The sequence below is a fragment of the Gallinula chloropus genome, assembly GCF_964237585.1.
Source record: "Gallinula chloropus genome assembly, chromosome: 1".
Lineage (NCBI taxonomy): Eukaryota > Metazoa > Chordata > Aves > Gruiformes > Rallidae > Gallinula > Gallinula chloropus.
Window position 1 is genome coordinate 84,613,730 of NC_140085.1, and position 65,065 is coordinate 84,678,794.

At 42.9% G+C, this 65,065-nt stretch overlaps 2 protein-coding genes across 2 annotated transcripts; both read left to right on the forward strand.

Moving 5' to 3' along the window:
• Positions 1-11,528: 11,528 nt before the first annotated feature.
• Positions 11,529-13,596, forward strand: TMEM139 (transmembrane protein 139; the record flags this gene model as incomplete). The annotated part of the gene is made up of 2 exons (XM_084274343.1): positions 11,529-11,776; positions 13,133-13,596. The coding sequence occupies 2 exons, from the start codon at positions 11,529-11,531 to the stop codon at positions 13,524-13,526; spliced, it is 642 nt and encodes a 213-aa protein (XP_084130469.1). The 3' UTR covers positions 13,527-13,596.
• Positions 13,597-16,088: 2,492 nt separating this feature from the next.
• Positions 16,089-39,653, forward strand: CASP2 (caspase 2). Its single transcript, XM_084277307.1, has 10 exons — positions 16,089-16,451; positions 20,892-21,059; positions 23,347-23,422; positions 24,791-24,885; positions 26,362-26,538; positions 31,737-31,865; positions 32,214-32,304; positions 38,074-38,223; positions 38,310-38,419; positions 39,059-39,653. The coding sequence occupies exons 1-10, from the start codon at positions 16,302-16,304 to the stop codon at positions 39,191-39,193; spliced, it is 1,281 nt and encodes a 426-aa protein (XP_084133433.1). The 5' UTR covers positions 16,089-16,301; the 3' UTR covers positions 39,194-39,653.
• Positions 39,654-65,065: the final 25,412 nt, after the last annotated feature.

Consider the following 65,065-nt stretch of genomic DNA (forward strand, 5'->3'; position numbering starts at 1 on the left):
CTGCCACACAAGGACACTTCAGGGCAAGGCAGCAAAGGGAAAGCAGCAAGCAGGAGCTGCAGAAAGGTGTAGTATTCAATGTAAGAAAACACTTTGCATAAAGATCAGTTTGTCATTTGGCCTTTATGATGCTCATATAAAACTGAACAAATCATGTAAAGGCTATAATTCTCCTCCACCTCCATGCATTCCTCATTCTGCCTTATCCCCTACTTTGAAAAATGCCATTTCAAGAAGATCAGGTAAACATGGTATCACCGAGGAAGCAGAGTCATCAGCTCTCATTGTGAAGATCCTTTTATCTTCCCTTCAGATGGCCCCATAGCAGTGGCTGAAGTAGAAATTTAGGACATCTTGATGATGGAGAATCAAGGTTAAAGCAGCACCACCATGTATCAAAAACTTGGAAACTTCATCAATATCAATGGCAACTTGAAGACTGTATTAATATCAATCTATCTACATCCAGATGTAGACTGGAAACTTGTAAGAAATATGGGTGTCACACACTGACACACTTTCAAGTGTGAGAAGTATAGGGTCATATGACAGTTAACACTGAGAAAAAAAATATTATCCCATTAATGTAATCAAGCACAGCAAAATTAGAAGGCAGCAAGGAGGAAAGGAACAGAAGAGGCAGTGCACAAGAATAGTATTTCTCTAGTAGTAGAAACTACTCATCAGTAGTTAAATATACTCAAAGACTTCAGCCAAAACTATGATCCCCCATGCACCAAGTGTCAATGACAGCTTTTGATACAGCTAACACATTCTCCTGAATCACTCTGACATCTTTCACCTCAAAGGGATTTCACAGAACTCTTACGAATCAGGATGCCAGTAGCCAGTAGATTTGACTCTTCTGAAGGAACAGCGGCACCATCACACGGATCGTCTTTGGCATCAAGTATGACTTCATGCAACACAGATGGCCATGAAATATAGACTCTGCTATCCTGAAATTCTCCCTTCACGGGCAATCTTTTCACATCGTCCTGGTTCTGGCCAGGACACAGTTAACTGCCAAGCAGCCAGCACAGTTGAGCCGGGCTGTGTGACTCACGTCCCCCCTAAAAGGGGCGGGGCGGAGAGGGGAGGGGCAGGTCCGAGTGCAGTTGGGCGTCGGGTCGGTCTCCTTGGTGTGGTGGAGCATGTTACTACCGCGTGTGCTCGGTAAAGTGCTTAGAGTTGTTACCGGGTGTGTGTATTCTGCCACGGGCTCTGTTGTTGTTTCCCTTCTTCGGTGCTGTGTCAGTAACCTGTCCTCAACCCAACCCGCAGGGCTTTGTCTGTTTCTTTTCCTGGGGAGGGGTGAGCAAAGCCTGGGGCTGAACCACATAACTCGTTCGCAGGCCCTTGACAGTGCTCCTCATGAGTGCAGACGTGCTGTGGAACGAGAAGACTCGCAGTTACCACCCTTAATAAATTTTGTCAGGACAGTTAGTTCAACGTTTAGTTTCACACATTGCATGTCCTGGGTGGGGTTTTTTTTGTCACTGTGTATAAGAAAAGTTACCTGTCAGTAACAAGCCTTGATAACAGAGTTATCAAGAGCAGAAGTGGTGTATTCCTTTCACAACAAACTGCAGCCTGCTCTGGTGGCGATGTGGCATGGTGCTCTTTATGAGACTGTTCTTGCAGCTGATGGCTGGCCTCAGAAACAGTATTTCACCCCAAGGGAAAAGAAAAAACATCCAACACCATCTTCACAGTGCCATGCTAGAATGTGCCAGGATAATAATTCAGATGCCATACAAACTGCATTATTACATGGCATGATCATGACACATACCAGAAATTCATTATGATGTGGTCTTGCTAATTTGTCAGCTTCTATGAGAAACGTAAATCCACAACAGGACTGGATAAAACCAGAGTGTATCACTAAATAAAGTGATATCTTGCACATTGAAGAATGACATCAAGATAAAAGCAACATTCTTTTCAGCTCATGTGTGTATTTGTTTTCATACAGAAACAAAGAAAATGTTCCTTCACTGACCCCTGTGAATGCCTATTTACAGAGATGTAACCAAAATTTGACAGCCATTTTTCTTAGGCAGATAAAGGAAACACATAGAGCTTCCTCTTTCTGAGATGCGCTGCCTTTATGGCACATGGCTGCAGAAAAACGTAGTGAAAACTAGTGCTAAAACTAGTACTGAAACATGTTGTCTTTGAATTGAGAATATCTAATGAAGTGAAAAAAGGATCACTGTTACACATATAGTTTTCAAGCAAAAACTGACTTTATTAAAGTGGATTTTACTATTTTTTATTTTTTATTTCCTTTCTTACCAAGTTACCCATCTCTGGCCTCTCATACTTGAATTGTTGTTCTGTTGCTGTACCACATAGAAATAGGCCAGGAATTCCTTTCTCCTCTGTTGTGGCCATACTGTCGTTTCCTGCATGTTTTTGTGACTGTTTACTAATCCAAGAAAAAAATAGCTCCTTTTTTCCTTTTTACTTGGTTAGTTTTATGCCTTGTCAGCAGTTCAGAACATGACAGGTGGGATCATGTCAGGCTCCATGATAACAGGTTTGGCAGAAAGAATACGTGGCTAGGAACAGGGAGGAAGATAGGGAACAGAAACTCTGAGGCAATTATATGATAGCTTTTCTCACTGCATCTGTTATCCTTTGGCTGAAAATTTTCCCATTTTGGAATGGTGAAATTACACCTAGAGTAAAAGGAATGCAAATACTGTTCTACAGTAAAGCAGTTCAGCTTTACTAAGTATACAGGTCTTATTTTCTCTTATTTTCAGAGACACCTACAATAACAGCAAATGATCTTTCTCTGGTCTTTCAACTATTCTCAACTGATTCCTTAATTTCATCTTGAAACTTTTTTTATCACTTGTTCTTTCCACACTAAGTATTCTACTTGATTTCTTTCACCATATTGTAACAGTAGGATCTTAACTGCTTTCCTTCTTCATCTTTATACACTGTCAAGTTCTCTCCTCCTTTTCCTGATCCACAATAGGAGCTCTAAATTAGCACAAAAGAAGTTCAATTTAGCAGCATTACAGTCACCAGGGTAAAGTCAAAAGACTGTGTACTGCCAATTTACATCCTGTATACAGCAAGGTGAGATTTTTTCCCAAGTAGAAGTACTGCAATGTGCAGAGATTCTACACAAGTATAGACAGTCCTCCAACAAAAAGTAAATTATACAGACCACATGGGGCTCCATTATAAAACTAATTCATCTGCAGAATGTTCTGCCAATGCTAAAGAACCTCAGAGTTTTAAGGCTATTGCCCTAAGAAGAATTCAGAATAAAAAAGATAAAGAGTTTTCTAGCCTCTGCTTTCTTTGTTGCAGGAAAAAAATACAAGTGACATAAGTGAATTTGAAAGGCTGTAAAAGGAGACAACAACCCTTCATATATCAGTCTTCATAACTGCTTATTGCTTTTCTATCACTCTCATGGCAGAAAAGGCAGTGCTATTTTGTTAATTTTGAGTACAAACTTTAGGGGTGCAGAAAGACTTTTCACCTTAAATCAACCCCACTGTCAGAAAATAGAAACCTACTAGTTCTGAACAACATAACAAGTGTCTCTGATGTAGTATCTGTAGATTTATGCTTTTCTTTTCAGCTATCTCTCAGACAAGAGAGGAACTAGGTAGCAGCAGAAGCTCTTCTTGCAGTATCAGTTCTTTGGTGACCACATCTCAACCTTTATCTACAGAAAAAAGCCACATCCATGCCAACCCTCCCACCCCCCCAAAATGATAACTTTCAACAACTGTCCTGTAAGAACTGGAATAAACTGGAAGACAAAGAGATTGCCAGATCCCAAGAAATATATGAATATGGCAGGCTGTGGTGGTTTAGTCCTGGCTGGAGGCCAGATGCCCACGGTCTATCACCCCCTTTTTCAGTTGCACGGGGGAGAAAATACATATTGAGAGGCTCAGGAGCCTAGATAAGGACAGGGGGAGATCATTCTGTAATCAGCATCATGAGCAAAACAGACTCAACACAGAACAAAGGAAAGAAAACTAATATATTACACTGCAGTACACACACAGTGACACCAGAGTCAGGTAATGAGAAGTATGATCAGGTCTTAAAGCAACTCTACCTCTACCCCACCCTTCTTTGCAGACTGCACTTTACTCATGATTTTTCTCCCTTCTTTCCCCACATTGTGAAACAGGGAGGGGCAGGGACTGGGTAAATGGGGGTTTCAGTCAGTTCCTCATGAGTTGGTTTCCTTTTAGCGGGGGGAGGGAGGGGGTGTTCCTCACACTCTTCCCCTGTTCCAGTGTGGGGTCCTACCCACAGGAGACAGTCCTCCACGAACTTCTCCAACATGAGTCCTTTCCCACAGGGCTTCAGCTCTTCACCAGCTGCCCCGGTGTGGGTCACTGCTGTGGGGTGCAGTCATAAATCACAGAATGTCTCTCAGTCTCTCAGTCCCAGTCCTCTACGGAGTCACAAGCTCTACCCCCAGCAAACCTGCTCCAGCGCAAATCTCTCCCTCGCTCATCTCTGTGTCTCTGTCTCTCTCCATGAGCCGCAAGCGCTGGCAGAGGCTTGCTCTAATGCAGGTCTAATCTCCTATATGTCTCCACCTGCTCCAGCATGGGGCCTCTCCACAGGCTGCAGGTGGGGTCTTGGCCTTTTCCATGGGCTGCAGGGGCATCTTTCTCTCTGGTTCCTGAGGTGCCTCCTCCCCTCCTTCACCGGACTTGGTGTCTGCACAGATTCTTACATCTTCTCACTCCCTTCTCTGGTGTCAAAAAGCATCTGCTTGCATTTTTTTTCTCCTAAATGTTATTCCCAGAGGTGCTATGACCATCACTGATGGGCTCGGCCTTGGTCAGCAATGACTCCATCCTTTAATTGGCTGATGTTTACTCTATTGGGCTTGCAGAGAGCTTCTAGCTGCTTTTTGCAGCAGCCATCTCTGCAGCCCCCCCCTTTTCCACCAGAACCCAGCCAAGCAAAACTGCTACACAGGTCAAGCACAACTGGTTTTCTCAGTTACACATAGTTTTTGAACAACCAAACACAGGCATAACTTCCTCAGGGTTTTGCTTTCTTCTGCTCAGGACATTATACTGACCAGAAACATATCAAACATAGGCCATGATATGGGGCTTTCTAACAAATTGCTTGCAAAGGGTTAAAGGGGGCTTGCTAACAAATATGCTTGTTAAGGGGGGGCTTGCTAACAGGATGGTTTGTGTCAGAAATGACCTTGCATAAACAATGGCTACTATGTGCTCTGTGAAAATAAAATGATTTCTTTGAGGAGTTGCAGTTCCCTATCGGTCTAACGAACTCCTTATCTGTTCATGAATTCTTTACTTGTCTTGTAATTGGTCATAAATTCAGGCAAAGCATTTCATTGTAGCTAGGTCGAGCTCTCCCTTGTCCTTGAAGGTATACAAAACCTGCTGAAACCAAACTTGTAGTTTGGATCAGAGTCAAGGGGTAACTGAGTCTGCGCAAAACAGAAGGTTACTTGCGGTGATGAAGAGGAGCCATCCGACTTCATCCCCACGACCCCCGATGACCACCACCAAACAGCAGTGCGCAGGCGCAGTAGGGAGGAGTTTATGGAAATCACTTCTTGGAACTCAGTTTAATCTGAAGTGGGACAGGTTATGCATATGCATATGTACATGACAAAATGCCATTAATATGCCACATTCTATTGTATATAGTTAAGGTGAATTGCCTTGTTTGGTGTGCACGTCTGTGGTGGAACGATCCCCTGTGCACCCAGCACTGAATAAGCATAACTTCTTTATAATTCTTTGTGAGCTGTGAAGTCAGCCTCCGCACATCAGCCATGGCTGTCCCATGAGCTTTGCAGGTACAGTGTAATCATGCTCCTGAACAGACAAATCAAAAGTCATATTTCACAAAGGTGACTAAGCAGAATCTGGGAGACAAAAGGAGAGGTAAAAGGAAAAGGTGGTTCATTAGCACTTTGTCCCTAGCACTTGCTCAGGAACTCAGAAACTGCTTCGGGACAAGGTTATAAGGAAGAATAGACTTGGTGATTACAGAGAGATTAAGCATGTAGTGGTATGTACGTCACGAGCCCTTGGGAATAAAGCAAGTTTCTCTGCATACTGAGCTGATAAGTGAGCTTACTGTAGGTACTAAGTTAATTAGTAGCCGTCTGGGCTGGAGGCAGAGTAGATAGTGAGATGAAACAGGGGAAAGGTAAAACACTTTCCAGAGACCGAATGAAGAAGGACGATCAACAATGAGATAGTGGAAAGAAAGAATGAAAAGGGAAAATCTGCTGTTATTTGAAGTAAGATCCCCGCTGAACAACAGAGAAACAGAAAGTTTTCTCTAAAAATCATCTCATCTGCTCATGAAATTGAGATAGTGGAATAGAGCGTGGCTGGGGACCTGTGACTAGCGGTGTTCCCCAGGGATCAGTGTTGGGTCCAGTCTTATTTAATATCTTCATCGACAACCTTGATAAGGGAATAGTGTCCACCCTCAGCAGGTACGCAGATAATACAGAGCTGGGAGGAGTGGCTGACACACAGGAACACTGCGCTGTCATCCAGCGAGACGTGGACAGGCTGGAGAGCTGGACAGGGAGGAACCAAATGAGGTTCAACAAAAGCAAGTGTAGAGTCTTCCACCAGGGAAGGAATAACTGCTTGTATCAGTACAGGCTGGGGGATGACCTGTTGGAGAGGAGCTCTGTGGAGAAGAACCTGGGGGTCCTGGGCTTGACAAGTTGGCCATGAGCCAGCAGTGTGCCCTGGTGGCTGAGAGGGCCAGTGGGATCCTGGGGTGCATCAAAAGGAGTGTGGCCAGCAGGTTGAAGGAGGTGATCCTCCCCTTCTACTCTGCCTTGGTCAGGCTCCACCTGGAGTATTGTATCCAGTTCTGGGCTCCCTGGTATACAGGGATCTCCTGGAGAGAGTCCAGCAAAGGGCTAGGAAGATAATGACTGGAGCATCTCCCGTATGGGGATAGGCTGAAAGAACTGGGGCTGTTCAGCCTTGAGAAAAGAAGGCTAAGAGGGGATCTTATTAATGTTTATAAATATCTCAAGTGTGGGACACATGGGGAAATGACCAGCCTCTTTTCAGTGGGTCTGTGGAGACAGGACAAGGGGCAATGGCCTCAAGCTGGAGCATAGGAAGTTCCTCACCAATATGCGGAAGAACTTTTTCCCAGTGAGGGTGACAGAGCCCTGGGACAGGCTGCCCAGGGGGGTTGTGGAGTCTCCTTCTCTGGAGATATTCAAGACCTGTCTGGACGCCTACCTGTGCGACCTGTCCTAGGGACCCTGCTTTGGCAGGGTGGTTGGACCTGATGATCTCTTGAGATCCCTTCCAACCCCTACGATTCTGTGATTCTGTGATAGTTTAGGACTGAAGTATAAATGTCCTTGTTCACTCTCTCTGACTTCTATCACCTATTTCACAAACACTGCATAGACCTTTCCCAAGCCCCTCTTTATTTTCTGAATCTTGTCATCACCAAAAACTTTTTTTTTCAGCTACGTGATCAAGTTTTGTTTTTATATGTATCCACAAGCACCAGTCTGAACCAGACTATGGAGAGAATCAAAATGGCAGACAAATAAAAATTTCAGAAATCCTCCAGGAATGCCAGAAGACCTATTTTAGAAGCACTGTGTTGCTAGAAATCACATTGCAAATGTTAGTTCATGAAAGTTCATCCTGCTTCGTATCTCTAGATCACAATTAGTAGCACATTCATAAACATTCAACTAAGGTGTTCACAGCTGCATTGCAAAGTATCATTCTTGTAAATGCATCTATAAACATTTTTTAAAATGGTTGACCAATCAAAACTATACAAATTTTCAGCAAAATCTGTATGTTCCTATTTATCCATAAAGCAAATCACAGAGGTAGTTTTCCATCAAGTAATAAAGAAATTTTCATCTTTTTGACTTTCTCCTTAGTGATAAGGCCTAGCCCCAAAGCAATTTTTACATGCCCAATTTCCCAAACTGAATATAATTAATAAATATTTAGCAGTAGACCTTTTTCTTTTACAGATGAACATGAGCTTCAGCCTGGTCCTGGACTTAATTCACACTGTAGTGTCTGAGAACTTTCAGTGCTGTAAGTACTGATTCTATGGGCAATTAAGAGAAATTTCAGGATCATTAGCTGTTGTCCCTATGGAAGATTTCAACTTCCCAGACATCAGCTGAGAATATTATACTGCTGATAAAAGCAAGTCTTGGAAACTCTTGACATTTGTAGGAGATAACTTCTTGTCACAAGTACTCAGTGAGCCAACTACGAATAATGCTCTCCTAGACTTGCTATTTGTGAACAGAGAGGGACTTGTGGGAGATATGATCATAGGTGGTTGTCTAGGCCACAGTGATCATGAAATAGTTGAGATTAAAATTTTTTGTGTAATAAGAATGAAGGATAGCAATGTTGCTACCCTGGACTTCAGGAGAGCAAGTTCTGAGCTTTTCAGAAACCCAATTAGCAGTGTCCCCTGGGAATCTGATTTTGGGGGTGTAGGAGTCCACGAGTGCTGGTCAGGCAATCCCTCTGTGTTGCAGATCAAGCAAGCAGGGCAGAAGACCAGCTTGACTAAACATGGAACTCTTCAACTAAAGCTCAACTGAAAAAAGAAATTGTGTAATATCTGGAAGTGAGGTCAGACTTTGCAAGACAGATTACAGAGCCATGGTTTGTATATGAAAGGAAAAGACATGAAAGTACCTGAAGGGAGCATACAAACAGGAGGGTAATCAACTTTTTAAAAGGGTAGACAATGGCAGGACAATGGGGAATGGATTAAAGCTAAAGGAAGGAAGGTTTAGATTAGATATTAGGGGGAAGTTTTTTACATAGAGAGTGGTGAGGTGCTGGAACAGGCTGCCCAGAGAGGTGGTGGATGCCCTGACCCTGGAGGTATTCAAGGCCAGGTTGTATGGGGCCCTGGGCAACCTTATATAGATCCAGGCCTGTAGGTTGGTGCCCCTGCCTATGGCAGGGGGAGTGGAACTCTGTTGATCCTTGGGGTCCCTTCCAACCCATGCCATTCTATGATTCTAAGATCCTTAAATGGATCCAGAGAAGGACAGCAAAGCTGGTGAAAGGGCTGGAAGACATGTCCTGTGAGAAGCAGCCAAGGACATTGGGTTTGACTAATTTGGAGAAAAGGAGGCTGAGGGGTGACCTCACTGCTCTCTACAGCTTCATGAAGAGCGGGCATGGAGAGAGAGGTTCTGGTCTCTTCTCCCTGTGATCCAGTGATAGAACATGTGGAAGTGATTCAGAGCTGCACCTAGGGGAGATCTGGACTGGATATGAGGAAGCATTTCTTTACTGAGAGGGTGGTCAGACACTGGAACAGGCTTCCTAGAGAGGTGATCAATGCCCCAAGTCTAGTAATGTTGGAGGGACATTTGGACAACATGCTTAATACACTTCCACTTTTTGTCAGCCCTGAAGTAGTCAGGCAGTTGGACTAAATGCTCATTGTACATCCCTTACAACTGAAATTATTCATTCTATTCTATTCTATTCTATTCTATTCTATTCTATTCTATTCTATTCTATTCTATTCTACTCCATTCCATCCTATCCTAAGTCTCAGACACACACTAAAGGTTCAGATGATAACAGATTTTACAGAGTAATTCAGTACCTGTTCTGTTGATTATCAGTACTCCTCATTCCCAGATACATCAGGGAGTAAAAATTATTTTATCCCATTCCTTTGCAGAGTAATAATCCACTTCCTCCTATTTTTCTTTTGTTTGTCAAATCAAAGAGGGCATAAACCAACATCTGACAAACAACACGCAATCAGGATATGGACAGATTTACATTTTACAGAACTCATAAATAGATTTATGATTGGGCTATGTCATGTGGGCTGGGCTGGCAGTCCCTCCAGCTTTATGAGGCAGAGATCAAAATTCCTCTGCTACACAGGAGGCAGAACATAATTTTGAGGGCTGAGTTTCTCTCATTAAAGGAAAGCAGACCAAACAGATCTGACACAGGTAAGCACTCCCCCACTGCTCACTCCGCCCTCTTTCCTAATGAGTTTCCTGCTTTTGTGGGACTGACCTGGAAGAGCTGCAAAAGAGTAGAAGGTACGTGATCATCTGAAAATTGCTTTGGATTCAGAACCTGGAAAAATTAGGTCCTAGTTTTCCCCAAGTAATTTGTACAACAGGGTCTTCCCATCGTTTGATATTCTCCCATATTCACTGCTTTCTGGCTTTTGGAAGTCTTCATGGCATCTCTACAAGAAAATTCAAAAGGAAGAAGGCAGATTTTTTACTGATCTCCCATTCTCAGGGCAGGAGCAGGGACAAGAGCTTGCACATTTTACTTTGTGATGAAGACAGAAGTTAAAATATGACTACTTCTACCTACCGAAACCTCTCTCTGGTAAGTAAACACTGAAAAAGAACGTGTTTATTCTTCTGGAATTTTCATATACACATTTATCTAATTTTGCTGTAATGAGGGAAGATATTTAGCATGCAAAAGCACAATGTGTAATGTGGAACAATATAAAACCACATTTGGGGATGCATATTCATAAAAAATACATGCTTTTTTCTTCAAAGGGGTCTTCATCAAAACAGTGAAATATATGTAGGTTAGTATAACGCATGCAATTATGATATTTTTTGAATACAACAGATTCCTGACATTCATTCCATACTGACTGCACAGAGGGAAAACTGTCTCTTTCACAAAATCACAGAATGTTGGGGGTTAGAAGGGACCTCAAAAGACAACCTAGTACACCCCCCCAGCAGACCAGGATCACCCAGATTAAGTCACATAGATGGGGTTTGGAATGGGGAACAAGAGGTGTTCTTGCGCTGAGAATGGTGCAAAAGAGCACAGCAACAGAAGACGAACTGCAGATATAGGCAAATACTCCCAAAACATCCCTATATTTTGCAAAAAAGAACGTAACCCAGCTATATCTAGAACCTAAAGTATTATTACTACTGTAATGTTAACTGAAGTCACACTCAAGTTACTGGGGAAGACAGCCCCATTAATAAGGCTACTTTTCTTCCTGGAGCTGAACTAGTATCTGAATGTTCATTATGCAATGTAGAAATGTCCTAGAATTAACTTTTACTCTGTGTTTCACTTTTGTAGTAACATCAAATCTGCATCCCAGGTGGTTCTGTTAGGAAGCTAGACCTTTTTAGATAAGCCTGGCAATAAGTGCTGATGGTATATTCATGCATTTTATGTCTTGCAATGTTGTGTCCAAGCCTTCCTGTTCTTAATAGGAAATTCTAGTACATTTACATTGGCATACATTTATGTGCAGATTTCCCAGGCTTACTACACGTGCATAGTTGTGTCTTCTGATGATTGCACATACTTGAGTATGTATGGTCTTATTTTAGTGATGACACTCACAATGCATTTATATGCTCATGTTTCATATTGAAAAAAAACTATTCCATCTTCCACAGATGTCTGTCTCCTTAACTGCTCATCTGTTCTCAACTGTCTGCTACCGCCATCTACACTACCATGTGGTTAGAGGCACGATGGAAGAACGTCCGCCAAGTCTTGTTGCTTCTTTTTACAGCTGCTCTTCTCATTGGGGTCACCATGCTGGCCATTTCATCTAACATCAATCCAGTAGCCTATTTCTTCCTAGGGGTAGGCGCAGTGTGCCTGGTCGGGTATTTGCTGAGTGTGTTTGTCGAGTGTTACCTGAAGAACCAGCACCAACATGAGGCAAATGAAACACCAGCAAGCAGACAAAGCCAAGCAGGGTAAAAAGCAATTTGGCAATTCCTCTTTAACTCTCTCCTCAGATACAGCCATTTTACATACTATTTTGCTGCCCTTCTCTTAGGACAACAAACACAGACTCCATTCCAGAAGACAAATGTTCTTTCTAGGCTGTTTTCCTTCATTATTCAGATGGAGGTTGCAAGTGCCTGTGCTACGCATGTCCTGTATCTTGTGCAATATCTATTTTCTTACCCCCTGAATTGATCCACTAGTAATTCCCAGGGTTAAACAGACTCACATAGAGTTGTACTTTTCTTTGAAGAACTGAGTCTTGCCAAACAATGAGTCAGACAAGGAAAAAGAAAAAATGTTGAAGCATTTTTAGCTGGGTTTAACTCTCTTAAACCTTATCTTGAGAGCAACTGCTCGTCGGCAAGCTTTTGAAAAGGAACCTGTAACTCGGTATGTTCCCAGTCTTAAAAAAAAACCAATTTAATTTGATCCTTGTTTTGAGAGGCTCTGAACACTCACACATCTTTTTGGCTTAATTGACATTTGCAGTTTCTCAGCATCACTCCAATTTGCCTGCTGTCGGTGAAGAGTTGAAGTTTATTTGTATCTTTTCTTCCATGTCTCTGTAATCCAGATAGATAATCATTATCCATCTCCATAAATGACTTGATGTGCTCAAATACAGGGTGTTGTAAAAGGGAAAACAATGTTATTTTGTATTTATTTTTAGGAGTACATAAAGTCTGTATTTGGCTTTGCTACCTTGGGTGTATATTAGAAGCAAATTAGTATGTGTTTATTATTAAATATTTAAATACTTCCGAAGTAACATTTTCCTCTGCAGATACCCTTTTAATACAGAATAATTATTATTTTGACTAAATGAAAATAATTACTATTTTTCATTTCTTAAAAATAGATGATCATTGAGCTCAAGTATTTTAAAATTAAGGTTCTGTTTTATTCTGAGAAATAATTAGTAGTTATTAATTATGAGTAATCTAGTACATTTTAAATAAGGGACATCATAATTTTGGGTTCTTTTCAACTTGAGATTCTATGACCAAGCTAACCCTTAGACACTGAAAGCCCATGTGGGGTTTTTTTAACTTATTCTGGACAGTGTGAGAAAATGGTCAGGCAATCCATTCTCTAAAAGCAAAACATTAAATTGGCTGGACAAGTGAACTCATCCAGTGGCAGAATATCATGTAACACAGAAATTACAATACAATGCAGTAACACCACGTCAAAAAACTTATCTCAGTAAAATACCCTGATTGTAGCATGGTCCCTATATTACATTAGCCAGACTACTTCACTCTGCATAAAGCAAGCAGTAAAATAAACTGTGTAACTGACATTCCTCTCTTTGAGCGTAGGGTAAATGCTGCCTATGAAGCACCCACCTATGAGGAGGTGATGACCATGCCAGTTCCTGCAATATGGACAATTGCATCCAATCCAGGCTTAGTGCCCTCACCACTGAATGAGCCTCCTCCTTATAATGTAGTTATCGAATCATCTGCCCAAGAAGAGATTATGGTGGAGGCTCTCGGGTTCCCAGTTGCATCAGACACAAGGCACACCGCTGAGATGGACAGAAGCTCCGGGATGCAGCTGCAGCTGGTGCTGCCCCGAAGACTGCAGCGGCTTGTTTCGGACATCCATGACATGAAAGGTACTGAAGATAGGCTTGAGCCACTGGAGCCACTCACTCCACCACCGGCTTATGAGAGTGCCATCAATGATGAGGTCTTTGAAGATGCTGTTTAGCTCTCCATATTATGATTAATTTCACCTTCATGAATGCAGAACCAAACCCTTACCCCGGGGTTCTCCTGGAGGGAAGGTGAAAGAACTGAGATTTTTCACACCTGAAACTGTAAGTTTGTTTCACCATCCTTTGAACCAGAGCTGAACTACAGACACAGCTTGTGGTGTCACTAGATTCTTTTTGCACAAAATACAAATCAATGCAATGCCAAAATGCTTTGTCTTGGCAGATACATAAAACCGCTGTGAGAAAAGTTATGTTATATATGGCAAAAATTCTCAGACTGGAGATACACCTGTGTGGGGGAGGACAGTGAACCATGAGAAGAGACAAGGTTGCCAAAGGACCACTGAAGGACTAGGATAAAGGCAGGAGAAGCTGCCTGAGAAAGGGGAGGAACTGCACAGGCAGCATTAAGTAGGTTCTACCTGTGCATTACAAACAGCAGTATTACTGACAGCTGTGCAGTCTTCCCTACTGAGAGACTGAGGCTGTATTTCCCTGAGTTGCTGTTTTGCAGCCATAAAAATATATAGTCTATGCTGGTTTTTGCTACCCCTCTCTCATAATTCCTCCACATCTTCAGCTGTGCTGCAATAAAGAGTGACTTAGGGTGGCTGTCTTTGTCTGGAAGCTGGCACCACCCCGATACCAAACACTTGGGGTTGAAAAGCTGACAGCAAGCATGGCACTATGAAATGACTTCTGTTGTTCACAAGGTTCTCATCCCACACCATCTGCACTGGGTGGTTGGACAAGAGGGAGGTAATAGCATTTTTTATCCTGTAAGAGAGAGCAGCAGTGGGATACATACACTATATGTACCTCCTGCAAGTATCACCAGTCTGTGTAGCGCTACAGGAAGGCGTATTTCCCTGCTGTACTACAGCCCCAAACAGCAGGTTTGAGATACTTTATTGTCATCATGACAAGCATTGGCACAGGAAGGTCAATGCTCCTTCAGTTCTTCATAATGACACTGTGTACAGGGGCTTCTTTCTGAACTCAGGAGAGGGCCAGTCTGTCTGCTGAGGCCACAGCTGCTAGCAGAAAGCACCTAAGAATAGCAGTCACAATGCACATACTGTCTTCATCATGACAGCTCTGGGTCGGAGCCAGTTTCTCGCTCCCACTGGTCAGCATGCTGTGCAGTCTTTTACAATAGTGAGTTTAACTGACAGGCTGTGCATATCAGAGCGGTCTGCAGTATGGAAAGAGACATTCATGCCTGGTAAATGTCCAAATAAAAAGAAAAAAACAAAACAAAACATGGCGGTCTAGATTTCCTTGAGGAGATCAGCAGTCATCACAGCCTTGTCTCATACAGATGTATAATTTTCAATTCTTATGAGGAGCCATCAAACCATAGGCTAGAAACAAATGAATTATTTCTTATTGATTCGTTATAGTTCAAAGAAAAATTAAGACTTTTTATGTTGTTTGTAAATAAATGGGACTGTATTAAAATGGTGACATCATTAGTTCTTTCTCCCAAGAGAAACACTCCACAAAGCCATGCTTCTGTTTGCATTCTCCTTATCTGATCACCTTGCCTTAGAAAAAGGACTTCCGTTTCTAAATCTACAGATTAATCACTTTAATAGAATTAATCATGAAGCAGCTATGATACACCTTTCATAACACTATTATGAGACAAATTTGCTGACAGGGGATGTGATTCCTTTAAAGGCAATCACTTCTTTCATTTCCCTCCTGTATCTGCAACCACAAAAGAACAGACTACAATAAAAGCAGTACAGTAATATCACTTTGGGTCTAATGTTGTCAGTTTGGACCCGAGTGCAGTTAATTGCAAGGAGCCAGTAATAAATTCAAGTAAAACCTGGCCAAAACAAAGGCAACAGCAACCGTGACCAGTTCTGATCACTAGGATTATGTGTTCAGCATCTGTAAGGGTTATCCTAGCCTTTTGTGTTTTCACACATGAAACCCATGCACCACTGAACAACGAACTGAAACTTTACATGACAAGAGCTGTCAATCTTCTGCAGGAAGGATGCTCCGCTTGTTCCTCCCTTCCTATTTCACGGGTGCTCTGCAGATTTTGTTCGCTCCCTTTCTTCCTTATTACCGAAGGTCCCTTGAGCCCTTTATTTTTCCGCTGAAACGCCACGTCAACAAAGCACGTGTAACAAGTCCCCTAAAACTTCAGTACCGGTGTGCTTGCGGGGAAAGCTGCGTGCCGGTTAATTCCACCTCCCGTAACCCCGGTGTGCAAAACTAACTCCCGCTGCCCTCCCTCCTGCCCCCACCCCGGCACGCTGCGGCGCGGAGACACGCGGCTGCACCCCCGCCGCTGACAGGCCCAGGCCCCGGCAGGAAGCGACACGAAATCTCTTCCGCGCAACCGCCCTGCGTGACGTGGCGGTGGCGTGTGTCCGCGCGTGCGTGCGGCGGCGGCGGCGGAAGTTTACGGTGTGTTGCTCTCCCCAAGGGAGGGGTTGTAGAGCGGGGGTTGCGTCTCGGGCACGTGACTGAGGGAAGGGCGTCTCGCGGTTTGGGTCGCTGGGGCCGCCGGGAAGGAAGGCAGGCGGGCGGGCGCGGCGCGGGCCTTTTGGTGGTAGCTGGCGGCGGGAGAGCGCGGAGCCCTTTGCGCGGGCTCGCGGCCTGCTGTCGCTGAGCCCGGCGCTCTCGGGAGTCGGTGGCAGAGTCTCCCCCCCCCGCTCTTCCCCCCCGCCGCCTGCCTGTCGTTAGGCGGCGGCTGCTCGGCTCTTGCAGTTGAGTTTGGCTGTGGTTAGTCCTCCCCTGCTGGGATGCTGGTCGCCTGCGGCATGCAGCGATGTCACCAGGAAGCGCTAAAGAAGAACCGGGTGATGCTGGCAAAGCAGCTGGTTTTAAAGGAGTTGATGGAACATATGATAGAGAAAGACATCATCACCACGGAGATGATGGAGATGATACAGGTACGCAGGTTATGCTTGGCTTTACTTCGGCTTTACTGCAGAGAGGAAGGAAATGGCTGAAGATGCCCATCAGTTGCATCTCAGGACTCAAGTAAGCTTTCTAGTCCCTTAGTAAGGTTGATGGCCTTATGATAAGAATAGATGGTGAAAAATGCAATTGTGAGTCATTTTGCGTAGTACCAGTGCAGAAGGTATGAACCTGAGACTGATAAGGTTTTACAAATTAATTTGATTAATTTTGACTTGTGTGTCAAAGATAATATGAAATTCCTTATGGGACCGCTCAAGAGACCTGTACTCAGTTGTGGGAAGTGCAGACAGTCTTAGCTGAAATAGCTCAAAATCCCTAGTGAAAGAGGGCGGAGAGGACTGAAAGCCTAATCAAGAACTGGTTATACTGGTTTTGGCAGGGATAGAGTACCTAGTATGGGGCTGTGCTTTGGATTTGTGCTGATAATATGTGGATGATTTTGATACCCCTGAGCAGGGCTTACACAGAGCCAAGGCCATCTCTGCTTCTCACACCACCCCACCAGTGAGGAGGTTGGGGGTGCACAAGGAGTTGGGATGGGACACAGCCAGGACAACTGACCCCAACTGACCAAAGGGGTATTCCATACCAGCATGTACAGCTGGGGAAGAAAAAGGAATTGGGCATATTTCAGAGTGATGGTGTTTGTCTTCCAAGGTCACTGTTAATGCTTGATGAAGCCAGGCTTTCCTGGAGATGGCTGAACACCTGCTTGCCCGCAGGAATTGGGGAATTAATTCCTTGTTTTGCTGTGTTTGCATGCATGGCTTTTGCTTTACTTAATAAATGCTTTTATATCAGCCCATTCACTTTTAGCCTTTTGATTCTCCCCCACCATCCCACTGGGGAGGGAGTGAGGAGCAGCTGTGTGGTGCTTAGCTGCCCACTAGGGTTAAATAAGGATGTTGCTGAGGTATGGATGTTAAGTTGCTGGCTGGCAGTTCAGTCAGTTAAGTGGGGGGAAGTGGAGGGGCAGGGAAGAAAAGGGAGGGGGTTGGAGGGAGGATGGGCACTCAAAGGTAGGATAACACTAGAGGAAATAGTCTTTTTTTGGAAAAGGGATTAAGACTAAGGGTATCTTCTCCAGATGTAACTGAGTAAAAGGAGATGCCGCAATACTTAATAATGGATTATTTGTGAGGAGAAAGGTGTTATGATAGGTAATTCAGGTAAACACTGATAACTTCATTGGAAAATTGTGCTTAGTACGACATACACTTACAAGCTAAGAATGTGTATAAATAGCAGTAGGGGTCTGAGCAAGTAACTTGAGTTACTGTTGCAGGGCATGAGTCTGGAAATTGTAGCGAAGAGAAATATGTCAGGGGTAGAAGGAAAGTCTTCACAACTGCAACAGTAGTACACTAGAAGGATGGCAATGAAGGGAATGTTTCACAGGTTAGTGCTGATTCTAAGTGTCATACATTAGCAAAAATTAACACACATTAAAAAAATCACTTGCATCAAAACCACTTTGCCATACCTTTAACTTTTCTAAAGTAGGTTTGTGAATTCCTAAGAGTTTTCCAGTCTGGCTCAAATGTGAGCAAAGGTCTTAGGAGTACTGTTAGGTACCCTATTCTTAGAAATGTATTATGATGCTAATCATCTGGTACCTTAGTGGAAATAAAAGGAGACAAATGCCATCTGTGTCTGAGGATAGAGCAGATTTTCTTGGGTATTTTAACTGACTGCTTCTATATATCCTCCTGCTCCCCCAAAAAGTCAGGAAATCAAGATGATCTGGATACACAGTTACGTTTTTAAAGAATTTGTCTTCAAAATACAATTATATTGGTGCTAAACAGAAAAATAAATTGGTTTTGGAAACAAGGCACTTGACTTAAACCTTTGATCTAAGCAAAGTGAAATAAACTGAGGAGCTCAGGGAGGTTAAGGAAGGATGAAATTTCTTGAAGTGTGGTGCTAAACTAGCTCTGAAACTATCCCAAGAAAGGAAAATATGGGAAGGTGGTGTTGATGCCACGAAAAGCTGAAATCAACACTCAATAGTCTTGATGGCCATTGAGTCTTCTTTCTTAAAAGTGTTTATAATCGCAAAAATAAAGACAAAAAAGAAGCACTTATTATGTAAAGATGATGCAGTTATAATCATCTATCTCTAGAAGAAAGGGATTTCAAACACAGAAGAAAAATGATAGTGGAAATCAAGTGAGATGGTGGAAACATCTGTTTTTCAAGATTAAGTCCAAAATTCACTTCGTTAATGCCATCTTGTCAGAGCATCAGGTGTTCCAGAGGTCTGGGATGGGCCTTCAAAATTGTGGATGTGATAGCAAGAGCTTTCTCTTGCTTTTTCAAACAAGTGGAGTCCTCTGTACTGTAATCAAAGACTATCATATCATATAGATGTAGAGATTTAAATGCTCTGTGTTGATCCCTAGATGGTATTGATGGGATTGCTGGGTTTGACAAAGTTACTTAGATTTATTAAGATGTTTGGCAAGTGTATGTGTTCTCTCCAAAGGTTCTTATAGAGCCTGAGTATACACGCAGGAGAGTAATACTGTGGAAATTTTGACAGGAAGTTTGCAAACAGTTCCTGTTATGTAGATGATCAAACTCATCTGTGAGGGTACAAAAATAAATCAAGAATGTATCGGAATGTAAAAGGAAAGAGGTCTGTCTTATGAAAATTTTTACTTCTGAATGTTTGCTGAACATTATTTAGGATAACCTGAATGTGTTGATGTGGAAATTATGTAATGAGGTACAGTGCATTAAGGAAGAAGTCTGCCAGAAGCTGACTGCTGTACGTATAAAGTGTTGAATATGAACATTATGGAGATTTCTTAGTTTTTCAGTAAAACTTGATACAGTTCTTGAGGCCACCTTGTGTTCTTAATTATTATCTGTGGCTTGGAGTCATAGACTATGAAGACAAAGTTAAGGAGAGTAATGGTCCTAAGCTTGTCATAAACAGCTACAGGCCTACTAGAAAGGAAGAAACCATGGGTACTTTAGAATATCGGCTGATACTTTGTTAGCTAACATAAAATACTGTAGGCTTGGAGCAAGATACGAGTATATGGAGCCGGTTATCTTCTGTGGACTAATGGAGGAAGTGTCATCAGGAGAATGGGCAAGTATTTTCATGCTTCTGGAAAACCACAGATGAGATATTACTGTAAGTGCTTCTAGTCAACAGGGTCTGAAAGTTGAGATTTCTGTGGGAATAGGAAAGGATATGTGTGTTGTCAAGGGTCAGAGGCCTCTTATGAGAAGACTGAAAGCGGCTTGCTTAGTGTAGTAAATTAAGACTGATTTATAGAAAGAAGTTTTCGAGGTAAGGGTAAGCACAGAGAACACTGAAACCAAAGGATGTTGTTGATACAAAAATAAATGCTATTATTAGTCATGAAGGAACACACATCTGAAATTTCAGAATAGCTTCATAAGCATTGGATCAAGATTTTGCAGTATCCTTCCAAACAATGTGATGGAACAAAGCCAAGCTACTTTTAACATCAAAGTTGGTTTCTTTTCTAAATTTTAATCAGACTATGAAATCTTCCGTAGCAGAGGATTTACACACGTGACTTGAGGTGTTTTCCCTGATTTTGCTATGATTGCTAACGTAGTGTTATTCCTTGATTCTTTGTAACTTGCCAACGGCTTCTTATCATCCACAAAAAGAGGAGCTCTTGGACCTATGGTAATTTTAAAAAATACATGATTAATTCCATGGAATTTATAAAATTTATTTTTGATACTCATTATTTTAGTATATCATGTTTTGGTGAAAATATCAGGGAAAGCTATTTTATAAATTATATAATTTGTTGGCAAATATCCTGTTAATATTCTAACAATTAGAACACCTTGAGAATCTTTTATAGATAGAGTAATAATAAAAAAAGAAATTTATCTTTCTCATACACTACTATGTATTGCTTCATTGGTCTAAATGTTCCATTTTATACATATGTAGTGTCGGGTTTAATTGACTGCATAAAATCAATATTTTACTTAAAACTTTCTAAGGGATTTGCGTTATTGGTGATTGAGACCATAAACCTACTGGGCAGGAGTGCGAACGTGTTCTGGAATTTGTGTATTGAATGAGGGGAAATAGGTACTATTCCAGCAGAAACTGGAAGTAAAATTTTAGAGATAAGAGGGTGTGTTACTGTGTGTGGTAATGTATTAATTGTTGGCTTGCTATGTTTACCATATACTATTCCGAGTGAGGGAGGCACAGAGTGGGGCAGAGGAGTGGAGGTGAAATCAACTAGGAAAAGCTATAAAAATGGATCTAGTACATCTAACCATAGTGCTGAAACATTTACATGAAGGAAAAAAGTTGAGTTGTTCTGAAGCTTTGTACAAAAATAATTATGTTGGGGTATTAGTTTGAGCATGGATTTTGGTTTTTTTTCTGGATCTAGGCCAAGCCTGGGAGCTTCAGCCAAAATGTGGAATTCCTCAATTTGCTGCCCAAGAGAGGCCCTAATGCCTTCTCAGCTTTTTGTGAAGCTCTACGAGAAACCAAACAGCAGCATCTGGAGGCAATGATCATGAAGACAGCATCCAACCTGAGCTATGGGATTGCAAGGGTATCACAGTTTTAAAAAAATAAAATTCATTTCAGATTGGGTTAGAGCACGAAGTGATCTTTTTCAGATGGAAGAAAAATAATGTGTTACGAAGGACAGGATAGGATTTTGTCATAAATTGAAGAATGTAGTAGCCTTAGTAAAAGCAGAGGGGAAGAAATTAGGGAAGAAAAGAATTTTCACGTATAATTAAAGGGTAGTAGAGGTTGGAAAGGACCTCTGGAGGTGATCTGGTCCAAACTGCATGCTTCAGTATGGAGGAGCTCAGAACTGGCCACAGGATTCCAAGTGCACCCTTTCTAGAGCTGAGTAGAGGGGAAGAATCGTCTCCCTTGATCTGATCTGCTGCCGGCATTGTGCTTCCTGATGCAGCCAGGGATAACATTGGCCTTCTTGGCAGCAAGGGCATATTGCTGTCTCATGGTCAATGTGGCATCCACCAGGTCCTCCAGGACCTTTACTAAGCTGTTTTCCAGCTAGTGGCTCCCCAGATTCAGTACTGTGCAGTTCAATAAGGGAACTGCACAAGATTGCTAGATGTTCTTACATCCAACATGTTCTTATTTGATGTGCCATGAAAAAGGCAAATCTCTAAAGGTATTTTCTCTGAAATCTTTTAATTCAGTGTTCAATGATTCTGAGTAAAAAGCTACTAAAAGCTAATCTTGACAGTTGAGCAGAGGTATTTATTTATTTTGTTACTTTTAGCTTTTCACTATTTGCAGTTGCTAGTATTGGACTAAAGGAATAATTTAATTAAGATTCAATAATCTCAGTGCATAGAATATCACAGTAGACATATATGAAGGAAGACCAGATATTTTTAGCAGACATATTCCCTTATTAAAATGTAGGATTTATTGGACTACCCAGCATCAGTGGATAAAGAGAAGGCAACTGATATCATCTACCTGGACTTGTGCAAGGCCTTTGACACAGTCCCCCACCACATCCTTATTTCTAAATTGGAGAGATGTGGATTTGATGGGTGGACCATCCAGTGGATAAGAAACTGGTTGAAAGAACATAGACAAAGCGTGGTGGTGAATGGGTCTATGTCCAGGTGGAGGCCGGTGACAAGCGGTGTCCCCTAGGGGTCTGTCTTGGGACCGGTTCTCTTTAACATCTTTATCAGTGACATTGATGATGGAATTGAGTGCACCCTCAGCATGTTTGTGGATGACACCAAGCTGAGTGGTGTGGTTGACACAACAGAAGGAAAGGAAGCCATGCAGAGGATCTTGACAGGCTGGAAAGGTGGGCCCAGGTGAACCTAATGAGGTTCAACACTGCAAAGTGTAAGGTGTTGCACTTGGGCTGGAAGAATCCCAGACATAGATACAGACTGGGAGAAGACCTCCTTGAGAGTAGCCCTGCTGAGAGGTACCTGGGTGTCATGGTGGATGAAAAACTTAACATGAGCCAAGCACTGTGCTCTTGCAGCTCCTAAGGCCAATGGTATCCTGGGCTCCATTAGAAGAGGAGTGGCCAGCAGGGACAGGGAAGTGATTGTCACTTTCTACTCTGCCCTTGTGAGGCCCCACCTGGAGTCCTGTGTCCAGATCTGGGGGCCCCAATACAAGAAGGATGTGGAACTGTTGGAGAGGGTTCAGAGGAGGGCCACGAAGATGATCAGAGAGCTGGAGCAGCTCCCTTATGAGGAAAGGCTGGGGTAGCTGGGCTTGTTCAGCCTGGAGAAGAGAAGGCTGCAGGGGGACCTCATTGCAGCCTTCCATTACCTGAAGGGAGCAGAGAAACAGGAGGGGTATCAACTTTTTAAAAGGGTAGATAACGGCAGGACAAGGGGGAATGGATTAAAACTAAAGGAAGGAAGGTTTAGATTAGGTGTTAGGGGGAATTTTTTTTACGGAGAGAGTAGTAAGGTGCTGGAACGGGCTGCCTAGAGAGGTGGTGGTTGATGCCCTGTCATTCGAGGTGTTCAAGGCCAGGTTGGATGGGGCCCTGGGCAACCTTGTCTAGATCCAGGCCTAGAATCGCTGGACAAGTCAAGTTTTCTCAAAACCTCGGTGTAAGGTTTCCGAAGTGGGGACTTGGGTAGAAGTAGAGAGTTGCAAAGAAGGGAAGGAATTTTGCATTTGCAGAAAATGCTGCTGCTTGTCATGGTACGAGGTTTGGATGTGAATGACAATACTATTTTTAAAGTAATTTATATGTGTGTATGTGAAGACATGTATCTTTGTTCCATGATACCTGCAGACTTGTACCATATAGAAAAAAATTAGGTGGTTTATACTACTCTTCCATGTATTTATTGGATGTCTTGTAGCTTGAACAATGTTACAGATCAGATCTTCCGTTCCCTGCTAGAGTGTCATGTAATTCAAAGAGACCGCGATGGACTGGTGAGTCACACTTGTCTTCATGAATACTTGATTGGAAATTTCTGATTTCATTAAGAAATTAAAGTGAAATAGCATATTGGAAGAGAAAACCCAGTGGATTTCTAGGCAGTTTTCTTTATTCTTAGAGGAAATGACAACTTAAATAGAACATAGCAGTAAAATTTCAGATTTTTGATAGCATTTAATTGAACTAGAGCTGTGAAAAGATAACTGGGTTTGGGTAGCTTCCTTCTCAACAAGTAAGTTTAAGTACAAGGCCTTTATAGAGGTTATATGGGCCCAACAGATTTCTGTAGCTTCTCTTGAGTGCAGCAAATCAGCTTTTCTCTAGGAAGTGTTTGTGATTTAGATCAGGGAACTAGTTATTGGAACGAATCTCCTTGCTAGTTTATGTTGTTTCTGGTAATGCTTAGAGTTCTTGTCTTCACTAATCACAGATTTAACTGTGTACTGGTTACTAGGAATACTCTCTCATGTTAAAAAACCAAGTTTTTAGATTTTGAAGCCTTTTTTTGTAGTTGCAAAAGTTTTGCAGTTGTGATGTTTTGGTTATTTAGAACATACGTTCTTCCAACCAAGAGAGCCAAAAGGCTGAACTAGGATTTCAGAGGAGGTAATGAATTTCATTAGCTCAGTTTCTTCTGGACAGGGGAGTGTTTGTCTCAAATGGCAAATAGTTGATTGTCATTCTCTTCATCTGCTCTTATCCAGAGGAAAGGGTTGTTCAGAGGTGGATAAAGAAAAAAAGGGCATTGCACTTCATGGAAATTAGAAACATCTGGTTTGGTCATTTTTGTATGTGTTCAGCCAAAAACAAATAATTGTATCCAGTGAGAGTGGGATGCCTTTTGTGAAAGGAAAGGCACTATTCTATGTGAATATTTCTATCAATGGTTAGCCTAATGGTGAAAGGAATAGCATACTTTACAAAATGACAAACAACACACAGCTCTGATTTTAGATATGAATTCTGTTTTTCTACTCCATAGAACCTTAAATGAGGCTGACCCACATAAAAGACAAAAGAAGTTGCCAATTAAAATTATTTTTTAAAAATATAGCATTCCAGTACTTATGGGGTTTTTTTCCTGCTGTGTTTCATTGTGTGATAAAGCAAATTTTCTAAAGGTATGAATAAAATAGGAGTATGCCTAAGACTACATACTTCAGAATTTGCCAGTAACTGACTTAATGAAAATACCAGCATCCATTTTTTCATGCTGGTTTAATAGTGGACGGCAGTTTAGGGTGATGGTTGGACTTGATGATCTAAAGGGTCCCTTCTGACCAAGACAATTCTGTGATTCTAATGCAGAGGTTTTGTAGTTGGCATATTTTATTGTTATTTGATATGTCTGTTTTGCACAGAACCAATAGAACATTCATTAGATAATCAAGACGGTCCTCCAGTTCCTCTGGTGAAGTACTGCACTCCTGAATTCTATAATGATCATCAGCACTTGGTGAGTAGTTGACAGAGAAAATCTCAAGGTGTGAAACACATGAGGTGTTAGATGTCTGATGAACACATGCAACTTAAAACTGAGTTGAAATACATGCTTCACTGGGATGCAGATCAGTTTTGTGCTATTTGTGTATCTGACCAGTCATGTTTTGTTTGATGTATTTCTCATTTACATGTGTCAAGAAATTCTGAGTTCTGTAACTCTACAGATCTCTCTTTTTTTTGTTTGTTTGTTCACAAAGAGCTTTGTGAACTGCCTCCTGTTCTGTTGCTCTGTGTAAACTGTCAGTATTTTTGCTTCGTGTTTTTTCTGCGTAGTCATCTTCTTTTGTGTGATGGCACATACTGTGCTGACTCTGAGATACTAGAACTGCACTTTAACTGGTAGCCCAGTCTTGGTTCTTTATTGCCAACTGTACCTGGAAGAGTCTGTCCTGAGGCTTGAGAACCAGGTCAGGATTCTGTGATGAGTGGTACTGGGTAAAACACCTGAATTTCTAATTTTCTGCAGCATTTGAAGTTTTGTAGGTACTCTCATTACATTTTGTTTAATTTGTTTGTAGAGCATAGGTTGTGGTGGGGTAGGCTTAAAAAAGTATAATGGGCCAGTCAGTATACTAGAGTTATATGGTGTGTTAACGCTTGTGTCACGGACTCTGTGTACAGCAAAACAGATATTTTTTTATTGTCTCTTGGGGACACCTAATTAGGCAGTGTCATTGTAAGCTTGACTTGGCTCCTTTTACATCTGTAGTTGGATGCACCCTGCTTGAAGTGTTCCTTTTGTATTAAACTTCACTTCCAATTTACAGAAGTCTTTGTGTTTTACTCTTGATTTGTTGTCAAAGTGGGACAGGCAGAGAGGGAACATAATTTGAAAACACCCCTTTTAAATTAGTTCTTTCCCTATTAACCTTTTTTGCTAGGTGCATAACTTCCAGGATCAGTGACCTGATCAGTCCCTTGCTCTTACAGTTGTACATTATTTTTACATCTCTGTGTGATCCCAACAGCAACTAGGGATTGTTAGCTAAATTTTACGTAGTGCTATCCTAAGGCCTTTGGTGGGGATGACTGAAATATATGGGGCCATGCTAGGGTGAGGGTGGAGAAAGGGGAAAAAAGCCAGCAAAAAATAATTCATAGTTTCAGATTTTAAGCCGTGTTTCTTTTAAACAAAGAAATAAGGCATGCTAGTATAGCAACTTAGTAATAATGTAAAATCATCAGTTGTGGAGAGTTATAAATACAGTTGCCTTTGGGATCCTTGCAATACAAACATTGTGTTTTATTTATTAAAAAACCCACAACAAACAAGCATACAAAATCCTCAAAAATGTGACCTCTGCAGTTTTTGTACCTTGTCAAATAAGAAATCTCTGTCAAGCAGATATGTAGGGATTGCTATTCTACTCTAACACTCTATTGTTTCCTTTTGTAGTCTAAATTTACCAATTTTACATCTTCTTCTCAGGCATATAAACTGATCTCAGAGCCCCGTGGCTTAGCACTTATTCTCAGCAATGTCCATTTCAGCAGTGAGAAGGACTTGGAGTATCGTGCAGGGGGAGATGTGGACTGTGCTTCTCTGGAGATGCTTTTCAAGCATCTTGGGTATCAAGTAACTGTCTTTCATGATCAAACTGCACAGGTAAGGGTGGTGGATCCTAGTACTTCATAACCAGTGTGGATGATAATTTGTAACTGTTATATGCATATCTTAACAGGTTCCCTTTGGTGTGACTACAAGCTTGAACAGGAAGATGTGAGTGGTGACTTAGGAATAAAAAATAAGGCTAAATGGGTTGATGTCTGCTTAGTTACTGGTAAACATGAAGAAGTTTGTAAGGCAGAGGATTTACTATACAAAGTAGGATCACAGAGCACTACAAGAGGTACTCCTCTAGTCTGGCCCCTAGTAGTGCAAGGGGGGCAAGAATTTCTAGACCATACCTTATGTGTTAAAACCACAGTTGAATAAAGTATCTAGTTTACCTTAGACCTTTCTGTTCTGCTGTCCTAAAAGTTAAACTTCACAAATATTTGACTTGGTCTTTGCAAACATAAGTGATGTTTTCATGTCCTTTCTCTGATGGAGTCATCAGGGAGACTGAGAAGGAGTTAAATAGCTGTTCCAAGCACAGGCTGCAGTAGGCCCGTGGTCAAACAGCCAAAAACTCCACTACTGGCACGCACAGAAGGTGGTGGGGGTGTTGTGAGGAGAGGGCAAAAATGCAGAAGAATTGAAGCTTTTGATGGCAAGGACCAGCAGGAGGAAAACATGTCCCCTGAAGTGTGAGGTGCTCTTGCAGAACTGCTTCACTGCTCAGCAGTCTGAAAAGGAAAGACTGACCACATCAGGAAAGATACTGGAGCTAAGTCAGGCAGTCCAATCTGCCCTCTGTGTAACAACTAAGAAAAGGAGATGGGTGATACTAGTAGGCAGTTCTCACCAGAGGTACAGTCACTCATTTGCTGACTGACATACTCTAGAGAGGTGTGTTGCTCACTGGGGAAATGCATCAAGAACGTCACTGAGAGGCTACCATGCCTCATACAGTCCACTGACTATTATCTGCTGCTGTTGTTTGATGTGGCCACCAATTATAAAGCCAGGAGCAGTCTAAGGAGTACCAAGAAGGATTACAGAGCTCTGGGATTGGGAGCTCTGTAGTGCAGGTAGTTTTTTCATCAGTCCTCAGGGTCAAAGGGAAGTGGCTTAAAAAGGCATCTGGCAAATCAGCAGATGCTTATAGGACTGGTGCTGCAGCCAGGGACTTGAGTACTTAGACCATGAGATTCACTTTGAGAAACCTGGGCTACTGGGAGCTTTTCATCTGTCAGAAAGCAGAAGAGCATCTTTAGTCGTGGACTTGTCAAGCTTCTGAAGAGGCCTTTAAACTAAAGTTGCAGGGGAAAGGGAACCTCAGTCCATCCCATCCCTACCAGTTTGATGCCAGTGCCAGCAATAGATGCCTAGAGCCAGGAAGAGGATCACAGGTCAGCAGGAGACCACCTGAAGTGCAGAATTAAGGAATTACAGGCACTCCAGCCAGTAACTCAGTTTTATCAGAGGCCCAACTTAAAATGCCTCTGTGCAAACCAAACATGGGAATAAACAAGAGGAGTTGGAGATGTGTGCGTGCCTGCAGGGCTGTGATCTCCTCAGCATCAGGGAGACTGGTAGTGTGGCTCCTGTGACTGGAGTGTTGGAATGGAAGCATACAGGCTCTTTGGGAAGGACAGGGAGGGGAGATGAGGTGTTTGGGGGGGGTGGGGTATTGACCAGCTGGAGTGCATGAAGCTCTATCTGAGAATGCATGAGGAGCCAACTGAGAGCTTATGGGTCACGGTTAAAGGAAGGGCAGGTCAGGGGACACTGTAATGGGGGTCTGTTACAGGTCACCGTGGTGGTTTAGCCCTGGCTGGAGACCAGACACCCACCAAAGTCGGTCTATCACTCCCCTTTTCAGTTGGACAGGGGAGAAAATATATATTGAGAGGCCTAGGAGTCAAGACTGAAGACAGGGAGAGATCATCCCATAATCAACGTCACGGGCAAAACAGACTTAACACAGAACAAAGGACAGAAAACTCTCTAATGTATTACACTGCAGTTCACACACAGTGAAACCAGAGTCGGGTAATGAGAAGCATGACCAGCTCTTAAAGCACCTCCTCCCACCCCTCCTTTCTTAGCAGACTTCACTTTAGTCAAGATTTTGCTCCCTTCTTCCTCCCTTTTGTGGCACAGGGAGGGGCAGGGAATGGGAAAATGGGGTTCTTGGTCAGTTTCTCACAAATTGGTTTCCTTCTTGGCCAAGGGGGCGTTCATTCCACATACTCTTACCCTGCTGCATCATGGGGTCCCACCCATGGGAGACTGTCCTCCACTAACTTCTCCAACATGAGTCCTTTCCCACAGGGCTTCAGCTCTTCACCAGCTGCCCCAGTGTGGGTCACTGCTGTGGGGTGCAGTCATAAATCATAAAATGTCTCTCAGTCCCAGTCCCCCATGGGGTCACAAGCCTCCCCCAGCAAACCTGTTCTGGCACAAATCTCTCCTTTGCTCATCTCTCTGTGTGTCTCTCTCCATGAGCTGCAAGTGCTGGCAGGGGCTTGCTCTAACACGGGTCACAGCATCTCCTGTATGTCTCCACCTGCTCTGGTGTGGGGCTTCTCCACAGGCTGCAGGTGGGGTCTCAGCCTTTTCCATGGGATGCAGGGGGATACACGCTCCACCAGGGTCTTCTCCACAAGCTGCAGGGGCATCTTTCTCTCTGGCACCTGGGGCACCTCCTCACCCTCTTCACCAGCTTTCATGTCTGCACAGATTCTTACATTTTCTCACTCCCTTCTCTGGTAGCAAAATGCAGCTGCTTGTGTTTTTCTTTCTCCTAAATGTCATTCCCAGAGGCACTGTGACCATCACTGATGGGCTCAGCCTTGGTCAGCAATGACTCCGGCCTTTAATTGGCTGATGTTTACTCTCTGGGGCCTGCAGAGAGCTTCTAGCTGCTTCTTGCAGGAGCCATCTCTGCAGCCCCTCCTTCTCTACCAGTACCCAGCTACACAAAACTGCAACAGTCACCCAGCCAGGAAGACCAAGTGGATGAGGCCCTCTATAGGCAGATAGGAGAGCCTTGTGTTCACAAGCCCTGGCTCCATGGGTGACTTCAACCACCCCAATATGTGTTGTGGAGAGACAACACAGCAGGGTATAAGCAATCCAGGAGGTTCCTGGAATGTGTTAATAACTTCTTTCTCCAAGTCATTGAGGAGGCAATGAGGAGAGGTGCCATGGTGGGAACAATGTCCAACAACAGGGAGGTGCTCATGGTGAATGAAGTTCAAGGGCAGCCTTATCTGCAATGACTATGAAAAGGTGAGTTCAAGATCCTTAAGGTAGTGAGGAGAGCTCACAGCAAGACGACTACCCTGGACTTAAGGAGTACATATTAGTCTGCTTGGTGGAATGCCATAGGACAAATCCTTGGGGGAAAAGGGGCCCAAGAAAGCTGGTTAGTATTCAAGGATTACTTCCTTCAACTCAGAAGTGATGCATCTTGATGCATGTCAGGAGGCCCACGTGGATGAACAAGCTAGACAAACTTGGGCACAGAAAGGAAGTCTACAGAGAGTGGAAGCGAGAACAGGTAGCCTGGGAGGAATAAAAAGAAATTGAGAAACCAGGGATCAGGTTAGGAAAGCTAAAATCGAGATACAAAATTAAATCCTGCCAGGGACCTCAAGGGCAACAAGAAAAGCTCCTATAAGAAAATGAGAAGCCTTATTTAGCCTGGATATGGGAAAAGCTGAGGTAATTTGACTCTTTTGCCTCAGTCTTCACTGGCAAGTGCTCTAGCCATACCACCGAAGTCACAGAAAGCAAAGGCAGGGACTGAATGAAGAGCTGCCCACTGTAGAAGATTAGGTTTGAGAATATCTAAGGTACCCAAAGGTATGCAAGTCCTTGGAACCTGATAATATGCATGCATAGGTCCTGAGGGAACTGGCAGATAAAGTTGCCAAGCCACTATCCATTGTACTTGAGAAGCCGTGGCAGTCCGGTGAAGTTTCCACTGACTGGAGAAGGGGAAACATAACTCCCACTTTTGAAAAGGGAAAAAAGGAAGACCTTGGGAACTACAGGGTTGCCAGGCACAGTGGTGAGACTGACAAGGTCATGGAGCAGATCTTCCTGGAGACTATGTTCGAGCATGTGGAAAATAGAGGTGATTGGTCACAAGCCAGTTTGATAATGGCAAATCATTGACAGATTTGGTGGCCTTCTATGATGGGGTTGCAGTGTTGGTGGATAAGGGAACAGCAACTGAAGTAATCTAGTTGGACATGTGCAAAGTGCTTGATGCCATCCCATGTGACATTCTTGTTGCTGAATTGGAGAGAGATGGATGTGGACCACTTGGTGGATAACGAATTGGCTGGATGGTTGCACTCAGAGTTGCATTCACTGGCTTAAAATAATGTAGTGGAGACTAGTGCTGAGTGGCATTTCTCAGCAGTCCGTATTGGGACTGGTGCTGTTTAACATCTTTGTCAGTGACATGGACAGTGGGATTAAATACACCCTCAGCAAGTTCTGTGACCACATCAAGTTGTGTGGTGCAGTTGACACCTTTGATATGGTGTATGTATGTAGACTGGATGTCTTGCACTTTCACATTCCAAATGCATGTGCTACACTTACTGTACACACCTTCAAATGTGTGGGGGGATGAGTAAGGAGAAAAATGGACTGTTCACTGATTGCTCCAGCTGCTTACCTCTTCTCCTTCAGTCTGCTATCCTGCTCCCACTATGCTGAATCTTTTGCACCTGTCAAGTAGTCAGAGTTCGCAGAGTTTTCCACTTGAAATTGTTTTCTTTTGATCACTAGTGTTTGAATGCCTGAAGGACAAGAGCATGTATCTGTTAAGTTGCTCCAATATCCTAGCTAGGTTGAAGTGTCAATGTGATACCTCCATAAGATGCCAGTTGATTTCTCCTATCTTAAATCTGTATGTACTAACTCAGATGACCTGTGCTGCATTTCCATGTTGACCAGTATAGAAATCTAGGTGTCCTGAGTGATTCCTACTTCATTCACAATATTATATTTAGAAGTGAATATTGCATACAAGAACAACAGTGTTTTTGTGGTTAGGGTGGTTTATGGATCTTTTATTTTTATGGAACATGTGTCTTTTGTCCTGTAAATTTGATGTACATAGGTGGGGTTGTGTTTTTTCATAATGGGGGGACCATTTGTGTTTTCCCCTGTATATTGACCCAGTTGCCCTGTATAAATCTGGAAAGCATTAAACATTTTTTTTTTCTTTCTTCCAGGAGATGGAAACTGCATTGGAGAGATTCTCTAAGCTGCCAGATCATCATCATGTGGATTCCTGCATTGTAGCTTTACTTTCCCATGGTGTGGAAGGTGGGGTTTATGGTAGTGATGGCAAGCTACTACAGGTATGTTGCTCTGTCCTGATGTATTATTGTAGGTAACAATAGAAAGAGGATAAAACAATTTAAGAAAATAAGTGATGGAAGATACTTTTTTAAAAAAGCATAAAATAAGGCCTTGTGGGAAGAAATGGGTAGGGGGCAGTCTATTAGAGGTCTGTAAGATTAAAAAATGGGATAGAAATTGGCCAAGTAGGAGAACTTATTTCATTCTTTCTTCTTGTACAGGTATGAGGTAGAGTGCTTGAATTCAAACTAGTGAAGTAATAACCAAAATAAAGGGAAGCAAGCTGAGTCTGGGTTTGGCTCACAGAAAACTGCAGTGAGTAATATTAATTTTCTTTCTTCTCTCAGTTGCAGGAGGCTTTCCAGCTCTTTGATAATGCAAACTGTCCAAATCTCCAGAATAAGCCCAAAATGTTCTTTATTCAGGCCTGCCGGGGAGGTGAGTGCCAGAATACTAAAAGCCAGGTATTTGGCATGCGGTTATGGCTCATTTTACACACATACACACCCTCACATTCAACTTGCTGTCAACTCTCTTTGCTTCTCTCAGGTGTAAGTGGGAACCTCCCTCTGCCCTGCTGCTGCCACTGCATCTGTTGCTCTGTAAGTGTCTTTTGCTCTGCATGAGGTGTGTGCATTGACTTGCAGACCACAGAGCACCTTAGTGATACAAAGTTTTATCATACTCCACTCACCTATTGAGGCTTTTATCTTGCTATGCATTCAGTAAGGGGAATGAAGCATATGGGTGCATTAAATTGCAGCACAGCATGGAGCAGTACTCTAGCACTGGAGTCTTGTCTGAGGTCCTGTGTTTTTTGTTGATGTGTATTTTGTATCGTCTCTCAAACTATCAAAGTTTGCTCCAAGGTCTCGCCGTATCTTTTTTTCTTTACCCTATCCTGCTTTCAACCTCCAAATGACCTTTCTTTATATCCTTTTCCACATATTATTGCAGTAACATATTTCATTTTTGATTCTTATAGGTTCTTTTCACTCGTTCGATTTTATTTTTTTATTCTGCAGCTCGTTTTCCCTCCTTTTGTAATGAGTCACATGTCTGTAACTACCTTTCAGATCTGCTAATTTTTTCCCTAAAGTGGACTTTTTGAAAACACTACGAAACTGCAGGTACACCTAAGAGAAGTTTTGTCTTAGAAAGCTGTGTTTTTTCCCTTGTTATAGAGAAATATTTCAAGGTTTTCTCCCTTTTACCCTTGTTCTTTGCAATTTTCATCTTTCATTTTTAGCTGAGCTTTATAGTTTGTCCACTAGCCTATAGAATGCTTCCTACTCTTTTTTAATCCCAATGCAGAAAAAAACCCCAAAGTCTATGTGAATTATTTTGGGTATCAGAAATATTTGATCCTTCTAAATATTTGGAAATATTGTAATGTGCATGTTTATGACATTAATTAAATGTGATTGGTTTCTTTTATAGAATCATAGGGGTTGGAAGGGACCTCGAGAGATCATCGGGTCCAACCCCCCTGCCAAAGCAGCTCCCCAGCTCATATTGCACAGGGACGCATCCAGACTGGTCTGGAATATCTCCAGAGAAGGAGACTCCACCACCTCCCTGGGCAGCCTGTCCCAGGGCTCTGTCACCCTCACTGTCAAAAAGTTCTTCCGCATGTTGGTGCGGAACTTCCTGTGCTCCAACCTTCAGCCATTGCCCCTTTTCCTGTCTCCACAGACCACAGAAAAGGGGCTGGCCATTTCCCCCTGCATCCCATGCTTGAAATATTTATAAACATTAATAAGGTCCCCCCCTTAGTCGTCTCTTCTCAAGGCTGAATAGTCCCAGCTCACTCAGCCTTGCCTCATAGGGGAGATGCTCCAGGCCCTTAATCATCTTTATAGCCCTTCTCTGGACTCTCTCCAGGAGATCCCTGTCTTTTTTATGCCAAGGAGCCCAGAACTGGACACAGTACTCCAGGTGGGGCCTGACCAGGGCAGAGTAGAGGGGGAGGATCAGCTCCTTTGTCCTGCTGGCCACACTCCTCCTGATGCACCCCAGGATCCCATTGGCCCTCTCAGCCACCAGGGCACACTGCTGGCTCATGGCCAACCTGTCGTCTGCCAGGACCCCCAGGTCCTTCTCCACAGAGCTCTTCTCCAGCACGTCATCCCCCAGCCTGTACTGATACAAGCAGTTATTCCTGCCCAGGTGCAAGACTCTACACTTGCTTTTGTTGAATCTCATCTGGTTTCTCCCTGCCCAGCACTCCAGCCTCTGAATGGTCTCCAGGTCTCTCTGGATGGCAGCGCAGTGTTCCTGCGTGTCAGCCACTCCTGCCAGCTTTGTACCATTGGGTACTTGCTGAGGGAGGATGCTATTCCCTCATCAAGGTCGTCAGTGAAGATATTAAACAGGACTGGACCCAACACTGAGCCCTGGGGAACACCGCTAGTCACAGGTCTCCAGTCAGATTCTGCTCCACTGATCACCACCGTCTGAGCTTGGTCCAACAGCCAATTCTCAACCCACCTCACTGTCCACTCATCTATCCCATGCTCTCTCAGCTTTGCTATCAGGATGTCATGGGAGACACTATCGAAAGCCTTGCTGAAGTCAAGGGAGATGACATCCACTGCTCTCCCTCCATCTACCCAGCCGGTGGTGAGATCATAGAAGGCTATGAGATTGGTCGAGCACGATCTCCCCTTGGTGAATCCATGCTGGCTACTCCTCATGACCTTCTTCTCTTCCAACTGCTTGGAGATGGCATCCAGTACAAGCTGTTCCATCACCTTTCCAGGGACAGAAGTGAGGCTGACTGGCCTATAGTTGCTCATAGCCCCCTTCTTGCCCTTTTTAAAGAACAGAGTGACAGTCTTCAGGCACTTCTCCTATTCTCCAAGACCTGTTGAAGATGACAGAGAGCAGCTCAGCAACCACTTCCACCAGCTCCCTCAGCACACGTGGATGCATCCCATCCGGGCCCATGGATTTATGTGTATTAATCCCTTTGAGATGCTCCTGGACCACCCCCACCTCAACCAGAGGGAAGCTCTTCATTTCCCAAACTCTCTTACTTTCTTCCAGTGTCTGTGGGTCCTGAGGGGCCTTTGAAGTGAAGACCAAAGGAAAGAAGGCATTCAGTATCTCCACCTTCTCAGCATCCCCCATCACCAGGACACCCGCCTCATTCAGCAAGGGACCCACATTATGACCCTGGTCATCCTCTTACTATTCAAATATCTAAAAAAACCCTTTTTATTACCCTTTATGTCCCTTGCCAGTTTCAATTCCAAGTGGGCTTTAGCCTTCCTAGTCACGTCCCTACAGGCCCTGACCAACATCCCTATATTCTTCCCAGGTGCTCAGACACTTTTTCCACAATTCATAGACCTTCTGCTTCCCTTTGAGTTTACTCATTAGCTCCCTGCTCATCCACACAGGTTTTCTGCCTCTCTTTCACGATTTCTTGCTCAAAGGGATGCACCGGTCCTGGGCTTGGAAGAAGCACTGTTCAAATGCTACCCAGCTCCCACAGGCTCCCTTACCTTCTAACAGCGTAGCCCATGGGATAGCTCCTATTAGGTTGTGGAAGAGATCAAAGTTAGCTCTTCTAAAATTCAGGGTAGCTATCCTACTTTTTGGCTTGCTGCTTCCACTCAGGATCTTGAACTCAACCATTTCATGGTCACTTTGTCCCGAGCTGCCCCTGACCTTCACTTCCCCAACAAGTCCATCCTTGTTGGTAAAAACAAGGTCCAGTACCTGCCCTCCCCTTGTAGATTCCTGTACCATCTGTTGCAGGAAATTATCTTCTACACACTGCAGAAATTGTCTAGACTGCATATGACTGACCCTGTTGCTTGCCCAGCAAATATCTGGGTAATTGAAGTCCCCCGTAAGGACCAGCGCCTGGGATCTCGAGGCTACTAGCTCCTCCTGATCAGGGGGCCTGTAGTGTACACCCACAACAGTGTCACTCACACTTACCTGCCCCTTGATTCTTACCCACAAGCACTGAACTGATGGATCATCCTTTCCCAGGTGGAATTCAATACATTCTAGCTGCTCTCTCACATAAAGAGCAACTCCTCCACCTCGCCACCCTAAGCCTGTCTTTCCTAAAAAGCACACAGCCATCCATGACAGTGTGCCAGTCATCCAGGCTGTCCCACCACGTCTCTGTGATTGCAGTGAGATCGTGGCCCTGCAACCGCACAAAGATCTCTAACTCTTCCTGTTTATTCCCCATACTACGCACATTTGTATATACGCACTTTAGGGGGGCAGCAGATGCAGGTATCCTCAACAGGTCACAGAGATTTCCAACAGGATGGGCAATGGTGACTCCACTGAAGAGTCCTCGGGGCAATCCACAGTATTTGCCCTACTATCATGTGGAACAACATCCCCAAGTCCGTCCCTGTACCGTTGGCATTTACCTTCTTCCACCATCAACTCTCATCGTGTCTCCCGAAACACTTGCCTGACCCCATTAGCCTTTGTGGTATCCCCTTCACCCTTCCTAACTAGTTTAAAGCTTGCTCAGTGACCCCTGCTGTCTCTGGGCAAGGATCTGCTTTCCTCTTGGGGACAGGTGAGCCCCATCAACAGTCATCATGCCAGGAGCTGAGTACACTATCCCTTGGTCAAAAAAACCAAAGTTCCTATGACGGCACCAGTCTTCCAGCCACTCATTCCACTCCTGGGTTCTCCTGACCTGCTCCAAACCACTAGTAGGGAAAGAGGAAAATATTATTTGAGCTCCCTCTCCCTCAACAAAGTGCCCTAGGTCCCGGAATTCCCTTTTGATAGCTTGCAGGCTACACTTTGTGATTGCATCACTGCCTGCTTGAACTATCAATAATGGGTAGTAGTCAGAGGATCTCACCAGCCCTGGGAGCCTTCTGGTGATGTCTCTGACACCTCCCTACGTGTAGGGTCAGGTATACATATAGGGCCCTCCATCCCCCTGAGGACGGAATCACCTACCACAACTACCCTTCTCTTTTGCCTAACAGAGGCAGTCTCGAGGTATGCGGTCAATCGCCTCACTCTAGGCACCTGGTTCCTCCTAGGCAGAGGGGCTGCATTTGTCTCCTCACTTAACTCCTCCTCAACTTCCAGGGCCCCAAACCTATTGCTTAGGGAAACCTGGGGGAGCGGGGTAGGCTGGCAGGAGGAGTGCCAGTGACATGTCATTGAACCTTCAGATACTCTTGAACAAATGTGAATATGCAGACTCATAACACTGTGGAAATAAGCCAGAATTGGCAGCTGAAGTAATTAGGTTTGATACAGTGTGTATGTTCACATCAACAAATCAGGCTTGGCCTTTTGATTCCCAAAAAAGGTTTCAGTTAAAGCTATGGAAAAAGCTGCAGAACTAGGGTAAGTTGACTAGAATAGTATTTTCAAATGAATGTGTTAGGAAAACATCTAATTTTGAAGTTCTAATTAAAAGGGGTTTGACCTTACACATTATGGGATGATGATGGTGTGAATAGTATAGCTTGACTGTAAAATTACCTGGGTCTTACCTCAAATAACATACACTGTGAACAATGCTCTAAATTTTTAAAAAGATACAGAACTAAAAAGTTTGGAAGTGTAACAGAAGGCATGAAAAAAAGTGTGGTTAAAAACGGTCCTTCACCCCCAGATCTGGTCACGCTTCTCATTACCCAACTCTGGTGTCACTGTGTATGTACTGCAGTGTAATACATTAGAGAGTTTTCTTTCCTTCACTCTGTGTTGAGTCTGTTTTGCCCGTGACGTTGATTATGGGATGATCTCTCCCTGTCCTTGTCCCGACTCCTGAGCCTCTCGATATATATATTCTCCCCTGTCCAACTGAAAAGGGGAGTGATAGAGTGCTTTTGTGGGTGTCTGGCCTCCAGCCAGGGTCAAACCACCACACCAGTTATCCCATGATCTGCATAGGAAAGGAGAAGGAAAAAAAATGGGCGTGTGGACTAACAGTCACATTAGGCTGAGCATATACAAAGAAATGCTGTATCTGCGTTAGTTTCTGAAAAATAACTTTCAGATGAGTTTTAAAAACAGCTGAAAATCTTAATGTTTATGCAAAAGCTTTCTGTTTGATAAGGGTTCTGGCATTGCTGACCCATTCCCAAAGCTAAGGAAGTACAGGAGAACTACATCCAGTAATTCCAGATAATTCTCTTTCTCTCTGTCTTTTTTCCCCCTCCTTTTTTATTGCCTGCCCCTCCCCCCCCCCCCCAGATGAGACGGATCGGGGAGTGGATCAAAGAGATGGGAAAGAATGGTCAGATTCCTCAGGTTGTGAGGAAAGTGATGCAAATAAGGAAGAAAATCTCAAGCTGCGTCTGCCTACATGCTCTGATATGATCTGTGGATATGCTTGTCTGAAAGGTACTGGGAAGAGGCTGGTTAGGGCATAAGGAGTTTTTCTGTGTCTCTGTTCCCCAGAAACTGCATCATATGCTCTTTCTTCTCAGGCACTGCAGCCATGCGAAACACCAAGCGTGGATCCTGGTATATTGAGGCTCTCACCTCTGTGTTTGCAGAGGACTCCCGAGACACTCATGTGGCTGACATGTTGGTTAAGGTGAGCTTAAGTGCCTTTCCTCTCTCACCCATTTTCTGAAGAGACTTCCAGTGCTTCAAATTGCTAGGATTAGTCTGTTAATTAAAGCACTTTTTCATGTCTTGTAGCAAATGACCTCTTTACCCATTTTTATAAGTATATATATTTATTCTATATATACTTATACATATATATGCACACAGTTCCACAACAGTTTTAATGAAAGTAAGAATGCTATTTCTTTGATACTTTCCATCTCGCTGGTGCGGTCACATGGTGAATTTACAAGAATTAGTCTGGCTTGCCCAGAATTACTTTTCTATAGATACAGGGTTTTTTTTCAGGTGGATTAATACCCTAAACTGTCTCACTACATGTCTCACTACTGCACAAGCACTTGCACTTAGATATGGTAAAGGTAAAGAAAATAGGGGAAGAGGGAGTGAAGACAGCAACGTGACTACAGCAACTTGAGTTGCTGTGGAACTAGAACCTAGCTCTTTATCCTTCTTATAATTTAAAGGGGCAATACTTAGGGGACTACTTAATAAGTTGAACAGAATAATCTATGAGTACAGAAAGCAGTGACGTTTTTCTTACTTCTGCCTTCTTAATCCTGCCAGTGTTTTGTTTTGTTTTGTTTTTTAATATCACATCCAGGTGAACAGGCAAATCAAAGAACGAGAAGGTTATGCCCCAGGCACGGAATTTCACCGCTGCAAGGAAATGTCAGAATATTGCAGCACGCTCTGTCGGGATCTTTACCTGTTTCCTGGCTATCTGCCAAGGAAATAACCTTGTCATTTCTGTTGAAAGAGAGAAACTGCCAAAGCTGGACTTGTATGGATGTCTCTCTTTTCATTTTTACGAGGTGTGAGATCAGACATGCAAGCAAGGACTGTTTACATGTGGCCAGTCCGATTCTTGGTGGTCTTCTAAAATAACGTAAGTTATTCAGTTCAGAGTTTAAAATTCTAACATCCTGAGTTATTTCATATGTATAGAAATTGATGGACAGTGGATCAGCACTGGAACTGGGAGGAAGTGGGAATATCCTTTGGAAGGAGATATAAAGACATTTGTAAGCAAAATGAGTGTGCAAAGGAAAACAGATTATTCATACAGTATTTTAAAAAGTTAATCCTTTCTGAAAGGAAAATTACTCATAAAATGCTACTTATGCTTATATTTTAAAAATTTTAAATACTTCCTGCCTAGTTCTTCATGCAGGACAGTCAGCTCCTGTGCACATTAGAAAAGCAGTCGCATGTGAAGGAGAATCCTTCCACTCTCTAAAATGGAAAGTTACTGTTTTCAGTACTTGACACTTACCTATCCATCTTGGTCACTTAAAAGCGTATTTTTAAACATTTCTTCTGTAGTCAAGTTACCAAGAGAACTACAAGATGTCCCAGGTTATCAAGAAAATGATTCTCATACAGACCAGTAAGCCTCCATAGACTGCACCAGAAATAGTTTTGAATCTACGAATTTTGGATTAACTCCCCTGAGTTCCAAGAGTGAAAAACTTTTTGGAATATTTTGAGGAATTTGTTTGCCGTAGTACCTGTGTGTTACAACAGGAATAGCATTCAGTCCACCAACAACCTCTCAGGAGTCCATAAACCTCACTGTACAACTGAATCCCTGAAACGTTACAGCCTTGTACAAAAGGATATTTTGTCTTTTAACAAAAAAAAAAAAATATTCAAGGCAGCTCTTTATAGTCTAAGCATGTTGCTTCATTACTGAAGTTTGAAGTTTCCCTTTTAAATGAAAGGGAAGAGATTTACATTATTACTCTACTATGTGAGTTTTCTTTCTTCAACTGTGATAAGTTAAAGGTTTTTGTTTAGCTAATACTGTTTGCAAAGCGTCATTTCAGTTGGTTAAGAACAAATGTGGCATAATCCAATGCTTCTTTTTGAAACTTCCTACACAGTCTCTTCATGCTGTAATTTGTCTCTTGCTTGTGTCCAGTTGCACTTACTCCCATCTAAAGTGACGCTGGAAATGGGTGTTGTTCTCTTTCTGTGATAGAGCCTGAATCATGATATAGTGGGTTACATCCGACTACAGTTTGTTCACTTGAGTCTCAATCTAATACATTTTGTTGGCATAGTTCCTGTCTTACATAAAAAGAGAAAGTGTGGCTTTTAAAATATCTTTTTTTCTGGATAGAATTATGAATAGGAAGCACAAAGGGAAGTGGAGGGAGGCTGGAAAAGTAGGCATGTGTTTTTTTTGTTGTTTTGCCTAGGAAAATGAAAGCTTTATTTCATTCAACTGTCAAAGATGAAGCATTAATATGCATTTGCTGCTTCTCTTAGAACAAGTATGATACTTGCCAATTGGTGCCTTACTCTGAAATTTAGGTGTTATTGTACTTTCTTGGAGTATAAACACTTCCTTTCTGAGTGCTCCCTCTTTGAAATGGTGCAATATTTTATATACATGTATTGATGAAGCAGTCCACTCTGGGTTAGATTTCTTTAGGGATGCATCAAGTTGCATTATCACTGCCACTTTTGTATATACTTTTTGTATACTAGTATTTTACTGCCTTGAGGTCTCAAAATAAAGAATAATTGTTTGATTAATCTGTGCAGTATTGTCTGTCTGGAATGTTATCCCTCTATGCAGAAACGGAGTTTGTATATAAGAGAATGTTGCATAATTTCTTGAGACAGTATCTCCTGGCACTTCCAAACTCAGCCAGAAGCCTGCTACCTGTTAGCTACAGCCAATATGGGCTGCATGTGAGTTTTGGTAGCATATGGACTGAACTAAAGTGAGTATGTTTTTAATAAAGAGCTCTGAGGCTGAACTACCATTAGGGGGGCAATGTTGTATTTCAGTACATAAAATATTTACCCTGGGGAAGGTTGTGGGCTTGGTGTCAAAAAAAAGAGTTCCTGAAATAAAGATGTCTTGGAAGGAGGAAGGGCACAGAAAGAAGGTGAAGATATCAAATGGAGGAAAGATCCAGGACATGGAGGAATATCCAGGGAATCAGAGCAACAAATGCATGGAAATGACTGCCAGGAGATACCAAGAGGTATAATGCCCATTCTAATACTCCACTGATATGTAATGCACAAGGCTGGAAACAGCTGCACAGTGCAGAACCAACATGACTTTGTTTCACCTCCACAGACCAGCAAAGATTTCGCTGCTGGGAAAGGAAGCTGGGGCCTAGGTAATGCACTTGCAAGAAAGCCAGTGATTGTGAAATAAGACGGTAAAAGCTCTGTTCTGATTTGTTCTAAAATAACCCCAGTATCCAGATCTGCTAACTGTTGCCATTTACTCTATCTCATCCATTCCACCTGGAAGGGTGTTTCCAAGTCTTCTAAGTTCTCCTTTTTTTAATGGAAAGTGTTTACTGTTTTTTCAATAATACCAAATTCTGGTACAGGAAATCTAGTATAAGCATTAGCAGTGTAATCTAATAATTAGCAGCATAACATCTACCTATACAGAAAGTGTTTCCAGTACTACAGAAGATTAAATACACAATATGCTTGTGTTTTCAGAGAAGTGTAAGGGGTAACAAGAAAAAGTTAACCGGTTTACATTTTGGCTAAAAACCTCCAAAAGAATAAGGTCAAAAGTTTTGTTTTGTGGGGCAGGGAGTGAAAACAGAAATGAATGTAGGTAAGGTATTTTACAAATCTCAAGTTCCATGAAAATAATTGTATGTATTAGTAGAACAATTCAGCAAAGGAATACAGTTAAAGTAATTCTAAACTGGTCTTGTTTCCTTATTTGCCATTATGAAAAGCATTACTTTGAAAAATAGCCATTGATACTAAAAATGAGAGTGGTCTCGAAAGAGGGCATGCTTTCTAAAACATCAAAGATTTGACTAAATATCTAAAGCATCTTGTCAAATTATGCCAAGCTGAGACTTCTAACGTACCTGTGTTGTGCAATGCATTCTTACCCTTGACTTAATGGTATGAGAATTCTTCACTAGATCACCACAATAAATTATGGTTGGAAGGAGATGCAAGAGAAGAAGATACTGTTTTGTAATAGATCATCTTTATTACACAGTGATGATGCCATTAGTATATGCATCCTTTTTTTTTTTTTTTCCAAGGAAAGGAATGAAACAACAATCTCCAGAGAAGTTATAATCAACCATTGTCACAGGTCAGCAGCCCTGTGAAGCTGTTTCACTTGGCACAAGTATTAAGTCCAGCTCAATGTATTTTGGCCTAGTGTTGCTGCTTTTGCCATTCTACTTGTAGAATTCTCTCCTGTGAAGGTTTAGCATTTTTTTTTGTTTCAGCTCATCTGCATTTGACACCTTAATTATGACCACCATTATGTATAACTTAGTCTCCAGGCTAGAGTTTTGTATAAACTTTTAGGCCTGCATGCACAGATTCTTAGGATGACATTTTCAAAGAGCTCTGAGGCTTCTTCAGGCTTCTCTAACTTAAGGAAATAACTGGAACTGCTGTGGTTTTTGCTGTTGGTTTCTATTTACTTTTACTTTTTCCTTTTTCTCTCCTAAAAATTCTTATTTTTCAGCTGCAAAATAAGAAACAGTAATGCCTCTCATAGAAAGCATGCTTTGACTGAGGTGAGTATCATGCTATACTGAGAAAATACTTTGTTTTTGTGCTATGATCTGTTATGATCTGGATGTAAGAAAAACCAAACTAGCTAGCTATTAGGTTTTGGTCACTTTCAAAGTAACTTAAACAGTGAGGGGGAAAGGTTACACTGAGCATATGCTTAACTTTTCTAAATTGATTGTCCACAGAAATATATAGTTAAGAGGCAGTGACAGCTTATAATGTCCCTAGGAACTCTGGGGCTTGGGTATTCTTCCCACCTAGCCTAGAAACCCTGGGCTTTCCATCCCAAGTTGATTTTGCATTTGCAGGTTCAAACAGTGTCGAGGCTGAGTGTGGATATATGGAAGATGCTGGCATGGCTGACTACACAAACTGCAATAGATACAGCACTGCCTTCAGCAGCATCTAGCTTCAGTACTACCATAACTCAAAGCATGATTAGATGGACACCTTCCCTTCCTCTTCTTTGGGAAGAAGTGGAGTTCACTAGTGAAAGCACTGATGTACCTAATAGGTTCATGAGCACATTAATGGATCCACTGAGTACCCAGAGAACATCACTTCTCTGTGTCTCTGAGACTCTAGGCCTTATGTGCACTGTGGGTCAGCTGCCTGATGATGCTTGCTACTGAACAGATGTACTTGTGCTCATCCCACAGGCTGTATGCCCTTGTGTATAATACCTCTGACCAGACCCAAGGCCTCCCACTTGCTGGTTAGTCCAGATAGAAGTTTACCACCAAATCAGATGTATGCAAATACTCACCCTCTCCTATTGCGGCTGTGCCTACAGCCCATGTCTGGCTCCTGTTGCTGCTACCAAGTTCTCTCACATAGGTCTCACCTTAGCTAGAACTCTGGGCATCTAGCAAGATCATCTAGAGAGCCAGTCCAGCTACTGATGCTAAGACCCTACTTGCTGGCACTGCAGCGCCCCTGATCTGACTAAAGTTGCTGCCCCCAAATTCACTTGATGCCAGTCTCACCAGTCACTGGCACCTTATCATTACAGCACTCTTGTACATGAGCTCATGAGATATCATGGAAAGATAGTTAAGAAAGGATTTAATAAGAAGATAGGACAAACTGGCATTCAGGATGCAGCACTCAGTCAGACAAGCATGCTGACCAGACTTGGTTTTCACAAAGCCACCTGTTTCCCACTCCCCAACCCTTAAGAAGTTTTGCATAGCCCCCTGTCCTGGTTTTGGTCAGGAAGGAGTTAACTTCTTTCGTAGCAGCAGATGGAATGCTGTGTTTGAGAGTTAAAATGAAAGCCGTGCTGATAACACCCTGATGTTTTTAGTTGCTGTCAGACAGTCAAGGACTTTCTCAGCTCTTCGTATTTCTCTATTCATGAGAAAGGAGGGGCGAAGCCAGGACAGGTGACCCAAACGGGCCAAAGAGAGTATTCCATGCCAATTACGTCCTGCACAGGATATCGGGGGGGAGGGGGAGGGGGGACTGGGGGGGGTCGGTTGGTGCGGGCGGCTCCGGGACGTGTGGTTCTTTGGGGACGGTCGGGTTGCGGGACGGCTCTGGGTGGCACGGCCTGAGCTGTGGGTTCAGTGAGAAACTGCATTGTGTATCAACAGCTTCATGTATTTTTTGCTCTAAAGTCCTGTTAGCATCGTTATATTTTATCTTTCTGCTATTCTAGTAAACTATGCTTATCCCAACCCAAACTAAGAGGATCTCTTAGTTTCTTGGTTTTGGGGTTATTTGCCCCTTCCTTTTCCCTTCCCTTGCCTCTCACCCCCCCTTCCCTCTTCCCCTGCTCTTTTCCTTTAAGGAGCAGGCAGCTGCATGGATCTTGGCTCTCAGCCAGGGTAAAACCACGGCACCCCCACAGACCTCTGCTGATGTTTTGGGATCCTCAATGTGCCATGAACCCTTCTTGACTCTGCTGTTGAGCAGCTTTTACTCATTTTAAGTATAACAAATTGGGTTAAGCATAGCTCTTGTTGTCTTCTATATTCCTATGTAATTTCTAGTCAGAGATTAAGAAAAAGAAGCCACAGCATTAACAAAAGTGGAAAAATGACAGATCTTTTCAAGGTAGCTTTCAGGAATTAAATCATCTGTGTTTACAATATACATTGTTTTGATGTATCTGTCCATCACAAAATGTTTCAAAACTTGAAATTCACTTCTGAGGACAATTGGAAAAAATTAGAAAGAAAATGGAAAAAAGGAATCATTAAGAGTTCAGGCTTGATGAGGCTCTGAGCAACCCGATCTGGTAACAATGTCCCTGCTTACTGCAGGGGGTTGGATTAGATGACCTCTAAAAGTCCCTTCCAACCTAACACATTCTATAATTCTGTTCTATGAGTTGGAACCTCATGAAGTCAATGTTGTGAAATTCAACAAGGAATGTGGAGTCCTACACTTGGGGAGGAACAACCCCATGCTGGGGGGCTATCCAGGTGGGAAGCTGCTTAGCAGAAAAGGACTTTGGAGTTCTGGGGGACACCAACTTGACCATGAGTTAGCAATGTGCCCTTGCTACAACAAAGGACAATGGTATCTTGGACTGCATTAGGAAGAATGTTGCCAGCAGGTCAGATCAAGGGAGATGAGCCTTCCCCGCAGCTCTATCAAGGGTGCATTTGGAGTCCTGTGTCCAGTTCTGAGTTTGTCTATAAAAGAGAGATAGGGACATACTGGAGAGAGTTCAGTAATGGGCGACAGAGATGGTGAAGGGACTGAAGCACCTCACATATGAGGAAAAGCTGAGAGCGCTGGGACTGTTCAGCCTGGAAAAGAGAAGGCTCAGGGGGGATCTTATCTGTGTACATATCTGCACCTTGTTGTGGTTTTGCCCCAGCTGCCAACTGAGCATCATGCAGTTCCTTCCTCACTTCCCCCCTTTGTCGTTGGGAAGAAAAGGCAAAGGCAAACCTCATGGGTTGTGACAAGGACAGGGAAATAACAATAACAGGACTTTATAGCAAAATATACAAAACTGGTGATACACAATGCAGTTTCTCACAACACAATTCAGGATGTACAACTCAGGGCTGTCCTGAAGCCAGACCATCCCCCAAATTGCGGGTCCTGGAGCTGTGCACTCCTCCTCCCCCACCACCCACCTTTTATGCTGATCATGATGTCATGATATGGAATACCCCCTCTGGTTAGTTTGGGTCGCCTGTCCTGGCTGAGTCCTCTCACAGCTTCCTGGGTGCCCCCCACCTTCTCATTAGCAGCAAAGAATGAAAAGTTTAAAAGTCCTTTATACTGCTTGACAACAACTAAAAACATCCATGTATTATCAACATTGCTCTCCTCCTAGACAGCAAACACAGAACTACACCAGCTACTAGAAGGAAAATCCTAGCTGAACCCAGGACACACCTGAAGGGAGTGTGCAAAGAAGATGAATCCATACTCTTCTTGGTGCCCAGTGAATCACAGAATCACAAGGTTGGAAAAGACCTTTAAGATCATCAAGTCCAACCATTCCTGTCCTAAGCTAAACCATATCCCTAAGTACCTGATCTACCCTTTTTTTAAGCACATCCAGGGAAGGTGACTCAAGCCCCTCCCTGGGCAGCCTGTTCCAGGCCCTGACGACTCTTTCAATTAAAAAAAATGTTTCTAACATCTAATCTGACCCTGCCCTGGCACAGCTTTGTGCCATTTCCCCTTGTCTTATCTCCTGTTACTCAGCTAAAGAGACCATTGCCCACCTCTCTACAACCTCCCTTCAGGTAGTTGTAGGTGGTGATAAGGTCTCGTCTCAGCCTCCTCTTCTCCAGATGAATGACAGGCACTGGGGCAATGGGCACAACTGAAACACAGAAGGCTCCTTGTGAACATCAGGAGACACTTTTCTACTATGAAGATGACTGGCATAGGTTGCTCAAAGTGTTTGTAGAGTCTCTATTCTTGGAGATACTCAAAAGTCATTTGGACATGGTCTTAGCAACTGTTTCTAGGTGGCCCTGCTTGAGCAGGGGAGTAGTATTAGATGAACTCCACAGGTCCCTTTCAGCCACCACTGTTACGTGATTCTGTAGGAAAAGTACTGAGGGTTGGTTATGCCAGATACCATTGGATGATGTTTCATGCAGATACAAGATGGTGATGGAGGTATTGTGGCCAGTGAATTGGCAATAATGGGTATACTTTCAGAAAAATTATGTTAAATGTGAGGATACCATGTAATTTACATAAGGAGTAGTCTTCCAAGACCTGATAGTAGAACTTGCCCTCTCAAATGTTGACACTTCACAAAGTTGTCCCAGAAACAGGTTGTAGGAATAATTTCTTTCATCTCTAATTTTGGTTATTTTTTATTTCCATCTTCATCCCTAGTCTCTCATCAGCCCCCCACTTATTTCCGTGGTCCCACTGTTGACCCCTTCTAAATGCAGTGAAGAATGATACTGCCTGAGAGAGGAGAGGGAAACCTTACCTCCTCTTAACTTACTGAGCTGTCCTGGTGCCAGGGCAGCAGGGTGATATTAACGCACGGAAGTGACTGCTGCGTCCAAGCACAGCCTGAACAGGAGGGGGGAAGGAGTCTCTGGTTACATGCTCCCTCTCTGTCTTTCCCTCACCAGTAACCTTCTCTCTCAGGGTGCTCTGCGGGATTTTTAGCTGAAGCCCTGCCGCTGTTTCACTCCATGATTTTGCCGTGGAGAGCAGACAGGAAGACATTGCCCTGAACAACCCCTGCTCCACAGGACACTGTCTCTGGTGATATGACTGGGGATGCCTCTCCAACAAAAGCGTTCCGATACCAACAAACTCTGGTGAGTACCTTACCTGCAGGAGGACAGAATGTTTCCTACACAACAGCTGTTTTCTTCTCTGCTTAAGGGGTGGACGCTTTCTTAGCCTACAAATATCCTTCTCTGTTTGTATTACAAAGAATCTGTGAGAGTTCTGCCTGAGCACATGCCCTAGTAATGTCTTCCTCCAAGAGAGAATGAGACCAAATTGTCCTTTTCGCAGTATGAAAGTGGGAATCATTCCTAATCCACGAGTGAAAAATTTACATCACTGAATTCACCAGACAAGGAAAAAACATGCTGGAGAGACTCTGGGCTGAGTCTGTAGGGATGCTTAGTCTGCAGAGCTGTGTAGAAACGCAACTGCTGGTTGTGAGTGGGTTTCATTTTTCCAGACAGCCACAAGTAAGGTACTGAAACCTTTCTCTACTCTTTGCATCCAGAATACGTAGTTAGGATTGTGCCATGCTGGGTGTTAACGGGTGCAGTGAAAGCACAGAGCATGTTGCTCTGTGACATCTGTTGGGCACGTCTCAAGTGGGGTCTTGCACTGCATTGTATTATAGGTATTTGGATGCAGGCTGTTGGCCACTTTCTAAGTACTTTAAGAGATTACTGTCAACTAGACCTGATTTATTGCATCTCATGTGTGCTCACACCTCTCTGGACAAACTGAGATACCAGTTTGTACTGTATCTAAAAGGCCACTTCCCTTGGTAATTGAAGTGAGATTTGGCATCCTACAATCCAGATTGCCTAGGGATCACCATCAATGGAAACCCAGTCTCTAGAAATTAATCATAACCTGTTTGCAAAGTTTTGGTAGCAGCATTAGGAGACAAGTAAGACTATGTTGGGTCTGAGGAAAACATGAATTCTCATTGTCTTTGAGCTACTGCACAGAAAAATTAAGAGACTGCTTATAGAAGCTAGAACATCTGGTTTACTAAGGGGAATGAATGTATGGTTGCCTTTGGGAACAGAAAGCTGAGGTGAAGACTAGAAGAGTAGCTTTTGATCCAACATTTTGTGCTGCTAAGCCCTGCTCTTGTGTATGATGTAGTGCTTTTCAGATGAATGAAGAAATGTATGATCTTTAGTGTGGCCACATAGCCCTGAAAGTTTTATTTCAAATCCAGGCTTATATAATGAATGTAAATTTCTTAGTGCTCCACATAAGCACATCACATGCATGCACTCTGAGCTCAACATTTATCACTTGTCAAGTATTAAAACTGCTGGAGGAACCAATCATTATCATTTAAAGGCTGGATTATGAAATACTTCATTTTTGTTGGCCTGACTTTCTGTAGTCCAGTAGAAGGAAGTACCATCCTCAGTGTCAGTATCGAGTAGCACCAACACTAGAGCCCTGAAATGGCCGAATGTACGATATGATAGGCTTGCAGTGGCCTGTTTGCATGGTATACAAGTATGGAAGGTTTGTGGAGGGAGAGCAAGAGTTGGGTTCTGAGATCACAAAATCAAAACAAGTTAGTTTCTGAATTGATCAAATTGCATGAGGTATTGAACCTGTAAGCAAATACTACAAAATGGAACAAACCCAGTGGTAAAACAGCATGAGACAGCAAAAGATGCAGAAATAGGAAGTATTCTATTTGAAGAAAAACGTCTATTCCTTTTGTAACTGTAGCAAACTCCTGAATCTCTAGAATGTTCAGGTTTAGATTCTTTAAAACTAGACTAAGAGTATTTAGACTAGTGTCAGTTTTCTTGAATGTCTGTAGGAAGACACAACTTGTGCTATATTTTTTGCGTTCAAAGGGCATAATCTATATAACTTGAGCTAGGGCAAGATGTCTTTGAAAAAACATTTTTACATTACTATTTAGGAGAGAAAGCAAGACAATGTACTGCATGATCTTCATTTATTCATAAATTTATCCCATATATTTGCCACTGAGAGTTTTCTATTTCTGGACATGACAGGATTGTGTAATATATGGTAGCTGTTTGATTTCCGAAGTCTCTAAATGTCTGCATGGAAAAACTCAAAATACTTAGTTCTTTAATTGAGTTCTAGTCACCCACATCCCAGATAAGCTTTATGCTAAGGAGGCAACTATGCTACAACCTATATCATTAAAAAGGTGGCTATAAAATTAGGAATCCTTTGATAATTACCATATCCTTGAATCCTTGGGGATCACAGAGTAGCAGCTAGTTACTGAGCTAGTTGCTGGATCTAATCCACATGTCAGTGCTGAGTAGATGCTAAATCACTAACCTTGGTGAAGGATTAATTATTTCTTCAAACATAAAACATGAGAAATTAGATAGAAAGTGAACAAGGGACTGTAATTCAGATGTAGGTGTGTCAAGTGGATTCCAGACACTTTTGGGGCTTGAGTGTCTTAGCAACCTTAAAATGCTACCTCTGTGAGCATGGTCCTATCAAGTATCATCATTACCACTACCCACCACCATGTAGTTGGTCATGTTAGTTCTTTCTTGTTTAGTGAACGAACAGTAGCAGAGAGAACTTCCAAACTAATGCTGCATACATCAGTTTTCATACATAAAGCAGTCACTGCTCTCGGAGCATGCTGCTCTGTAGTAAAAAAAGATTATCACCTGGCTTCAAAGACTGTAGGAATGACTGCTGTTTTCCTTTGATTTAGAAAACCTATCACAGTGTCACAATCCAAAACCTAAGTCACTTGTGAAGCCCTTATACCTTGGAATAAGGAGACATGGCAAACAACCATCAGGGTCACAAATCACCTGTGCTGATGAGTCAGCTGGCCATTTCTTGTCCCTCAGTGCCTTCTGTGATTAAAGCATCTCTACTTCTTTATATAACATGGCCGCTTTACTTTTTTCTCCTCCTGGCTCAGTCTTTTGCCATTTCTCTCCCATATTCTCTTTTAGCCATTCCTCTCCCAGATCTTCATTGCCTGACACTTACTCTTTTACCGGTCTCTTGTTATCCTCACATACCTTTTCCTCACTCTTGTCTTTTGCTGTGTCTCCAAGGTTTGTTTCTCTGCTGTTCCTGCTCTCTGTATATATGAAGCCAAGTGTTAGGTTTCACAGCTGTGTTTTTCTCTGTGCCTTCCTCACATCACTGCCATTGGATTCTGTTCTAAAAATAACCCATATGACCCTTTCCCTGTACTGTCCCAAGGGAGTGGCGACAGCCCCCCTCTCGTCTTTTTCTTTTTGAAGATGCTGTCAATCATATAGAAAGTAATGTTAGAAGATAGAAGAGACCTGGAAAACTGAGGTCATGAGAAAGAGAATTGTTTTTCAGATTTCTATTGCTTATTCCAAAGCTGGAGAGGGCAAAAAATGCAGATGAATATAGAGCCAAGCTCTACAGGGCAAGATATAAGCTGCCGACAATGACAATAGGAAAGAAAGTTCTTCTGTTTCTTGCTATCTGATTAAAGGTGCAGGCATTTAGGACCATCACCTAGTGCTATTAGGGAACAATTTTTAGCTTTTCACATTCAGCCCTTGGAGAGGAGAGTGTCACCTTTTGTATACTGGCAGTATTTGTTGGCTCACAAACTGTCCTCTGCTGAAACTGAGACAAAAAGGTCTATTGCTCATCTTTCCATTAGTATAACTGGAATTTAATGTCTACAGAAGCTAAAGGCTTCCTGTGCACTTAACCAACTTCCCCATATCTACTGACTAAGTTCTATAGGTGTATTTGAAGATCTGTGTTCATTTCTATCCCCAATTCCCATTAGTGGGATAACAGAAATAATGCCTTTGCCTTGTCAGAAAATCACTGCAGAAATCAGTGATAAGGGTCTTGACCTGGCTGCATGGGGCAGATGCCTGGGGAGCTGAAAGGCATTCCTCTGCAATGTACACATAGTAGTGCTTCTCTCCTGTAACCATCAGCCCCGCACAGGGCAAACAGACCTCTTGTTTGTGTGCTGTGGGATTGTGCCTGGACCTTTGCTACCTGAAGGATGGGTGAGTTTCAGAATCATGGTGAGTAATACTGTTTTTCCTGTGCTACTTAGCATGCCAGGAGGAAGGCTGAGGAAAATAAAAATGAGAACAGACCTGCTAACAGCTACATTTTTCTTACAGCATCACGGATTTTATTTAAAAGTTTTTAATCAGGTGGAATACACATGGCATTCATTGATTTTGGATTAGGAGCAGGTTAAAGAGTGGTTTGAGTATAGATTTACTTCTCCAGAGTGCCAAATCCTAGAGACAAATCACATTCATAGCTGTCCGGTTCACTCTTCTTGCAACTAATTTATTTAAGAACTTCTTCTACAAACATGAAGTAGTGCTCTATCCATCACTGTATGGAGAGATGGTCAGAGGTGCCCTACCTGTTTAAAACATGGGGATACGAAATTTTAATTGTCCTGGTTCTGGCCAGGCCAGAGTCAGCCTGCCCAAGCAGTCAGCACCAGTGAGCTGAAGTTAGCTCCACTGTAAGACCTAGCAGCTTCTTGAAGAAATTACCTGATTTCCAGTTTGTATTGTTAGCAGGACTGATCTTCATAGTTCTATTAACAATCTAAGCTTGCCTGTCAGTATTTTGTTTTGGTTTCTATTGAAGAAAAAAAAAAGGAGTTACAGAAAGATTTAGATGAGAAGGGACCCCTGGCAATATCCAGTCCAGCCCTCTGCTTAGGCATGAATTTCCTTTGTTGCAAGTCATGGCTGTTGCCTCTTCTGCTTTCCCTGGGCCTCTCTGAGAAGAGCCTAGTCTTGTCTACACCCTCTCTCTAGGTAGTGGCAGACAGCAAATAGATGGCCCTCAGCCTCATCTTCTCTGGGGTGAATAAACCCACTTCCTTCAGCCTCTCCAGTAACAACCCAAGCAAGACTTCCTGAGGGGACATCCACAACTGCCCATCAGTGCTGTTTGTTACTGACCTAAGTGCTTTTCCCATGGATATATTTTGATTTAACAGTAACACATGCAGCAGAAATGGCACCAAAGACCTTGTCTGTTGCCCAATGCTGGAGCAGTTGCAGCCTCTCAGGTCCAGGTTGCCAGCAGGATGCCTAGCCCACATGGTCCTGGAAGAGTGCTGAAAGAGACCTTTTCTGCTACTTGTAGAAAAGCATTCATCCCTTATTTCTTTGAAACCTAATAGCTGCATGCTATAAGCTTTTTTATGTGGATAAAGAAAGTGCATCGTTGTTTTGACAGATGAAACTTCCATACTAATTTGGCAGTAAAGCACATCAAATTATTTCAGATAAGTTTAAGATGGGGAGGAGGTAGATGGAAAGACTATGTACTAGCATTCTTGATATTTAGATGTGTTAGACCTGTTGCTAGTAAAATTGTCAGCAACAGTAGTAGAGGAGCAACTGGAATACAGAGGTTACTGTCCCAAGCTATACAGCAGGTGGCACACAAAGTACAGTATATGAGAAATTATGCTTTAATACAGAAATGTACAGCAAATACAAGTCCTCAAGGTGAACTCAGCTACTGTTGTGAAACTTCTCAAAATCACAGCAACTAACCTGGACAATCTGGAGAGAAGCTGGCAGTACACACTACATAAAAATAATTTGTTTTGTCGATGCATGCTTTGGTGAAGTAGCAGGAAGTTGCTGCTGAAGTTGCTGCTGTTAGTCTTGATAGAACAGCTTCCACATACCTGTATGATACAATGATAACTCTGTTAACTCCTCTTGTTAACTCAGAGGGAGGACAGATACAGGCTATTAAAGTTGGAGATTATCTTATCTGAACCTGCTTATTTAAAGTATTTTCATTTGCTACTAAGTGACTTAAAACTACTTGGGAAACCAGATTTCATTGCTGTTTATCTGCATGTGAAAACATACTATGCTTTTCTATTTGATAATGGTACAAATCTCCACACTGACCACAGGGGTAGCAAAGAAAGCTGACAAAGTATTTCACTGGTAAAAAAGAAATGCCTGCTGCTTTTTCAGCTACAGAACAATAACTATCCATATTTTAGTATGTAATCAGCCTAAATATAGACCACAGTCCTGCAAAGAGACCTAAGGATTAAATGAGGCTTTTGTCAGGTAACTGAAAGAGTCTCATGTTCACAAACCCTGGAAGCAATCTGCTGAAGCAGCACCACAGCAGGACACAAGCAATCTTCAAGGATTTTTTACTCAGTACTTTTAGTTGTTTCTACTTCCAATACAACCCTTTTTTAATAGTGTAGGCTTCTCTGTCCTCTCCACTCTCACAAATCAACGTATTCAGGTTTTTAATAAATAGGTCTTGCCTAAAGAGAATGAACAGTCATCAGCTGGTGACATTTTCCTACTGAATGTGGAAGACTGCAGGACTAACATACACTGTTATGGAATCAGTTATCAGCTGACCAGTTATACTTTTCAGATTGAAGTTTTACAGTATCATATAAAATGATTTAATGACAGGTAGCTGTGGAAAAGGACAGGCTTATTTTCTTCCTCCTGTTTTTGGACATGCTTTCCTACTGCCCATGTCATGATGGATCTAATGCCTATGACTGCAATGTTAAATTATCTAAGGTCATTGATTGAACAGAAAGCTGACCCGTGAAAACAATCAACCCAGCTTGGTCACCTCTCAGTCACATGATTGCTCAAACCCCATGAAAGTAAAAGAAAATGTTTTGGTAATACAACCTCATGCTGTGGACTGTTGTAAAGTGTGACCTTGTTCAGAAGGGACACGCCAGCTGCAAGAATCAGGAATTTGATGCTGAGCATTAAGAAAGTTATCAGCAAAACTTCAGACTGAAGATTTAAGAGAACAGGTACAACAGCATATTTTCTTGAGGTTGTTTCTATGAGGGATAGTAAAGTTATGAAAATTCTGTATCCTGAAGCGCAGGGCAGATCAGTCTGTGAACAATGAAATTAGACATAGAAAACAAATATGTCTCAATTTAAAGAGTACCAAAACCAAGAAACAGTGTATTGGTATACCTACTTCTATGCAAATGCTAGAATTATGAAAAATAACATGTAGGACCAGTCTATTGTCCTAACAGGAGATATAACAGGCATGTTAAAAATTTTGTGGCAGACAATCAATGGGAAATTGTAATGCCAGACTAGAAAATATGTAGAAAGATAAGGTAAGCCATACTAGTGATAAGTTAGTACTATATGCTGATGAGAACCTGGATCAAACTAATACATCAAATATATTAAATTTGCAGATGTAAACAGGAAGTGGATAGTGTTGGATCTGCATCACCACCTTGTAAACCTAGATTGCAGTATGTCAATTGAGATCAGAGAGTCAGATAGGGCAGAAACTACATTAGTAATAATGACCCTGATATAAGCTGGGCAAAAGTCACATTAGGATATGAAGTAGAAGCAGTTAGTGACCGTGAAGTAATCAGGTAGAAAGTGCACAAAAAGTTGTGACTAGGTACTGCGCTAAAAAATTCAACTACTTAGTTGAAACCACTACACTGTGGTTAGAAGGTGTAGAAGAGAATACCCCACCCCTACAGAGACCTTTCCTCCATCCCATGGGGTTTAATGATAGGATTTTGAGCTGTTTCCCATCAAGGGAGAGAGAAGGGTGCACTGGTCTGGGCTGAGGACCCTTACTTAGCAGGAGAGGTACAGAAATGTCCCAGTCTACAGGGTTATAATTGTCACCAATGTGGCAAAACTCAGTATGAAATTGTATAGACAGATATATCTATGTAGTTCTGCCACAAAGTACAGTTAGATTGGCAAGGTGAAGGTCTCCTGCAGGAATGCAATGGAGAACCTTCCTGTCCAAAGCAAGGAGAGAGAAGGGGGTGAGAAACTACCTGGCCAGCAGTGGTGGTACCAGCAGTGCTGTAAACCACAAAGTTCTGCAGCCAAAGCTGTGGTCTCCATGGTAAAGGGAAGCACTCTGTCCCCTGGGTCCCCTTCCCTCCTTGGATAGGGCTAACACTGACAAAGATGAGGTTGCAATCTGACATGACAACGGTCAGCTGAGTTTTTTTCTCAGAACAATGAGTCTTTAGCAGGTGGCACAGCCTGTCCTTTGGCATGATGGGTCGGGGGGGGCCTGCAGACTTGTGTGAGCCCACAGTCCTTGTAGTGACCAGAAGGCTGTAGACTAGGACATTTCTGTACCTCTCCTGCTAAGTAAGGGTCCTCAGCCCAGCCTAATCCAGCCAATGCACCTGGCAGAGAGCAACAACTCCCCCTGACACAAGAACGAGCCACAAAGGGAGTAGGATTTGAACAATTTCACAAGGACCATGTCTGCTTATTTTTGTTTTCTGACTGATCCCTATCAAAATATGTTATAGACACATTACTACTTGTGGAATGGAATATGATTTTGATACGAGATAGGCAAAGATTGAATTGCATCCCAGACCAAGGGCACTGCCTGAACAAGATACCACAACTATTCTGTGATTTCTGACTCTGAACACTAAGAAATGCACATAAGCAAGACTGTGAATAATGTTATTAAACATACAAACAAGACATCCAAAAATCAGTAATTTCTTATAAACAATATGAGTTAGGAGCTTCTAGAACTTACTTGAGTTCTGAAGTTAAATCGAATTTAGAATTGTTTCCATCTTCTGCACCTTTTTGATTGGCCTATTATCCCCCCACTATTCATGACTGGTCAGTAGCCTCTGATACCAATCTACATTGCCTCCCTGGATTCCTGTTCCAGGTTTAACATCTGTAGATGACATGGATATTAAAAGCCGGCCCTGGTACACAATACTGTTTGTGGGGCACTTTCCTGTGCAGACTTATCTTGTCCTGGGCTTGAAATACCAGGCTACTTGTAATTTTGGCATATGGAGATTATTTTTCCCTCATGGAATGAGGTACATTTTGCACCTTTTTTACCTTGTGACAGTCAAAACTGTCCCTTGCTGGTAAGTATACAGCAGCTTTAGTTTAATGAGTTCCACAGAGAAAAGACTTTCTGCAGCCTTCAACCTTGAAGCACTTGCTTGAAAGTACCTGCTTCTCCCAACAATTCAAACCAGGAAGCTAATAAAAAAGTGAGGGAGTCTAGTGAATGTCATGCTGATGCTTGCTGTCATCACAGGTAGAAGAAAGGTATGAATTATCTGTCATGCACTGCCTACTGTCTCTCAAGTATGGTTTTAACTGGCAACAAAAATACAGGTGTCCTGGTTTCAGCTAGGAAAGTTAATTTTCACACGGAGCCAGCACAGGTGAACTGAGCTGTCCAAGAGTGTTTTCCATATCTTATCAGGTCACAATCCCCATATAACAGGGGTAGTCAGGGAGAGGTGGGTTCACAAAACTTTGAACAAGTGTTCAGTTGGTTGTGGGGTTGGTAAAGTGCTTTGTGTGATCACTGTTTTTGTATTCTGTCCTACGTCCTGTTACTATTGTTGCTCCCCTCCAGCTGTGCTGTCTTGGCAAACTGTCCTTATCCCAACCCCAGGGTTTTCCTTTGCCTTTCTCCACTGTGTCCCACTGCAAGAGGAGTGTGCAAGCAGTGCGTGGTGCTTAGCTGCTGGCTGGGGCTGAACCTTTTTGGTGCCCATTGTGGGGCACAAAGGGTTGGGGTAGCTGTAGATCTGACTTGATCGTGTGTGTGATAAGTATTTATCATGTTATTTAAATAGGAGCTGGTCACAGTGATGTTTTGTTTGGTCAGGTGACTGTGGTATGTAAACCCACCTTTGCTCTATGCAATCCCTGTCTTGATTATCACCTCAGGGAGGGGGGGGTCTGGATTCTCATTTTGTTGTTCTGTGTGCTATTGACTTATCATCAGTGTTCAAGAGCCTAAGCTGATATTTGTATGTGACATTTCTGTCTTGCCCATATCTTGGACAACTTCTCTCAGCATTGTTTAAAAATAGCACACAATCAATAGGGAAGATGGGGGGGGGGGCTCGGCGGGTAGACAGGCAGACACGATTTTGCGGGGGCGGGAATATATGTGCATATTTTCTCCTACTCCGTTACTCCTCTTTTCCCTTCAGGCTTGTTACAACAGCTTTTGAGAACTTTTATTATCCTGGGATGTTCAGGCTAGTATGTTCTTATTACTCAGTCTCCTGGATGTTTTTCAAGTCTTGTTTAGGGTTACAAAAAATGTTTTATGAATATCACCCAGAGATCTTCCCTGGGGCTGAATAGTCAGGGATGGCATGGCATGTGGGAGAGTATGGGCAGGTACCTAGAGTCCTCACCCCTGATGGTTTGCAGCTTCATCCTCGAACAACTTCAGGACCCTGAAAAAGTGGTAGAATATTTGAAAGGGAGATATTGTAGCTGTCCCATAGAAACACAAGCTTTCCTGTGTTAAGGGTTTCTGGCAAATGCATATCCCAAGCTATAGTCTCATTGTAAGCCCTCGTTACCTTGTAACCTGAAAGAAGAACAATTTCCAATAGGGCCCTGAGCAGCAACACAAGCTTTTGAACAATTTAAGCAGGAAGTCATCCACATAGTAGCCCTTGGGCCAGTCTAGACAGGATCAGATGTAAAAATGTGCTCTACATCTCAGCCAGAGAGAATGGCCTTACCTGGAGTTGCTGGCAAAAAGCACCAGGGGAGACTTGAGGTTTGATGTCTGGGGTTTTGGAGTTAGGGATGCAGAGGATCTGAGGCCTGTTATACTCCAACAGAAAAGGAAATATTGGTGGCATATGAAGGGATTCAAGCCACTTTAGAAGTGATTGGAACTGAAGTCCAGCTCCTCTTGGCCCCCTGACTGCCAGTGCTGGGGTGGGTGTTCAAAGGGAGGGTCCCTTCTACACATCATGCAACTGATGCTACATGGAGTAAGACCACACAGTGGGCTTGAATGGGAAACCTTAATTGCCCAGGAATTCTGGAAGTGATCATGGACTGGCCAGAAGGCAAAGATTTTAGAATATCACCAGAGGAGAAGGTGATACAACCTGATGAGGCCTCACTGTATAATGAACTGCCAGAAAATGGGAAAAAATATCCCCTGTTCTCTGATGGGTCCTGTCACATTGTAGTGAAATATCAGAGGTGGAATGATGTTGTATGGAGGTGAATCCATCCTGTTTTCAGAGGTAAAAGTCATCCAGCTGGCTTAAACATTGCCAAACGAGAAAAAATGGCTGAGATTGTACCTCAGTCATTGACTGACTCCTGGATGGTGGCCAATGCCCTGTGGGGGTCATTGCAGCAGTGGAAACAAAGCAACTGGCAGTGCAGAGTCAAATCCATCTGGGCTGCTCCATTGTAGCAAGATATTGCTGCCCAGCTGGAGAACCTAATTGTAAACGTACAACACATAGAGATGTCCATGTACCCAAGAGTTGTGCCACTGAAGGACATCAAAACTACCAGCAGGTCGATCAGGCTACTAAGATTGAAGTGGCCAAAATAGATCTGGATTGGCAACATGAGGGTGAATTAATTGCAGTTCATTTGGCCCATGACACCTCAGGCCATCAAGGGAAAGGTACAACATATAGATGGGCTCATGATTGAGGGGTGGACGTGACCATGTATGCTATATCACAGGGCATCCATGAATATGGATGAAACATGTGCTTCAGTCAAGCAAGCCAAGCGGTCAAAGCCTCTGTGATATTGTGGAAAATGGCTGAAATAGAAATATGAAGAGGCTTGGCAGATCCATTGCATAACTGTCCCACAAACATGCCAAGGCAGGAGGTATGCACTTACAATGGTAGAAGCAACTACTGGCTGGCTAGAAAGTTATCCTGTGCCCCTTGCCACTGCCCAGAACACTGTCCTGGGCCTTGAAAAGCAAGTCCTCTGGCAACATGGCACTCCAGAAAGAAAGGAGTCGGGCAGTAGAACTCAGTTCTGGAAAAATCTCATAGATACCTGGGCCAAAGAGCATGCCATTGAGTGGGTGTATCATGTCCCCTGTCATGCACCAGCCTCTGGGAAAATGGAATGGCACAATGGACTTTTAAAAACCACACTAAGAGCAATGGGTGGTGGACCCTAAAAAACTGAGATACACATTTAACAAAGGGCACCTGGTTATTAACTCCAGGGTGCCTACCTAGCAGCTGGCCCTGACCAATCATACTGTAGAAGGGGATAAACTCATGAAAAACCTGTTGGGGAAGACGGTCTGGCTAAGGGTGTTTTTCCATATCCTGTGGGGTCATGCCTCCCATAAAAGGGGGCTAGTCCGAGAGGGGCAGTTCCCCATGGCTTCTGGATGTTCTGAATGCTCCAGTCTGAATGCAGGCTGAGCATCCAGTCAGTTGTCAGGTCACTGAAGTGCTATGTGTTATCACTGTTTTTGTGTTCTGTCTTAAATCCTGTTGTTGCTTCCTTCTCCCTGTGCTTAGTAAACTGTCCTTACCCAAACTCCACAGATTATCGCCTATTTCTCCACCACATCACACTGCAGGAGGGGTGAACAAGCAGCTGTGTGGTGGTCAGGTGCCTTCTGGGGCTGAACCACAACAACAGATTATGGTGCAGGTGACTTATTAGGGAACATTCATCATTTGGAATCAGAGCTCATCATCTAGATACACAGGTAAAGAGCAATTTCCCAGAGAGCCTGTAGATTCTCTATCTTGGAATAATAACAAATTCACAAGCTTAGAAGCATTGCTACTGTGTTTTGATCACTAGGGATGAATCTGTATTTCTTAGGTGTTAGTCTCTTCTGCTAAAAATGTCCTCAAGCTGATTACTTCAGAGAATGTTTATGATGCAACATTAATCTCCTAAAATACTGAACCCACTTCAAGCAGTTCATTGAGTGTTTTCTTGTTCTTGCTGACTTTTGCTGCTTATGGATGCATAATGCCATTATAAAATGTTTTCTGCCTCTCAGCAATCTAATTTTACTTTTTATATGTTGTATATACCCTGTGCCTATTTTGTTTATTCTCAGCTTATTTTAAGGCAAGAGAATCAGATCTCTACCCCACCAGGAAGACATCTCTTCCTTTGGAAAGCCATTGAGCAAGTGCAAGGAAGAAATTGTTTAATAGAGGCTACAGGGTATTGTAGGGTACAGAGTCACTGAGGTAACTGAGGGTTGCAATTTAAGAAGAGGGGCAGCTGTAGGGGAGGAGCCATCCAAGCTGGGGTGATACGGAAACAATCTCCTAGGCAATGGAGGGTAAGCACAAAATTTTAATAGCTCAGAAGGTCACAGTTAATTGCAACCAAGGTCACAGTGGGTGGAAGAGAGTTTTTTATAAACTATGTATTTATTGCTGTGCTTCATTTCTTACACACTTGAAGTTTTCTTTATTTTGAAAATTCAAATATTTTAATTCTAGTAAGGACTGTTCTGTTTTGAGTTTTGAAGCCTGCTGGTCTTGACCAGAGAGCTCTCTAGGACATCTAATTAGATGTACCTTAAAGTTCTGGTTGAATTAGAATCCATTTATAAAACCTAATTTTGCTATCTTCTCTTTCATCTGATTTTCTGTGTCTTGCTCTTCCTGCTAGGTTTAAGTACTCTTTCTTCTTTTTCTTTTCAAACTGTGACCACACTGTGATGTAAGATAAAACAACCTCAGATTATGAAGTAATTTACCTTAGGTACCACCATCAGCATAGATATGGTTTTGTTCCTTTTGATTTTGGGGTGAATTCACAAAGTGCTCTGTGCAGATTGTCGCAGTTGGTTTTTTTTCTGGAACTGGGACATAACCCTGCCCCATTAAAGCTCATTCGTTTTTTGCCAAGTTGTGGCATATCATAATGCCATATCATGTCATACCACGATGTCATATGATCTGTTCAATTTTCTTCCAAGTTCATCTATTCCAACATCTACTGCAATGGCTTTCATGTCCCCATGTTCCTGTAAGTATTTATCTGCTTTCAACTGCAAGATCTATTTTTTCTACTCTGCCTCTCCTCTGAAAATATAATCTTCCTCCTTGAGTTATCAAAAGCCAGTGATTCTCAAAATCTGCCCCGTTTCTGTCAATTTTGCTCTGTTCAGTCCTCTGCCCTCTGTGTTTCTCTCTTACAGCCTCTGTTACTGTTAATTAGTCCTGCTTTTGTCATTTTTGCCGCTTTCTTCAAAACTCCCTTTTGCTTCCCTCTTCCCCCCCTTCACCTTTGTCTCATAGCCTGTCTTCTACATTATCTCTTTAACAGCCTTATGGGTTTCTTGGACTGAGTTACCTTAAGCACAGGATTTTTAATTTATTTTTTTTATTCTTAAGTGGCTGTTTTTCTATTCTGCATTCATGGTTCTAAGTAGCAATAAATCTGCCTCCACAAGTTCATCTCTTTTCAGTCTGGGGTGGTAGAGGGCTCTGCATCGCCATTTACTATAATGTCTGCGTATGCAGTACTGTCTCAGTCTTGGTCAGCGGCAGGTCTGTCCTGGAGGCAGTTAGTATTGGCTCTGCTGGACCTAGGGGAAGCTTCTAGCAGCTTGTTGCAGAAGCCACCCATGAATCCCCCACCTCTGAACCTAGCCATGCAAAACCACAACATGAGCAAAAGAGAAAATATATTAAAGCAGAACTGTGTCAACAAATGTGATTGGGGAGATTTGGCAGCAGTTACTACACAGCAGTACTGCAGAAAGGCAGATACTTTTAGGACATGATGAGTATTCTATGCTTTTGGGATTCTGCTGATCTAAAACCATGGATAAAACAATAGGTAGAGTTAGAACAATACCCTTTATTAGGTCTGCTGTCCCAGCTGGAAAAAGTGGACAAGTTGCTGAGTTTACAAGTTCTTCTCTGAGCCTGAAATAGAAGCAGCAGATCTTCAAGCAAATAGAAGTTGAGAGTAGATGCTTTGACTTTAACTAGATTACTAGCAGTGAGGCTGTCATAAGAGAGTATTGGTACCTTATGTAATAGAGGATGTTAATAGTGCTCAGAGAATTGATGAAATTCTTTCCTCCTAGGAGACAGAGGAAGAGGGTGTGGAAGGGTTTATAAGCTGTGGAACATGAAAAGATTAGTTTTCAGGGCACAGGAAGTAATGTGCCATAAATCCAGTATCTCTACAGGTGGCGTATATTTTGTCATGGACTGGAATGGTGAATTTCAATTCTCAGTCTTTTCTTTGGTAGACAGTATCTGGGTACAGAGGTAAGAGGTAGCGAGATTGTTTGATGAGAAGTGCTCTCAGAGTGGGAATTAGATAAATGCTAGGTCATTAGCTGCAGATCATAGAATTATAGAATGTGTTAGGTTGGAAGTGACCTCTAAAAGTCATCTAGTCCACACCCCTGCAGTAAGCAGGCACATCTTTACTAGATCAGGTTGCTCAGAAACCCGTCAGGCCTGATGGGGGCTCCACTACCTCTCTGGGCAGTCTGTTCCAGTGCTCCATTGCCCTCATATTAAAGAACTTTTTCCTAATATCCATTCAAATCTCCCCTTTCCAGTTGTGGTGGTTTGACACTGGCTGGAGGTCAGATGCTCACCAAAGTCACTATATCACTCCCCTTTTCAGCTGGACAGGGAGAAAATATATATTGAGAGGCTTAGGAGTTGAGGTAAGGGCAGGGGGAGATCATTCAGCAATTAGTGTCACAGGCAAAACAGACTTAACATGGACTAAAAAGAAAAAAAATATCAAATTTATTAGATTTATTAGATAAAGAGAGCTTCCAGCTCCTCCTGTTTATTGCCCATGCTACATACATTAGTATAGATGCACTTCAGTTGGGCTAATGGCCCTGGCACTTTTTTGCAGGGAGAAGGCTTATGTCCTACCTGGCCATTCTCAGGAGCTTGCATGGTTACTAACTCATCAGTAACCTTTGCTTTTTTTCCATTGTATGGACCTCCATCCCCAACCTCCACTGAGATAGCAGTCTGATGAATCTCACTAGTGCACCATCCCACAAAAGTCAGCACTTCCCTGACAGGTTTATCTCTAGGAAATATAGTTTCATCCCCTTCCCCCTTCAAATCTAGTTTAAAGCTCTTTCTATGAGCCCTTCTAACTTTTGTTCCAGGATCTTTTTTCCCCTATGAGATAGGCATGCCCCATCAGTTGCCAGCAGACATGGTGATGTGTAAATCAACCCGTCTTTAATCAAAGAACCCAAAGTGCTGACTATGGCACCAGTCTTGGAGCCAGGCATTTATCTGTTGACTCTTCCTGTGCACCCTTTCATAATTCCTTGCAACTGGTGATATAGAGAACACTACCCAATCCTTAATGAGCCATCCCAAGGCCTTGAAGTCCTTCTTTGTTAACCTCAAACTACTTGATGTAATTTCATCACTGCCCACCTGAAAGATCCTTAATGGGTAACAATCTGAGGGTTTAACTAGGGTAGGGAGATTTTCCCATACATCCTTAACCCTCAATCCAGGGAGGCAGCAGACTTCCCTGTGGGAATAGGTGGCTGAGGGGCTGGTGCCACCGTAGGAACTTGGGGTTTTTCAATCACGGGGTGGTTTACTCAGCACCTGGCCTGATAGCAGCAGACGGGTGCCATCAGGCTCCAAGAGGGAAAAGAATCCTTGCTCAAGAGCTGGCAGGCCTCATTGACAGGGCTTTAAACTAGTTAGGGAGGGGGGAGGGGATATAGTGAGTAGGGTAGAGCTAGGGTAGAGCAAGTAGCCTCTAGCTTTATACTAGATGAAGAGGGTGAAATTCAACGAGATAGAGAAGGGCTTGAGTATGCTGAAATTCTACGAGATTGTAGGGAAATACCTCTAAAGTGTCCCATAGGAATTTCTGGGGACTCCTCAGAGGAGGTAGTATTGCTGACCCCCCCTTCCAGAACCTTCTCATGTCCCTCTAGGAAGCAGTGGAGGAAAACTTCAGATTCCTCCCAGAGGTTTGAGGGAGGGCTCCTCAAAAAAGGTGGTGAGTCAGAAAGCCCAGCTGAAGTGTCTTTACACCAACGCACGCAGCATGGGTAATAAGCAGGAGAAATTGGAAACCATGATGTCACTGGAAAATTGTGATCTAGTTGCAATCACAGAAACATGGTGGGATGATTCCCACAGTTGGAATACCCCTGTAGAAGGGTATCACCTTTTTAGAAGGGATAGGCTAGGTAGGAAGGGTGGGGGAGTTGCCCTCTATGTTAAAAAGTGGATAGACTGTGAGGAGTTTGCTCTGAGAAGTGGTCATGAACATGTTGAGAGCTTGTGGGTCAGAATTAGGGATGGGACTAATAAAGAACAGCTGGTGACAGGGGTCTACTACAGGTCACCTGATCAAAGAGAGACTGTTGATGAGGCCTTCCTCCTCATCAGGAGGCATCGCGGTCGCAGGCACTCATCCTGATGGGAGCTGCAAGAGATCCAGGAGACTCCTGGAGTCTATAGATGACAACTTTCTGGTTCAGGTATAGCACAGACCGACCAGAGACGATGCGTTGCGGGACCTGGTGCTCACCAATGTGGGGAGATCATTAAAGGTGTTAAGATTGGAGAAAGCCTGGG

Bases quoted from the DNA above. Each gene is read 5' to 3' on its own strand.
- CASP2 (XM_084277307.1), top strand. From the start codon at position 16,302: ATGCTGGTCGCCTGCGGCATGCAGCGATGTCACCAGGAAGCGCTAAAG. The intron at 24,886-26,361 runs GTGAGTAGTTGA...TCTTCTTCTCAG, and splicing joins ATAATGATCATCAGCACTTG to GCATATAAACTGATCTCAGA. The intron at 31,866-32,213 runs GTATGTTGCTCT...TTCTTCTCTCAG, and splicing joins GTGATGGCAAGCTACTACAG to TTGCAGGAGGCTTTCCAGCT.